Consider the following 60,948-nt stretch of genomic DNA (forward strand, 5'->3'; position numbering starts at 1 on the left):
CTGAGTATGGTCATAAACTGAGATTTATAGCAATTCAGGAATTAATCTGATATTAAGGGACACAGTTTGTTCCAATAGGAATACCCACTACCTGTACACTTTATCACCGAAACGTATATATCTGTTGTCCAGAAGAAAATTTAAAGCTCCAATCATCTCTTCACATTTTCAGTAAGTGTATCTATCACACTTTCTTCTTCCGCTACAGAAAAAGGCTTTGAACGAAATAAATTTGCAATGAGATTTTTTCAAAACACCATTCAATTAAATATGAACACTTTTTCTTGATAAGATTGTGTGGAAGTGTAGTGAAGAGAGTAGAAAAATCATAACTGTCAACAGAATTAAAAGGATCATCAAAAGCATGTATATATTTTCTAAAACAAGTAAAGAATTTTAAACACTTCAAAAATAATTAATAGTTTAATACCATTATGTTCATAAGCTTCTTTTTAAAAAGTTAATAACAAGTTCTTTGATAGTAGGAAGGGATGTAGTAAGAAGCACTGTTAGATTAGTAGTAGAACACTTACTAGATGCGGAGATGAAACAGAATTTAAATGGTAGTTTTTGCAGTTTAGGTAACCAGTACATATTATAGGGACTTTCAAATGTTCGGAAAAGGTTTTAAGCTGTGTAGTGGCAGTGACATGCTTGTTTACGATTTGACTCTCTGTGGAACGCACGGACCAGAATGTAGAAGAATTGATAATTTTGTGTTGGAGAACTTCCGTGTAGTATATTCGTCACACCTTAACCAATTATAAAAACAACTAGCTTTATGACAAAAGTTCGGAATTCGATACATATAGAAAGTAGAACACACAAAACTATACACAGTGCAGTTGCTAACTAGAAGACAACTAATTATAAGGGCGGGATACCTTTTTATGTTAACCTGTTTTGGCCCTTTCCAATGTGTTGTTAACTGTTATCTGAGACAAATTTAAGCTGTTAACTGTTTTCAACCCACTTTGTTAACTGTTATCAGCATTTTTGCATTTTCTGTTAACTGTTTTTTTTTCCAAAATTGAGGTGTTGTTAACATGTTAACAGACCTCCTATTGACCCCCTCTTATAACTTGAAAATGGAGAAATATGGAAAGTTCGAAAGTTGTACCGACGCAACAATGATTGGTTACCGTTTTGAATTATATCTGTATCATAGATGAAAACGCATAGGTTCCCTATTCATTATCACAACCCGGCTTCCTCTTTTCCTCACTCGTGACATTACCGGCCTAGCAATGATCATGTTTGTAGGCCAGTACCAGTAATCTAACTTATTTTTTATTGCTTTTAACTGTCTTAATATACACTTATCTGGGTTGTGTTTGATTTCGGCTCCTGTTTCTCAGATGATTAATTGACATACCGAGAGTTGTTTCATTGGCACTCATACCACATCTTCTTATATCTATGATTACTTCATATATCTATATAATTATTTGACATGTCGAAATGACTACTTTAAAAGTCAATTTCGATATCTGACAAAGGAAATCAAATATTAATTGTACCTATTATATGTACAGTGTTGTGAAATAGATTCGAAGACTTTAGTACCACATATATTTAAGAGTTAAACTTATTACTGTGGAAACAATCGTCATTTCTGACTTGTCTCGTTTTTCGTTTCTGAAAGCTCATCAGATTAGTCCATGGTTCAATGTAACTCTTGTTGCCATTCCACCTTATGTTTTGCTTCTTTGACTGGTTAGCTTGTTTGGCATCATTATCTGATGCTATACAGCGTCACCATATAATCATTTGATAGAATGTTTAATTTGTATTCAAATTTTTGCCATTATCTTAATGCCGAACTTCCATTAGCTCACAGTATAAAACCAGGTTTAATCCAACATTTTCTACGTCAGGAATGATGACAGTTGTTTTCCACTCGTTTGACTGTGTGTTTGAGCTTTTCATATTTCCATTTGATAATTTGATAATAGACTTCCTATTTAAATTTACCTTGGAGATCGGTATATTTGTTACTGTATACATTTTGTGTATTCAAAATGACTAACCTTCTACAATTGCATCATATATACGACTTGGATAATTTTTACACTTCATTTTAACGCATTCTCAAGCTGTTTATTATCAGCAAATATAACTCGGACTCATTATTTTCTGATCTAGGTTATTTTTTGGTTTTGTAGCTGACAAAATCTCAATATGCCCGCTTTACAATAATTAAATGAGACAACTTTATATCGGTAAAATTTTGGATAAAATTTCACAACTTGAGAAAATTACACAACGATTATCTATTAATTATCTATAATTATCTGAATTCTTTATTTAAAAATAAGACAGGCAAAATGTCAGAGAACAAATATTCTATCTTCTATCATCCGCATGTGGATGGAAAAAAAATATGTGGACCGGGAGTTATCCTTCTTTTTTTCTTTTTAACTTAATGGGCTGTCCTTAGCTCTATTGAAAATTCATGTTCTTTAGATGTGTATCAATAATTATAATTATATTGTAACTCTGTATCTACTACTTGATATATTTGAAAGGAGCCATATAATTAAGAAAAACAATTATTCTAGTTTTATAAATTATATTAGTATCTGCCTACGGACTGTTAATTAGAAAAACCCGGCTCATCCGTGTTCATTTTATACAACGCAGTATAAATATATCACGATATATCACGAATTGTGTAAATTTTTCAAATTTTACGGAATAACATATTCGGACTTCTTATATAAACACAGCTTTTTTATATCGTTTTTCTCAGTGTTTGTTTGTTTTTATTCCACATTAATAAGAGGTACAGGGGAAGAGTTTTAAAGATGTCACAAAGCCTGTTTAATCCCGTTGCATTTTTGCGTCTTTCCCAAGTCAGGAACGTCTAGCCATTGTAATTCTTGTGTGTGTGTGTTGATCGGTTGTTGGGCTCTTTGACTCATCCCCCGTTTCAATTCTCTAATCTATGTAATCCATTCCCTTGCCATATTGCCATCACAATGATTTGAAGACACAAAAAGCATCCGAAGAGGCGGATCCAGCCATTTTTAAAGGAGGGAGTGGTTCAAAACCCAGAAGAAATAAAGAGGGGTTACAACAAAATGTCCCCATTCAAATGCATTAATCGTCTAAAAAAAATCCCTTGTTTCCACCACTGATCCCATACGGAAACTGAAATCAGATTCTCCTACATTACTTAGTCTGGTGTGCGTCGTATTTATATCTGAACAATCTTTGATGTTTGTTAGTCTATTTCACTCAACAAAATTCAAACACATCTGTCTACATTCATAACCATGCTTCTATAACATTTTTTAGGTTTATTTTATTTGAATGACCTTTTTCTACCAAATCGACATTGTGTTACCTTAAACTAACATTACTAAGAGGAAAACAAAATTAAAGCTTTATGACTATTTTATTGATGAACATTCAAAATTTAAACATCGATCCCGTTAGCAATATAATGATATATATAAAATTATGAATTGTTGCTCACAGCTAATAGTACTGTATATTATCTAATAAGATATCAAAATATATTTTACAGCAAAACTAATTTCAATGCATGATAACAATAGGATGTCTAATGACTGTTTTGTATTGACGAAAACTAAACAATGAAGACATAACTATAGCTGTGTAACAGAGATTTAAAAAAGAGATTAAATAAATACAATCCGCACAAGAAAGTTGATGAACTGAAAGATCATCATTAATCATTTTTGTTCAATACATACATGATGCATGTATACCTAGAAACTGAAATGAAAGAGTGTCGAAGATACCAGAGGAACAGTCAAACTCATAAATCAAAAATAAACTGACAACGCCATGGCTAAAAAATAAAAAGACAAACATACACATAATAGTACAAAAGACAAAACAAAGAAAACTAAAGACTAAGCAACACGAAACCCACCAACACTGGGGTGATCTCAGGTGCTCCGGAAGGATAAGCAGATCCTGCTCCACATGTGGCACCCGTCGTGTTGCTCATGTTATTACAAACCCGGTAAATAGTCTAATTTGGTAGGTCACATTCGTGGTGAAAAGAGAAGTTGGCTGTAGTTACGACATAAGGAACATATCCGATATCATCTGTGAAACGGTTGTTCCATAACAGTCAACCAACTCGTGATGGCGTCCATAAAATTTACGAATTGATGATTTCAACTTCACCATTTGGAACTCTTGGTTTAATAGCTCCCTTGTGAGCAGCAACCCTCTATCGAGGAAATCATGATAGGAAATACAAGCCCGGGAATATCGTATCAATTGGGAGATATATACTCCGTATGCAGGCGCTGCTGGAATGAAGCTACATAGAAATGGAAAGTTCACAATTGGGAAACTGAAATCATCTCTTTTGTCGTAAAGTTTTGTTTTCAACGGACCATCATTGTCAATTTCTAGATGTAAGTCAAGATATGAGGCAGACTTAAATGAATCTGTTGTATTCTTTATCTGTAGTTCGATTGAATAGATGTGTTCAACATAGTCACCAAATTTTGAATTATCTAGTGAGAGAAAATCATTTATATAGCAGAAAGTAAAGTTAAAGGATATTGCTAACTTTTTATCTTTCTTCCTTAGAAGTTCCTGTATATGATAGTCAGCCTCATAACAATAAAGAAACAAGTCGGCAAAAAAGGGTCACAATTGGTTCCCATTGGAATGCCGACAGTCTGTTGAAAAACACGTCCTCCAAACGTAACAAATATGTAGTCAATCAAGAAATCTAGTATCTTGATAATGTCAGTTTCAGAGAATTTTTTGTTTGATTCTTTACCAAGTAGGATTTATCCCTCCCCAAGACAAGATACTTGTCACCTACGTTCGCCATCCTTTTTTTTATGAAACAAAGTAATACCAACTCTTTCAATTTGCCTTTTAGTTTGGAATGGATAATACTTGTGTGTAAAGTGTTGAAAAGTCAAACGTTTTAATACCATTACAAGATGAGAGAGTCTTAGATTGTATGTCCTCTAAAAGATCTTTTGAATTTGTTAGTATCTTCATCTGATTCAGGCCACCTCTAGTTTCATGTTCTTTATAAAAAGGGAACTTGTATACAAGTTTGACACTGATGTATAATCATTATCGTACTTACACCAATCGATTGTACTGGTCCAAGGACACAGTTATCGTCCTTTGGTTTTCGTTGTGTTACACTTTCCCAATGTATTTCTTGATATTTAATGCATGAAATATTAAGTAAGGGGATGAAATAACATGTTTAAAAAAATTGTTGAATCATTATGTTAAGTAGTGATTTGGTCCAGTTAAAAAAGGTAAAATATTAGTACGTCTGAAGCTGTCAAACTGAATTTTAGACACCCTTAACACAGAATTGTCAATATTTTGAGTTAGAGCTGGTAGAAGTGTCTATAATTTTGAAGTTATTTGTCCCAATAGTAGTACACTACACTGTAAACATCTTTTTGAGATAGAGCAGGTGCGATTTTTTAAATTTGAATTTTTTGTCTAAAAGAAATGCACTACGAAATAACTGTGTTCTCGGGCCTAATGCTACAGACTTTGTTACATTCTTGCGATAGCATAATTTTTTTTAGAATGAGATTAAAAATATCACATGTGCAAATCGTCATCTCTAATTTTGAAAATTAATGGGCGTCGAATTTAAACTGTCATGTAAATATATTTAAGTAAAATGATGTTTCTTTTTTTTTTATAGTTAAATTCAAATTAGAAATATGCTGGTGACATTGACATATCAAGATTTGTTGTTGATTTTCACATCTATAGCGTTTAACACAAAAAAGTTATGTTCCGATCGTTGAAAACATATTTAAATTCCGCTGGTTTTTTTTCGAATAACAAACAAATTATTATGACGTCCACTAAATGCCATCATGGTTATATATAGGACCAGGGTCATTTATAGGACCAACACATAAAAAGTGTCAATAATAATGATAATGTTGCAATATTTTCTATAAACGTCATCTACAAAAATGATGTCACTACACAGATTCTTTCATTTGTAAATCTATCAATAAATTTATCTCATTTCTTGAATGTTAAGTCTCAACGAATTACATAAATCTATAGATCTAAGACAAAATGTTAGCAAATTGTTAAAAGCATATAATATCCCAAAATAAACTAAGTAAGCTATCCAAGATGATGACGCCCATTAATTCCTGCTAAATGAAACAAGTATATCTACCGTATCTAAATATCACTCCTGGTTTATAACTTTCCGTACTCATGAATTTTACATACATACGCATATATTTGAAAGTGAAATTATAAATCAAGAGAAATATATTTAGACCATTTTGAGCTAAAATTAACTTGTCCATGAGTTTACATTAAAAATTGAGAATAAATGCGCTCTATAGTATATGGGGGTTATATTTAGTAGTACTTGACTTTAGAACGTTAGTTCTTCGTTATAAAACTTTCAAAATTTCTAAAAAATTGACATGTTAAACGGTGATACATGTATGATTCAGGATATATATATATATATATATATATAATGGATGAGTGCCAATGAGACAATTTTCCATTCAAGTCACAATTTATAAAAGTATACCTGGCTTCTACGAAGTTAAACTTAAGGTAAAATATTGAGAAAGGTGTAAAAATTATAAAATTTGGTCAAATAGATAGGGATTGTGATTTGGTGGTCTTGCACCTTAAAGATGTTTTTTTAAACTTTTAAGTCAGCTATTCGGAATCCTCTTGTTTTATGTATCATAGTACAAATAAAAATTTTGCCCGCTCACCCATAATTTTCTTTCCATGATCTTATTGCGTGTTGTTTCAAAAAAGCCATTTTTGAAAATCTTATGAAATCATTGTAATTTTTCATAGTTTTTGAAAGAAAATGGTATCAATGGTAAATGTACGAAATTTCTGGTGAGAATCGTTTCCCGCCAAATTAATAATTGATTTAGAACACATACCCGTCATTATTTTGTTCAATTAATGTTCTGTAATTAACACACAATCATTCATAACAGTCTTTTAAAAAGCTTGTTATTTTCCTAACAGAGGGGCGAACATGCACGGTTTTTCTATATACCAGACTGCATCAACCATCAAGCAATACGATTCCCTGAGCTAGAGCAGATCGAACTCTTGGAATTGTATATGTGTCTTGTGATTGTATATGTGTGTTATATTGAAAAGCCAAAATGATATACTCTAATAATCAGACGTTTTCTTTGTCTATTTGTTGATAGTATTTACATGGAAAACAGTACAATTTGAGATACGCATAACATGATCAATATGGATGTGAAAGGTTTTATCATCGCCACACCCCCATGGAGATCCTTTGTCGACTGAAAGTCTACCAATACATCGGTTTTGTCTGTAAAAGAATGCTGGCTTTTTCCCCTGGAATTTGGGGGGAAAAAACAAATAAATATGTATACCAGTGCATAAAGCCCTTGTGTAGAATCGAAAGATAAAAATGTTAAAAGTAAAACGTTTGAAATGCACTTAGACGACAATGTACAAATATTAAACCACTATTGCCATAAATAAAAATATTGCGTTGAAGCACGAATAACTATATCAACACTGTAGCAAAAGCAAAAGTAGATATCTCAATTCCGAACCGAATTCCTCGTTTAAAACAACACAACGGTTCAGTTGTTCGGCTCGGAGTCAGATGTATGTGTCCGGCTAAGGTGACATATCTGTTACATAAAAAAATCCGGATCAGCATGTCAGTTCAGTACAAAGCAGGGTTTATATTCATCCATATTCATACTCTTTTCGTATTTACATACTTGTATTACAGTCTCTAAAATGAATTTATTTGTCGCTGGCGTAAAGTTAAACAGACAATCTCTTAACACTATGAAAAAAATATTTGAAGCTATTCATAAAAAAATCGTTGTTAACAAAATATACAAGTTAAAAGTATGCAACATTCTTCCGCATGTATTAACACAATTGTTCTGTACATGTGCATAGATATTAATGATTTTATACTTATATATATATTTCTAACAAGAAAACATTTTCATATTATTAATTATGTTATTTTGCACTCGATAATGTCCACGTTAGCGCGTATTTATACGATCGGTTACCAGTCAAAAACGAAAGTAAAATCTCTTTGGCAACAATATATCGGAATGCCCTCACGAACATCGCGATGTCAAAAGGAGATGTGACATGATTGCCAATGTGACCAATATCCAGCAGAAACCACGTTACGTAGATATAAGCTATAGTTACCGTACAGTCTTTACAAAGTAAAAAAATAAATCATATACAAACGAAATATAAACTAAGGAAATGGAAAAGTACCTCCTGAAATTGTCCCTTTTGCAAACAGTACATAGTAGTTATAAGTAAGATCAAAAACATTCGGGTTAGAGTTCGTGTTGCTTCTTGTCAACGAAGCCGTCAGAATTCCATCGCTATAAGTGGCCACTGGATTTGTTAAACCGTCACCTGACTGAAATAAGACATAGCAAAGCCTTAGTTGAACACATTTTTGTCTGTGATCAGAACTACCAGTTTAACTTTATATATATTTTAGACTAAACAATCTGCTCTATCACCCTCTCAGCTATGTGTTATTTAATTTATTGTACTGAATGTTCCATCATTTTTGTCTTTTACTGTTACAGGTATTAGAAAAAAACCCAGACATGAGACCAAAACGAAGAACTTGAGCATTATATTTAATTTATCGATGTAAAAACAATATATTGTCCTTTGAATTATCGCAGTTTGATTGATCTGCACGAGACGTTATTATTCGAAAAATCGTCTACCGCTGAGCCATGGGATAATTAAATTGTCGAAATCATATTAGCCAATCAAAATCTTGTATTTTAACGCGAAGTATAATAAAATGCATTGTCTTCATAATGACGTATATAATTATGCTCCCATGTTTCTTTGATAACCTCTACTATCATATTTATTAACGTACTCTGTGGTTATAGAAATACCCTCTTATTTGCCATTGTTAGACTACATCTTATGTGTGGACGAAATTTCTAGACGCAACACTGGTATTAAAGAGATAATCGTAACTGCAATTACGATTATCCCAATATGGCGACGACAGATATAGGTAAAATCTTTACAGTCATTTTTCTCAAATGCAGCATGTTTTTGTCAATAGTTACTCAGCTGCAAGGTTTTTCTATACCATTACATCATATTTGAATCGTAACGGTGCACTGAAATTGTCTAAGCGCTTTGAAAATTGCCGTTGAAAAATTCGGGATGATAATCGTAACTCGGAAAAAAAGATAATCGTAATTATGGTATTGAAAAATGAGAAGATAATCGTAACTGGAAAGTGTTTTATTGTTAGTGACACTAAAAACGTGTATATGATAGTACATGATTAAATTATGGTGATGGATTAATCACATTTCAACATCTTATGACATTTCTTTTTGTGCATATATTAATAATAGTTCTAATGAAAACAGCTATATACTATAATTTCATAAAATTGGAAGGTTCAACAAGCTTCGAGGAATTTGGAAATGGGAAAAACACGAACTGTGTTAAAATAGGGAAAACTAAAAAAACTAGGAATGTCACAAAATATGGGAATGAGCGAAGTCTGAGGCAATTTTAAAGGAAGTTATGATACATGGCAATAATTGTCGGGCGAAACGCATGTGTCCCCCTACATCAGATTTGTGATTAAGACTGTTAAAAACATTGATTTATCCTGGATAAAAACATACGAAATGTAGAAAATATTGTTTTAAATCATTTATTGCAGGTGGCTATATGTGATATTTCTCCCTGGGAAGCCAATGCTGATTCAATCCTAGCCCATATTCTATTATGCTATAATGAAGTAGGAATAACGTTAATTATCATATACTTAGACTAAATAACATATGATTTTTACTGTATGACAATACCATTAAATTAATGTAAAAAAAAATCCATATTTTTCGAATTGGTCCTTAGCGGGCTGATATGAAAAGTTTATCTCATGCTTCAATTGTTATCACATACCTTTCCGTAACGTTATCACATGGCATTCCGGTGATACTCTGCAAATTCCGGAAAATACACCTCAATGCTACGTTTTCAGTGAAAACCATTACAAAGTAGTATACAAAACAATCATTTTGATACTGGAAAGTATATTTTGTGAAATAATAAAAAAAAACAAAACAAAAAAAACAAAAAAAAACAAAAACAAACAAACAAATTATTAAATAAATGCATTGTTTAAAAGTTTCAAACATAATTTAGAAAGTTACTTTAAAAAGTTGCCAAACAGTCTTCATTATGTTTATTGTTATTTTTGGGGTTTTTTTTGCCAAACAGTCTTCATTATGTGTATTGTTTTTTTTTTTTTGTTTTTTTTTTTGCCAAACAGTCTTCATTATGTGTATTGTTATTTTTTTTATTATTTTTTTTTTGTCGATTCGTCCATATTAAAATGTGTTTCTTCTCTTTTGAGGCAAATGATAGAAAAATTTCATATCGAATGTACTAAATTTGGAGTCCGACGTCCTTTTCAATCTTTGAACTTCTATTACAAAACCACGTAAAAGGATCAATATACGAATCAGTTATTTTTCTCCATAGAAGCATCTGATAATCAGATTATTGCATGTCATTTTTATATCGCATGTATTATCCGCCCTCGAGCCATGCGGCTCTTGGGCTGATATTGAACCTAGGGCTGATAATACATGCTATATGAAAAATGCCATGCAATAATCTGATAGTATTCGCCAGAAACAGTTTGATCATATTTTATGTTGATAACATACTGAAAATTACATAAAACTAACCCTTGTTAGTTGTTTTGCACGAATATGATTGAACAAATACAAAATCTCCAATACTTGTTCCGTATGTGACCGTTTTGTAGTGGACATTTTCGCATGTTTTATTTTTTTTCCCACAATCCATGAATTGCAATAGTAACAAGAATGATTCTATTCATCAAAGCACGTACTAAGCTGTACACTGATTTTTTTTTTCATAATTTTAAAACCAGATACTGAAGGATATTTGAACCGTTTCGTAGAGGACATTAACAAAAATACGGTATCACTCTGGTCCATATGATGTGCTCTTTTTTTTCCAACATTTAAACTGCCGTTATAAATGCATAAAATCTTTTGTAAGACCCTGATGTTTGTATCTCTTGCAAACATTGAGAATGAATGTTGAATAGGGCGTTTAGGGACATGCTATTTTTGGTTATTTTGAATCCTTCAGGAATCAATAGCTTATTAGTCCCTCTTAAAATAGTATGTTTCTTTGCATAAAACTGTTAAACATATTGCATGTACTGACTGTACAAAACCTCACTTGTAAATATCAAACACATTTTTTTTTAAAGTGGCTGGGACAAGAAATCACGGTTTTGTTGAAAAACGCCCATAAATTGAGATACACAGCTACTTTTGCATAGGTGCTATTTATGTACCACAAATCTGTAGTACTGGAAATCTACTTTTAATATTCAGTACTAATGTGTTACTTACGAATTATTGTAATATTTAAGTACCTGTACTTTACAGGACTTGATTTGTACTTGAAATTTTAGTACTACATATTTTTGGTTGCACGGTAACATTTTCAGCATTTTGAATGTTTGTCTTTTTCAAATTGCATGAAGTTATGATGTTCAAACATGGAATACTGTGATCATTGTTGGTAACATTTGTGTACCAATATTTTGACAAATCAGGTACTGGAAAATACAAGTACCTGAATATTACAATAGTTTTAAAGTAAAGAAATAGTACTAAATATCACAAGTAAATTTCCAGTACTACATGTTTTAAGTACAGAAATAGTACCTATGCAAAAGTAGCTGTGTATATAAGTAAATTTATTTTTATTTTCCGTTAATGTCATCAATTAACTGGACAGTCGCATTTTAACACACAAAATACCATTGAAATGCTGAAAGACACATTAATAATTTTTCAGTTACTATTATCGGATAAAGAAATTACGATTATCAAACAAGAAAAATTCCATAGAGTTACGATTATCATCCCGAATTTTTCAACGGCAATTTTCACAGCGCTTAGCCAATTCCAGTGCACTGTTACGATTCAAATATGATGTAATGGTATAGAAAAACCTTGCAGCTGAGTAACTATTGACAAAAACATGCTACATTTGAGAAAAATGACTGTAAAGATTTTACCTATATCTGCCGTCGCCATATTTGGATAATCGTAATTGCAGTTACGATTATCTCTTTAATACCAGTGACGCAAGACGCACCCCCAACAAAAATCAATTTCTTTCTCTATATTGTGATTTTGAAATGTTATCATGGATTTCAAACATTTGTTTTCGAGCGCAAAGTTCTGTTAAATAAAGTTTTACATCGCATGTGTAGTTGAAATGAAATTCGGTCCAATGCAATGTTATTTTTGGGCAATTGTTTTTTTTTAATTTTAATGTTCGGATTTCAAATATTTGGTTTGAATATACCGCTGACAAGAAATAACTATCTGATTAAAATATAGTGCATGTGTCCACACTAACAACGCTTTCTTTTACTTTCTAGATTGATGTTATGGATATTAGAACAGAGAATAAAACGAAGTGTAGAATGGAGAGTTGTACTAATTATCAGAAAAGAAAATAGAACGCCGATTTATAATAAGAGCATTATTTTAATCAGATTCAAGTAGAAGAAATAATAATGTAGTAAATCAAAATCGGTACCTTTTTACCACTTCTAGTCTAAAATACATAGGATTATATTATTACTGTTATAGAATGTTCACGACGAATTCGGAAGGCTGAAATTAAGACATTTTTATTTGACATTGAAATAGTCTCGAATATCCAGCCGCTTTTCTTTCAAAGTATATTCCCATACATCTTGGTTATCAAGACTAACTTTGAAATTAAAACCCAGGTGCACTCGACTCCAATCTTAAAAGACTAGGATTGTCAATATTAGTGTTCCTCTTCGGGCACTCCAGTTTCCGCCACTAATACACCTAATCGCTATTTATTCCATTCCGGATAAGTTCTAAAATTACACAACTTTTCATCCAGTTGAAGCTATATAGGACCCTATTTAAACAATTCACCATGCATGATACTTTTTAATGAGACCTGTTTAAACTACCATAAATACTTCAAACAAAATATTTTTTTACTTCAATTTCAATTTCCAAAAAGTGGATCATACTCTATCAAAGTTTTTTATGATCGCTTTCTAAAGTTTTTCCTCCCTCAGCTCACAACTGATGACCTCTATTTTCGGCTGCCTGACCCAAACAGGAAGTGGTATAAATGACTGTTTTTTTTCCCGGTTTGGACTAAATAGCGATAAGGGCCGAGTTCACTTGAAACTCTCGAGTTAACTTTACTTACTCGGGTTTCAACAATACGATTTTACTTGAACCACTCGAGTTAACCCCGCGTACCCTGGTTCCAACCCTCACCGAGCCAGGGTTAAACTCGAGTAACTCTTGATTGACGTCAAAACAATGAGAATATTTTATTTTTTATGCTTAGTCAGGGCCTTACCATAGAGTTGTTCCGAATATCAACTCTGGTGCGTTCACGTGATAATCTATTAACTCTGAAGTCGATTGTAGAGTTTCAAGTGAACTCGGCCAAGCTTGTGTATACAAAATGACTGCCACGAAATAGCAAAATATTACAGAAAGTGGCGTTAAATCACTAATCAATCAATCACTATTTATCTACTAATTTCTTAATGTGATAACATAAACACGTTCATGACTGTCTTCTAAAATCACATTTTCGTTGAACAAGATCAGAATATTTTCATTAGTCATTACTTTGATGGTTGTTTTAGGTGCTGTCTTCATTACCTTAAACTTTTCATTTTGGAAACTTCAGAAATCTTAATGATGAATAATACATTTTAGTAACTTACTTGAGATACAACAGAGTTTGAGTTTCCAGATGGAAAATTATAAGAATTCTCAGGTACCATCATGTTACTGTTATTTGTCATAAGTATTGAAGTCACACTGGAATCTTGCTACAACCAATGACAAAAATATCGTATATAATAAGCAATTTGGAGGACAACTTACTTGCCAAAATTTAACAGCTAGAAAAAGGATGCAAACACAATAATAAAATCAAGTGCAAGTTTTTTTTACTTTTTTATTTTGACCTTTTTGTGACTTTTAGACCTGTTGAGTTGTGTATGATTGATACACCTTATTCCTTTTCCCTCCGTAAGGAACAATATATATATAATGTCTTAGAAAGAGTGAAATCTTATAACGAGTATTTTAGTGATCACTGCTACAACTGAGAAAAATTACCAGTGGGAAACTGGCCTCCCTGGTTAGTTTCACACTAGTAGAACTATTAAGTAATAATGCAACTGGCCCGTATGTAAAAAGCTTTTTGATCTTGACCATCGTAACCATTGTAGTGAAACAATTAAATTCTTATATACAGAGGAATAAATTAACACATTTGGTTGAAATGCATTACTATTTTGATTACAATAACAATTATTTGACTTATGCCCACATTTAAGCCATTAAGCCACACCAGCTAGCAACATAAATAGTGTATCCAAGACTAAAATATCAATAAGTGCACATCCAACATCCAATGGATTTAGTGTAAAGGCGTCACCAACAGTCAGAGAAAAAACATGACGTTGTGCAATGCCAAAAAAAAACCCACAGGTATCGATAGATTGAAAAACTATGAAAGTACATGTGTGTAATATTTAGTATGGTTTTAATTTACTGATAACAAAATCAATATTAATTCCATTAAAAACATTATTCTAAGAAATAATAACAGTGTTGAATTATTAACCTTTTAGAATACGTTTATTGAAAGGATTGATAGGTTGACCCGGATCGTATCTAAATTTTAAAGCTAAGTTCACAACATCACGTCAATTTCAGGATGTGCTATTCCATTTGCAATAAGTTCCTATAGGTAAAGCCAAACTTGCGAACCGAATCTTGATATCTATGGAAGAATTAAGTACAGGTTTTCAGTAATTTATGATAACGAAATCCCTGACTTAATAATTTACCAGTATAAATAAAGGCAACAGTAGTATACCGCTGTTCAAAACTCATAAATCCGTGGACAAAAAACAAAATCGGGGTAACAAACTAAAACCGAGGGAAACGCATTAAATATAACAGGAGAACAACGACACAACACCGAAACGCAACACACACAGAAACGGACCAAGCAACAGAGAAAACACCACGAGAATAACAAATATAACATCAAAACCAAATACGTGAATTTGGGATAGACAAGTACCGTGCCACGTCTTATCTCAAAAATAAGAGAAAACACAAACGACTCAACGTTAAAATGCAACACACACAGAAACGAACAATATTATAACAATGGCCATCTTCCTGACTTGGTACAGGACACTTTTAAAGGGGAATAAAAGTGGTGGGTTGAACCTGGTTTTATGGTATGCCAAACCTCGCACTTTAATGGCAAAGTTAAATATAACATTGAAATGACAACATAATATTACAGGACTACATACATAGATTAAGCCCATAGAAATCCAAAACTTCATTATAATATGATTGTGACAAGCAACGACATTTCAAGACTTATGGGAGAAGTTGGTCTAAAATGGGCTTATATCATATTTATCATGTACATTTTAAAAGAAAATACCCGATCGAGTTATTATGATAGATATGTTGAAATAATATTGTGATGTATCGACAAGATATGGGAGAATTGACTCAAACTTTTTGTCATTTAACACATCAATTCAGCAAGTACAGACATATTTTATTGGCATTAAATAATTTATAATAGCCGATTTGAAAACAAATTGCAAATGTAATAATGTACTCTTTGGCAGTCATACCACGTATCCTTATCTTAATTTAAACACACAGCTCTTTTCATAAAAAATGAAATTAAAGTGTTACATTGAAATAATTCAAAATAATGTATATTATTTTCATCCTAGCGGCACTGACGAGGGTTTTGAAGACGATACATGCGTCTGCTCTGGTATCTATAATCCAATTGAAAAAACTATATGAAAGCAATTAAATGTTTGTTATATTATAGTTAATTTCTGCGTGTGTTACATTTTAATGTTGTGTTTCTGTTGTGTCGTAATTCTCTTATATTTGATGCGTTCCCCTCAGTTTTAGTTTGTAACTCGGATTTGTTTTTTCTCTATCGATTTATGAATTTCGAACAGCGGTATACTACTGTTACCTTTATTGATTATATTTTCAATTTTCAATTTTAACATATCTTACGACATTGTCGGATTTTTATGATAAATGTCTAATATTGTTTCATATCGTTTCGTTTCGTCTCGACATTTGACTGCACATCACGTTTGTAGCAGTTCAGTGTTTCTGCTATTCCGTTTTGTTTCCTCTACCTGTAGTCATTGTTTTAGTTAAATCGAGTTACGGCTATTGGACAGCGGTAAACTACTGTAGCCTTTATTTATAATTATAACTCACCACATATGTGACCCGCCATGACATTTGCAGTTTTATGGAGGTAGAACGTCATTGTTAGAAAAATTATAAACATGATAAAAATCGAGATTCAATGAAATACGTATTGCAAAGAAGAGATGAACACCTTCCTTGGCTTCTTTTTTGCGGACGCCGAACTATACATCATATATAAGTTTTGAAGATGTTATACTTTATCGTTTGAAGTGAAAAATATTTGAATCTACATTTTAAATTGATACAAAAAAAAATTACTGCTCTATAGATTTCCTTTCATAAATGAAGTCTCAAATATATCCATAATAATAAATGCACCGTATTAAATGCATTTAAGAGAACACCTACTTATAAACTGTTACGTGTTGCATACTATGTAAAGAGACATGCATAATAAATCTAAAAAAAAAGGAATTTTAAAAGCTTATTTTGACAAATTTTAAACATATTTCAACAAGTTTAAATTACATGTTCTAGAATAGAGCTACAAACAAAACAAAAATGCTGAGACTGCTCTAAAGATTTTTTTCATAAATGAAGTCTGAAATATATCCATAATAAATTCAACGAATTAAATGCATATATGAGAACACCTCATAAACTGTTACGCGTCGCATACTATGTTTAGAGACATGCATAATAAATCTAAATTAAAAAAAAAAGGAATTTTTAAAGTTTATATTGACAAATTTTAAGCTAACTTCATTTCAACAAGTTTAAATTACATGTTATGAAATAGAGATCTGAATTGTTTGTATTGTAGTAAATTTAAGTCTTTGATATTTTATTCAAATACACTATTGAACATCTCCAAGAGCCAATAAATACAATTTTGTGTTTTATAAATTAGTGCCTTCAATAAATAAAAGTCGTCATAGAACAGTCTCATTTCCATACCGGTATTCGAAATGACTCGTTGCTTTTACAACAAAAATGTCACTATATAAACATGACTAGGTCTTCTAGATAAATATACAAAAAGCAAATTTTTAGACAATGTACCCTCCTAAGTCTTGAAGTGGTTAGTCACATATAGGCAATATAGGAAAGGTGTACTGACATAAGAAGTCTCTAAACACATTAACTCCAAATGGAGCTTTCGTTAGTAGAAGCCATATTAACTATGTGTATCAGTGAGAGAAATGTGAAAGCATAAAAATATAGTATATATACCAATACACATAATTAACAGCGCCTGGTGATGTTTCATAGCCTGACCGGTTTCGGTCCAAAAAGGACCTTCATCAGATTCTGCCTTCTGCCTCTGATGAAGGTCCTTTTTGGACCGAAACCGGTCAGGCTATGAAACATCACCAGGCGCTGTTAATTATGTGTATTGGTATATATACTATATTTTTATGGTTAGTCACATATAGTTAATGACGTTTTTCTCACAATGACTTTCTACCTCCATAAGCCTGGATATGTCGTGGCTGGTCACATATATCGACTTACATTTATAACCGAAAGGGATAGTTAAATTGATTTGCGAGTCTTATGATTGTCTAAGTCCGCTTTTGATAAAAATGGAGAAAGGCATATTGGTTTGAATTCATGTGCAATGTTATATCTCCTATAGCAACTTCATTCTATTTTTGTGTACTAAAATTGAGAATGGAAATGGGGAATGTGTCAAAGAGACAACAACCCGACCATAGAGAAGACAACAGCAGAAGGTCACCAAAAGGTCTTCAATGCAGCGAGTTGTGTTTCAGGATGAACATCGGAAATTCATAGATTTTTGTATTTTCACTAATTTAATACGAATAGTCCATGACCAGGGATTCCCATAGGAAGTGACTTCTGGTCATACTGATCAAACTCAAAATTGGAATTTTAAGCATAACAGAATTTTGAATATTACAGACTTCATAAATCCGAAGAATATCTCCAATACTAATATTAGAAATGATTTCCATATAACATTTTATTTTGTATTGTATTGTAGTGTAGTGTAGTGTAGTGTACTCTCCACAAAAAGGGAACACTTTATTTATTTAAGAGACTTGGGTTTTTTTTCAAATCCAAGAAAACAAAAAGTTGCTTTCCAACAAGATACATACGAATTCAACATATCTTTTCCTATCTCAAGCAAATGTCTATGATATTTGGATTGGCGCTTTTAAACTTACACAATATTATAACACACGATAAAATACACGTTGCACTGTAAATAAATTTCAAGGTAGTCTTAAAGACAATTGCATTCGTATGGAAACTGAAATACCTTACACGTTTACATAGTCGTTAAGTGAGTGTATAACGGGAGACAGTCAGTATTCGATAACTATTATAGTTCTCCCTGAATGGAGTTTCATTTTACAACAGAATATTTTGGTAATTTTTTTAGTTTTGTAATTCGATTGTTTTCGTTTGTTGAAGTATATAGCATTTGTTTTCGTTTATTGTTTTGTACATACTTCAGACCGTTAGTTTTTTCTGTTTGAATTGTTTTGTCATTGTTTGGCGTTTAATTATAAATTGATATGTGGTATAAGTTCTAATTGCCTGTTGAAAGTTTGGCGATAACCTATAGTTACAAACTTCTAGTTGATAGATGTCTAAATAGCCATCATACTTTATCTTCTAAAAGTTTCAACTGTGATTAGTTCCATTCGTTTAATGTTAAAGCGAGTCATTGTTTTGTGTCGGAGTCAGAAAATAACATTTTTATTTAGTTTTTATTTCATTTTTTCAAAAGTTTACACTATTAGGAGTGGGATTCTGAATATTTGTTTTCCTGGAATTTGGTATCAGATTTTTTGAGGAAACCCAAATGTCTTCCCTCTCCCTTGAAGATTTGAAAAAATGCTCCATAAATAATTAAACAGAAAAGAAAGACACCGTTTTTATCATGAAGACCAAAGAAGTCGTTTAATAGATAGGATGTCATCGTAGATATATAATATATAGGTAATTAACTTTCGAGTTGCAATTAAAAAAGGATGGCGATACCATGACAATTTCATTAAGATTGACATTTTAAAAAAGTTTATGCATTTATCATTTATATACGTAGCAGTCAAACTCCCTCAAAACTGAAAGAAACACAAAAGAAAAGAAATTGAAAACAAAAATCCGCCTATTCATGACTTTATTATTGGAAGCCCAGTAAAAATAATTAACTCATCATAGATACCAGGATTGAAATTTTATATAATTTCACCAGACGTGCGTTTCGTCTACAAAAGACATATCAGTGACGCTCGAAAAAAAAAGCCGAACGGCCAAATAAAGTAGGAAGTTGATGAAGAGCATTGAGAACAAAAAAATCTAAAAGTTTTGCCAAATACATCTAAGGTATTCAATTCCTGAGGTAGAAAAACCTTATTATTCAAAAGATTCAAAGTGTTGTAATGATATATTAATTGAAAAAAAATCAATCATTTACAATTTAATGACTGTTTTTATATGGTTCCTTTAATTTCATCGAGGTTCTATTAGATGATGCTCAATTGTCACTTCTAAGTATTTGTGAAAAAGGGATTAACACTTTACTTATTTTTTGCTGGAACTGAACTATAAAGTCTATAAAGTTGTAAAGAATAATTCTCATATTATCGTTTGCAGGTAAAGTATACAAATAAAGGCAACAGTAGTATTACGCTGTTTTAAAGTCACAAATCGATTGGGAGAAAACAAATCGGGGTTACAAACTAAAACTGAGATAAACACATCAACTATAAGAGGAAAACAAGGAAACGACAGAAACACTTAAGTGCAACAAAAAACCAAAATTGCCAAAAAAAAAATCAAAATTCTCTGCTTTATAGATTTTCATAAGTATAATTTAAAATCTATCATAATATATAATCATGTACCGTATCATAAATATTTATGATAACAACTACTTATCAATTGAATTACGCTTCGCTTGTTGTGTAATGCAGATGCATCATCAATATAAGTTACATGTAACAGGCAAAAGAAAATATGATTCTAAAAGCTTTCTTTGACAAATTTTATACTAACGTCAATACATTACATTTTCTGAAAGAGATATCAGAACTGTTTGCATAGTATTAAATTTTGTTCATTTGAAATGTGCATTCAAATACACTGTAGGAGATTACTAAGCAGAAACGAAATACAATATTTTTGTACTCTACAAAAATGTACCTTTGATAATCAAAAGTCGACATCGAATAGTCTCATTATGTTGATATTCAAAAAGACTTCAGTATGCACTTAAACAAATATGCTAAAGGCTAATTTTAGACAAGAAATCTCATAAACCTGGGAATATCGTGACTAGTGACATATTTGCCTTTCGTTTGAACGTTTTGTTCTAAATTACAAAATCCTTCACATATGCAGATAGTATATTTACTACATGGTAAATGTTCAACAAATACTTGGTACTGGAAAGAACATTTAGGCAAGGATAATCGGTAACATATATAATTCAGGTTTCAGCATTCGGTTCAGGGAATATAAATTCTAAGCTGGGAATGTCACATCATATACCCCGTCTAAGACCCGAATAACATATAATATCAGCATAATTTGTGTCTAAATCCCAATTTGTTTGTTTTTGGACAATTTGTGCCTCAGGTTTTACCATGACTGGCAAACAAAACCGTTTGCATATCCTTGGTTAGTTCTCTCGTTTCTGTCATTCCTTTGTCATTTATACCTAGCTATGCTTTATGGGTTTTGGCCATTAATAAAGGCCGTAGTGTGAACTGTACTTAACTTCTGTATCTTTTGGAGGAAATTGTCTCATTGGCAATTATACCACTTATTATAATCTTCGACATAGGTGTGCTGTTTCAGGTGGAGGCTGTGACGTCAACAATGTATTAATTTAACAGTTTGTGGTTAGGTCAGTTACATAGAGAACCACTAGTGGTAGGTGAGTGATATTTGGAACTCATTTGTATTAGTATTGACACATCTGATTTCCATTGAGATGTTTTGGCCTTAACCACTTAGTCATTTTCTATTTACTTTGAAAATTTTGCTTAGTTAACATGAACTAGTTTGTGATTAGGTCAGTTCATAAAGGTTCGATAGTGGTAGGTTAATTTTATTTAGTATGCAGTTATAATAGTAATGGAACATCCGACTTATCTTGCTCAAACATCCTCAGTCATGGCCTGTTGATTGTGAATATTTTGCATGTAACACATGTAACTGTTTGGGATTACATCAGTTACGGATGAAACACTTAAGTGATTGGCAATTGGTGTGGAGTTGCATTAACCGTTATTTGAAAGTCTCTATTCCATATATTTTATATAGGTTATTTTAAAGGGAACCACCAATGATTAGTGAATAGTATTTGTAATGAAGTTTTATCAGCAAACCTGGGACATAGATGTAACAACATAAAATAAAAACAAACTATGAATACAGTAAAATCTGTTGCATTGGCTTAGTATATGAAATATTGACATAAGTGGTTTGTGAATGTAACAAATGACAATAAGTGATAGAGATCTAGGGTATCTTGATTGGAGGTCCTTGGCAAACCAACACGAAAATGTTGTCACGGTCAAAAGTAAAGGTCGTTTTCAAAATTTTGCCCTTTGTATGTGTGTACAACTTGTCTTATACTTTAGAAGATACATATAACAGAACTGATGCTTAATGTTTTGGTTGTTTTGTTTCGGGAGTTTCTCGCTGCATTGAAGACCTATTGGTGACCTTCTGCTGTTGTCTGTTCTATGGTGGGGTTGTTGTCTCTTTGATACATTTCCATTCTCAATTTTATACATATTTAAAATTAAAATAAATAACCTTTTGATGACACCGTAAGTGTAGCCAATTCTTTTATTTGAAAGAAAAGTATAAGGAACAATTGATTTATGGAATCACTTGAATGTTTGCTATATTTAGAAACTACAAAAGACATTGTCTTAACCGGGAGTAACAAAGTATCTCCCACATTTATTGTCTAAAGTAAATAGAACCCTAAATTTCTTACGTAAGTATGAGGAAATCTATAATGGACGCTAATAATAACTTATGTAAATCAAAAGTAGATTCTTATCAATAACTCGTATAGCAACAACCTCACATGAACTTCACTTTGTGTTCATATTAAGAAGTGAGGTAGTTAACCTGGGTTCGTCCCACATTAACTCCTCTTCAAATGAGGGGTAATTTTAAACCAGGGCGAGGGCGAATTAAGATGTTTTATGCATACTGGCCCTGTAGATATGATTAAAGCATGCATATTGTCAATACACAAAAAAACAGCTTCGTTGAGCTAAAAGGTAAAAGAACGATACTAGTATATAGCGGACTACGAAACTCAACTTGCTTTGACTAAACAACATGTCATCAACTGACAAGTATTATACACCACTGGGTCGATGCCACAGCTGGTGGATGCTTCGTACCGGAGGGTATCACAAGCCAAGTAGTCAGCACTTCAATGTTGACATGAATATCAATTAAAGGGTCACTTTTATATATCTACTGTTTTCAAAAGTATGCATATATGAGTTATTTGAAATACTAAAGTTTTTCTTATCCCAGGAATTAATAACCTTACCCGTATTTGACACAATTGTTTTGGAATTTTAGGTCATTAATGCCATTCAACTTTGTACTTGTTTGGCTTTCTAACTTTTTTATCCGAGCGTCACTAATAAGTCTTATGTAGACGAAAAATGCGTCTGGCGTACCTGTGATAATAGCTTGATACATTACCATTGTTGGTGATTGTGATATTCCGAAGCCCACCCATTGATCGTCAGTTGACGATAATTCGGCTTTAATTGTAAAATCTACACCTAAACCGTCACTCGAAGTCTTCCACGTCAGTAAGAAGGAGCAACTTCTATAACAGTCTCCCCAGCATTCAGGTGTATTATCACACTTATCGTCTTTAGGAAAACCCTGCATGAAATCAGACAAACGAAATTTAGCAATAACCAGGTGTCCAAAAGAATGACAATTGTATGACGTACTGTTGCATTAAAAGTATATTTGATATAAATGGTGATTATCTAAATAATTAATCGAAAACTTCATTGAAAGTATATTTATTTTATGAGTTATAGTTGATATTCCATCGAAACATTCCGAACAATTATCTAACAAAAGATCGTTTATTATATATATAAAACAATTTTTTTATCATGGCAAATTCTCAACCGAAGTAATAACCGATTATAGGTTATCATGGTTTGAATTTTACCCCCCCCCTGAAAAAAACCCAACCCCAACAAATAATAAAAACCCCAGAAAAACATGAAACTGGTATAGTCATCACCATAGATACGAACATTCTTCTTACACGTTTGATAACATATTTAATGGAGATACAAAAAAGACAAATAAGACTTTAACTAAACTTTTCTTAAATTGTAAACAGATAAACAGTTGTGATGTGTTGCCCCAAACATTTATTGTCTGATTCATCTTGATTTCTGCTTTCGAACGATTGAATACAGAATCTTAAAGTCAAAATTTCTAGATCGAAAGTATAGACGACAATATTTATGGAAAACCTCAAGAAAACGTGAAAGCGTTTGATAATATTTATTTTGTTAACTTTGTTTTTGTCTAAACGATAAACAAACCAACTCAGTCATCATTTCTTCATATTGACTTTTTACTACTTAAAATATTGTACAAATCTTTTCAATCTCTCGGGGACTTAAAAATATTACATATATAATATTCTTTTAAATACTTTTTTTATTGCTGAAAGTTTAAACAATAAAGCATTTTTGGTAACCACGATTCTTACAAAAGGCAAAGTATGTTGACAATATACTTACATTAACAAGATTAATAGTAATAAGCAAACATGATATACATATCAAATGGACACCATAATTCATTTTGATTGCTGGCATAATTACTTCTATCTGAAACAAACAAGGTTTCACTAAATAATTAGTTGCCACTAGTTTATAAATAATCGGTCAGATCGGTTAGAACTATTTTTAAATCGAAAATGAAGAAACGGAATACAACAAAATCAAAGCCAAAATATATATTTTTATTCTAACAACACCCTAAAAATTCGACCCTTTTGGTTGATGCAATCGTATGGTGTTCTTGATAGTTGTAACAAATTATTAATCATAAGTTCGCATATATGTTTTGCGTTTATGGACGTTTTACGGATGAGGCGAAGAAGTCGAGTGTAGAAGTTATTAAAAAGACTTTAAGCCATTTTAGTAAAAAGTAAAATCACAAAAATACTGAATTCAAAGGAAAATCAATTCGGAAAGTCCATAATCACATGGCAAAATCAAATAACAAAACGCATCAAAAACGAATGGACAAGAATTGTCATATTCCTGACTTGGTACAGGCATTTTCAAATGTAGAAAATGGTGGACTGAACCTGGTTTTATAGCTAGCTAAATCTCTCACTTGTATGACAGTCGTATCACATTCCTTTATATTGTCACCGATGCGTGAACAAAACAAACAGACACAATAGTTAAAAATGTCAGAAATGTTAAACTATAAATCGAGAAAATAATGCATTTTTTTCTTTAAACATCTTAAGCATTACCGGTTGAAATCTTTCTAAATAGATAAATAAAGTATACATAAAAAACACCTAAAATCTATGAAAAGCGTTTATAATGGACAAGGTATGATAAGGGCTATTTTTGGCACCCTCTCCAAATAAGTTTATATTAATATAAATGATGGTCGAAGTGTAGACACTTGAAAAAATAATGATTTTATTGTATTCCGGTGAAAGGAAGGTTGCCTAGCAACGGTTTTTATTAAGAATGAAAATTATCACATATTAACTGCTTTATCAGTATACATATTTGCAAATAAATATTTGCAAATAAATATTTGAAAATAATATTGATTGTCTAAGAAGAACTCGAAGTCACAAATGAAAATTCCCTTTGATTTTGTTCACTATATGCTTAAAAACAACCTTACATGGGCCTTTCTCTGATGCTTATCGTACCTTGTCCTTTGTCTTAAAAACATAAAATCTCCAATTTGATATCCAACGATGTTTCTTTAAAATAACTATGCTGTTAATATAGAAATTTACGTTTGAATGCTGTGGGATAATAATATTGTCCCCGACTTCTTTTTACGTAGTAGAAAGTTGTGTTATTTATAGATAACAAAAAATACAAAAACAAACTTCGAATAAGCGTCACGGTATCTCGTTTCAGGCCGTAAAACATCACTTGATTACGTGTTTAACTTCCAACTTATTAGTAGGTTACAGAACGAACATTATTATTTTTTTTATGTTATTTTAACAACATTTATTTTTTCAGAAAAATGTATATATTAGAAATTGTGGATCAGATGATTTTAGGACAAATTTAGGAACGTTTTTACCGATTTTATGTTCATTTGTATGCAATCATTCACCTATTTGAAATAAATTAATCGTAATAATTCGGGAAATAAAAGAGACAATTTTTCACTTAAAGTCAACAGTTGTATGCAACAGGTTACCAGATTTTTGGAATAGACGATTTACTTTCCCTGACTTAAATTGAATTATTTGATAAAACTTCAGCTCATGTCAAGATTATATTTTTTCCCTTACGCCATCATCATAAAGAATATGTTAGACTTAATTATGAGGTTTACCATTTTACATACTTTAGCTGTATTTGGCAAAACCTTTCGGAATTTTGAGTCCTCAATGCCCTTCGATTTCGTATTTTTATTGGCCTTTTTTTAAATTTTTTGATTCGAGCGTCACCGATGACCAGTTTGCAGACAAATCGCACGTCTGGCGAACAAAATTTAATCCTGATTATCTATGATCAGTTTATTTATACAAATGAGGCAAACAAACTGTGTGTTAAAGAAGGTTGAAGTAAGTCTGCTTTACCACTTGGAAGTCTTTTTCTCTATCAGTTGGTGTTTCCTTCTGTATTGATTTGTAATTTTGTAGCTTAATATTCCGAAATGAAAGATTTCTGTGAACCTTCGTCTGATAGTTTATTTGCGGATACTGTCTGGTTTCCTGTCCAAACAAGTGAGAATGCTGTTTTCAGTAGAACATGAGTTGTAGATTGCATGGGCAATGTTGACAATGCTTCACATATAGAGAGGGTTGTTACTATATCCCTCTTCAATATCAACTGTATTGACAGATGCGGTTGTCTGCTCATCATGTAATTTTGTCTTTATTACAGAGGCTTGTGTGATGTTTGTTATTACATTTACGGAATTAAATTTAAGAACGGCATTCTTAAACTTTGTGATTTTCGAGACAACTGAAACAAAGATTTTTCTGTTTATCAATAATAAAGCGTTTTTCATGGTCTACAATGTGTGTACAATCTACTGACCAACTGTTTGCAATATACACATGGTTTAGTTGTCAAGCGTGTTTGGTCTTGCTCTGATTTCTCCTAAATTTTTGTTTATTTATGCTGCCTTAGGAACAGCTCTCATGTGAAACGATGCAGTTGCTTTTTATTGTCATTAAAAAAGTTAATGAACTGTTAAACATCATCGTATTTAAGAAAGTATGCAACTATTTATACGATTATCAACCTGTATCTTTATATGAGTTTGTTCAGACATTTAGATTAATTTGTTTAACGAGTTGAGATTAACAACTTAAGGTAAGTCACTTTTTAGCTACCAGCATTGAGTTTAAGGCAATGAGACTGCTTGTTTCGATATAATCATGTATATATCTCAATATTTTTTTTTAAATAATCTTGCCTATTAACGCTAGTATGTAGAAAACAATTTCTGAAAAAAAAAGAGTTCAAAATTATAAAACAGACTTATTCAAACCCCCTTTAACATAGTTAGTTCGCCACATTTGTATAAATAAATTTATTATAGATTATTAAGACTGCATTTTATACGCTAAACTCATCAGTGACGCTTGAATCAAAAAGCCGGATAAAGTACAAAGTTGAAGAGCATTGAGGACCCGAAATTCCGAAAGAACTATAGATTTCAAATATTTGTTTTAAGATTTTAAGACAAATTGACGGATGCTTTTCAACTATTTTATGTGTTTAATATATTCAAATATTCATCATGTTTGAAAGAATTTAATCAGTAATATTCAGATAATAAAAGGGATAAGTGCATTTTTTTTCATTTATAGTTATAGTTCAACATACCAAAGTTAAATGCAAACTTTTACTGAAAACTGTGACATAGCCCGTTTACTGTAAATTGACATTAAAAGAGATACAGCTACACAAGATTTTTTGAAATATAAACAATTTGACGTGTGCTCTGTGTATACTTTCTATGTTCCTGTCAAAACTACGAAAAATCGTTTTTCATTAGTATATCAGTTCTCGATTAAATGGACAATGTTGAAATTTTAATATTTCTTAGATAATCGAAACAAAGGTTTTTCTGTTTAACAGTTATACAGCGTTTTCGGGGTCTACAATATGTGTATAGTCTACTGACAGACCGACTGTTTGCAATATACACATGGTTACAAATGTGTTAGTTGCCAAGCGTGTATTGCTGGTCTTGTACTGATTTCTACTAAATTGTTGTTTATTAGTGCTGTCTTAGGAAATAGTTATCAAAGGTACCATGATTATAATTTTATACGCCAGACGCGCGTTTCGTCTACAGACTCTCTTGTGAAAAGACGCAGTTGTGTTTTTGTCTTTTTACGAATTAATGAACTGTAAATCATCATATTTAGGAAAGTAAAAAAAGGAGAAGGCTTCGATATGATTAAATGCGTCAATAGGTTTTGTAAATAAAATTGCCTATTTTTACTAGTATGTAGAAAACAATTTAACTGATAGAGAAAAAGACTTCCAAATGGTAAAACAGACTTACTTCAACCTTCTTTAACACACAGTTTGTTTGCCTCATTTGTATAAATAAACTAATCATAGATAATCAGGATTAAATTTTGTTCGCCAGACGTGCGATTTGTGTGCAAACTGGTCATCGGTGACGCTCGAATCAAAAAGTTTTAAAAAAGGCCAATAAAAATACGAAATCGAAGGGCATTGAGGACTCAAAATTCCGAAAGGTTTTGCCAAATACAGCTAAAGTATGTAAAATGGTAAACCTCATAATTAAGTCTAACATATTCTTTATGATGATGGCGTAAGGGAAAAAATATAATCTTGACATGAGCTGTAGTTTTATTAATTAATTCAATTTAAGTCAGGGAAAGTAAATCGTCTATTCCAAAAATCTGGTAACCTGTTGCATACAACTGTTGAACTTTAAGTGAAAAATAGTCTCTTTTATTTCCCGAATTATTACGATTAATTTATTTCAAATAGGTGAACGATTGCATACAAATGAACATAAAATCGGTAAAAACGTTCCTAAATTTGTCCTAAAATCATCTGATCCACAATTTCTAATATATACATTTTTCTGAAAAAATTTAATGTTGTTAAAATAACATAAAAAAATAATAATGTTCGTTCTGTAACCTACTAATAAGTTGGAAGTTAAACACGTAATCAAGTGATGTTTTACGGCCTGAAACGAGATACCGTGACGCTTATTCGAAGTTTGTTTTTGTATTTTTTGTTATCTATAAATAACACAACTTTCTACTACCTAAAAAGAAGTCGGGGACAATATTATTATCCCACAGCATTCAAACGTAAATTTCTATATTAACAGCATAGTTATTTTAAAGAAACATCGTTGGATATCAAATTGGAGTTTTTAAGACAAAGGACAAGGTACGATAAGCATCAGAGAAAGGCCCATGTAAGGTTGTTTTTAAGCATATAGTGAACAAACTCAAAGGGAATTTTCATTTGTGACTTCGAGTTCTTCTTAGACAATCAATATTATTTTCAAATATTTATTTGCAAATATTTAATTGCAATACTCATAGAAGAAAACCCTATGTCAATACTAAACGAATAACAATGAGATGAAGAACAACGATCAAGAGTTGTTGACGTATTTCTAAACTATGTTGAAGTCCTACCTTTAATCACAAAGTGATTAAAAATTCATCTAGAGTTGTCTCTCTTTATCTGTTGTTTTACAGTAATTCACAAATACCAAAATTAACATTATACAGACTTTCTGTATATTATACTCATTTGTGTAGAGGTTTCATCCTCTGTTTTTCATTTATAACTTTTACAACTAATACAAAAACAATCCTTTGAATTAAACATACATTTTATTACTCCAACTTGTATTTACATTTTCATGACTTGAATATACATTTTTACCCTGTGGCATTACTTTGGCTTCAGCTGACCTATGTTGACATAGTGTCATAAAACCCGTGGTAGTTAAACACGGTTACACCACCACCTACCATGGGGAGTGACCGGGGAAAACACTCGTATTACCAATGCTCCAGTTATTAGTGCCCCACCTGTTAGCAGGTGTAGGCCTCCCCTCTATAAGATGAGGTGGAGGAGGTCCCAGAGTTACCCATCTGTAGACCCCACCGTTACCACTAACCACATTTTCCAAACCTGCAAATTGTAGAACTTGTCAGGCCCAGAGCAAGGGCCGAGTGAAATAATCCCCCAATCACTACCAGTCTCCCTGGACCTCCCCCCATTCAAATTTGACTCTGCGCCTAAGGATAGTAGAAGATAATTAATTTCTTTAAAATGTCTTGTTTTCTTTCCAATTGTTAAAATTGTTAATTACTTAAAACTAGAATTAATCTTGATGCTAAAATCACAATAGTCCATATGTTAATAACGTGCTTAATGATGGAAATGTCCAAATCATAGAAACGCAATGTTATTCCAAATAGTCCTGTATAGGTCCAATACTATGAAGGTCCGGCTTGTATACTGGTAAACATAATATTGTAATCAAATACAGCAAACCAGTGCCTGAAAATATAAAACAAAAACAGCAGCAACTATCCTCATAGGGAGGGTGGGCGGGTTTGTATATTTTAACTTATTTGCGTAACACTTGCTTTCTTGTCGACAGCAAATTAACAAGTGCCCGATACGGGAATTCCAAAATTCTATTCTAGCTGATACGGGAATTCCAAAATTCTGATTCATGCTGCGAGCGCCGCTATGGCCATTCCAAATATGGCATTGAGCTACAGGTTGCAACGCCCACGCACCCACACGAATATTTGATTGAATTAAACCAGAGTATTGAAAATATAAAAATTTTATAATCTCAATTAATTGCAATACTCATAGAAGAAGACCCTATGTCAATACTAAACGAATAATAATGAGATGAAGAACAACGATCAAGAGTTGTTGACGTATTTCTAAACTATGTTGAAGTCCTACCTTTAATCACAAAGTGATTAAAAATTCATCTAGAGTTGTCTCTCTTTTTCTGTTGTTTTACAGTAATTCACAAATACCAAAATTAACATTATACAGACTTTCTGTATATTATACTCATTTGTGTAGAGGTTCCATCCTCTGTTTTTCATTTATAACTTTTACAACTAATACAAAAACAATCCTTTGAATTAAACATACATTTTATTACTCCAACTTGTATTTACATTTTCATGACTAGAATATACATTTTTACTTTGTGGCATTACTTTGGCTACAGAGTATTTTATAATATTTTGTTGAGGCGCCAGGGTGACTATTGATTACCTATACACAATGGCTATCAGCTGACCTATGTTGACATAGTGTCATAAAACCCGTGGTAGTTAAACACGGTTACACCACCACCTACCATGGGGAGTGACCGGGGAAAACACTCGTATTACCAATGCTCCAGTTATTATTGCCCCACCTGTTAGCAGGTGTAGGCCTCCCTTCTATAAGATGAGGTGGAGGAGGTCCAAGAGTTACCCATCTGTAGACCCCACCGTTACCACTAACCACATTTTCCAAACCTGAAAATTGTAGAACTTGTCAGGCCCAGAGCAAGGGCCGAGTGAAATAATCCCCAAATCACTACCAGTCTCCAAGGACCGCCACATGAGAGCCCCAGTCAGCTACCAAATCTGACTGGGGTTCTCACCTCCACAAAATTTTCATTATTGAATCATTGGAAAAGTTGATTTTGTTGTGCGTAGGAAAGACTCAACCCCCCCCCCCCCTTGTATATTATTTAAGAAAACCTGATATCCAGTTTGTGACAGATGAGTTCCATCTGTTCTGTATAAAGACACTTCACTTGCCCTAATGTTCTCATGTAATATAGCTTTCCCCCTGTTTTCTATTACAAAGTTTTTGACCACTGAATTCACTCTTGTTCTCTTCTGTTCGATTATTGCACCCGCATTCAAGGGGGCAAAATGCCAGTATCTGCGCTGTAGCATTGAAGAACATATTATAATAACATTTTTAAATAAAGCCTTGTAACGTAGGATAGAACATTTTACATTTTCCATTAAACCCTTCCCTGTCAATTCTAAATCTGTCAAATCATTAGCTCCACAGTGAATTATTATAAAATGAGGAGAAGGTAAAGTTTTTCTTTTTGCGTCCAGTAGGGAGTCCAAATCTTTAATCTGTAAACCAGGTTGCCCAATCCAGTATGTTGTTACACCTTTTGACCCCATTCCCAGGTTGTTCCTACCATATTTCTTCGCCTCTACGTTGGCCCAATGAACAAGGGAACTTCCAACAATCCATAAAATCTTGGGACCTGTGAAAACCTTTAGCTTGTTAGCTTTTTGAAACTAGAAAAATTGTAACCTAATATAGCGAGAATAAGCATGCGATTTCCATCTGCCTAATCTCATAATTACCTCCTCTGAGACCCCCTGCCTGGCTAGTTCCGTGGCTCCCCCAATTCTAAAACTATGTGACCTAAAATGGCCTTTACTAATATGAAGAAAATGTAAAGCTTTTTCCAGTATACTACTGAATTGGTATCTAGTTAAAGGCATACCAATATAATGGATAAACAAATCTGTATTGTTACAGGTAGGTCGTACCTTTAAATATTCGTTAATGAGTCGTACCGGACAGTAGTTTTTTCCGTTCTCAGCTATCAACAAAGTAACAGACTTTCCCTTTTGGTCAGTTTTTGACCACCTTACTCTTAGCTCCAGGACTTTTCTCCTAACTAAAATATCAAAAATTGTTAAGTTGGAGCCAATTATAACAGACTTGGATTATGAAGTAGTGATTTCCCCTACTCTTAGCAAACCAAAGAAGGCAACAGAAAAAACTCCTGATATATAAGATGATATGGTTCCCCTGAAAGACCCTGTACTGATAAAAAAGCTATAAAATTTGACAAATCATTGACTGGCACCGGCCAATCCTGTTTCAATTTATAAGATGATATAAAAGTACAAAGTTTTGATAGAGCCAAATTGTATGATTTTTGTGTATTTTTGGACACACCTTGATTGACGATATAATCAGCCACCTGACTTAAATGTTCCAGATCTGTGTTGGAATTTTGTTAGGCCACTGGTCTGCTTCTGGAGCTAGGCTTCTGAACTTCTCCTAACTAAAATATCAGAAATTGTTAAGTTGGAGCCATTTATAACAGACTCGGATTATGAAGTAGTGATTTCCCCTACTCTTAGCAAACCAAAGAAGGCAACAGAAAAAACTGCTGAAAATAAAAAAGCTTCATATTTATTCTTACATACTTTATCTAAACAACTAATCATATCTGATAACAATTGCACTGTAATTGGTGCTCTAATGTCATTACGTTTTCCCCCTTGAATTCTTTTTATTCCTTCTAATGCCTTTCCAATTATAAAGAATGTTGTAGTATCCTGTATCCCTTGAATTTTATGATGGTATGAAACTCCTGATATATAAGATGATATGGTTCCCCCCGAAAGACCCTGTACTGACAAAAAAGCTATAAAATTTGACAAATCATTGACTGGCACCGGCCAATCCTGTTTCAATTTATAAGATGATCTAAAAGTACAAAGTTTTGACAGAGCCAAATTGTATGATCTTTGTGTATTTTTGGACACACCTTGATTGACGATATAATCAGCCACCTGACTTAAATGTTCCAGATCTGTGTTGGAATTTTGTTAGGCCACTGGTCTGCTTCTGGAGCTAGGCTTCTGAACTTCCACCACTGAGAACGAGAAAGACAATCAGCAATTTGGTTTTGTTTTGAAGGGATATAAATTGCCTTAACTAATGTATTATTTTTTAAGTTCATTAAAACCATCTGTCTTACTAAAGTCATAACTCTACTTGATTTGCTAGTTTTCATATTAATGATTTGAACAACCGCCTGATTATCAACATGAAAAATAACTTTTTTGTTAACAAAATAGGATTCCCAGGACATAAGAGCAGCTACAACTGGAAACAACTCTAACAATGTCATATCTCTGGTGATTCCAGTCTCAACCCAATGTTTTGGCCATATGCCTTGGGCCCACTGACCTGCAAAATAGATCCCATACCCGCCTTTAGACCCCCCTGCACTATCAGTGAATAACTCTAATTTTTTATTTGAAACCCATACATTGCCTGTTATTACAGTTACACCATTGTATTGTTTTAAAAAGTCTAACCAAACTTCTAAATCTGCTTTCATCTGCTTGTTTACTCGAATTTTGTAATACGATTTTCTTACCCCGATTGTTGAATTTATGAGTCTGCGACAGAAGGTGCGGCCTGGAGCAACTACCTTACAAGCAAAATTCAGGAGCCCAAGAAGGGATTGCATATCTTTAAGAGTTATTTTAGAACTGTCCAAGGTATCTCTGATTTTTTGTGAGAGTTTGACAAGTTTTTCATTTGGAAGTCGCATGATTAAATTCTGTGTATCAAATTCTATACCCAAAAACATAAGTAATGTAGTCGGCAAAGTAGTCTTGTCACTAGCAAGAGGAATACCTATTGTGTTGCATACCTCTTGGAATAACTTCAAAGTATTGCCAACTTTAGGATATCATCATTTCCGCTTTTTAGCTGTATTATCCAATGCAAAGCTTTTGCAAATTTCTCCCACAGGGCACAACTTATTGAGGCCCCCATAGGGAGCATTTTATTAAGATAATATTCACCCTGAAATTTTATCCCCAACAAGTCAAAATCGTGCGGGGCAATTGGCAACAAACGAAAAGCCGCTTTTACGTCACACTGACTTAATCGGGCAAATGTTTTGTGTCTATTAATCAAGCATGCTGCTTCGTCCACTGAACTGTACTGCACTGAACAATGATCTTTATCAATAAAATCGTTTATTGAATTATTCTCAGGATAGGATAAATGTTGAATAAGTCTGAAATCCCCATCATTTTTTGGCACTAGCCCCATTGGTGATACATGAAGTGTGGGAAAAGGTGGGTATCTGAAAGGAACAGCTATGCGACCAAGTTTAACTTCTTTCATTAATTTTTCTTTAAAAATTTTGGGTAGCTGTAATGCACTTTTTAAATTGGAACTCTCCCTTGGTTCCCTAGAGCCAAAATATTTTAATGAAAAACCGTATTTGAAACCAGATATAATTTCATGTGCTACATTGTTAAGTGGGCAGAATTCTAAATAATTTTCCAAGACTGATACTTTTATAGGAGTATTTCCCAATGAATAGAAATTAATACTTTTTGTTATTTCTTCCTTGGGCCCGGTTATTACATTGGGCCTTTCTGTGTTTCCCACTGCATATTTCACATATGTGTTTAAACCTACAACGAGGGAAGTAGGGACAGTCATTACCATTATTATAGTATTTACATGACATATTTACACTTCCACTAGTTACCTGTGATTTTTGATGTGTTCTCTTGTTTGAAAGTGTAGCTGCATTTGAGTTATAATTACCACGATTTTGTGTATCTGTTCTGTAACCTTGTGATTGCACTGACACACTGTTATGTACTGTGGGAGATGTGATGTGTAATAACCAATATTCACCGTGTATATTTCCCCAAGATAAATTAGGATTCTTTTCTATTTTTAGCCTAAATTGCTCGTCATAGATAGCCCAGTTTTCTGACCTAGTTGCCGCTAATCTTATATCGCGCATATATTTTAACAATTCCTGTGCCCGTGTGCTGGTTACAATGTACCAAATAAAATTACATGGGCGCAGCCATTTTATGAAGGGAACATGACATAGAGATAAAAATAGATGGCTCTCTGTGATTGGTTGTTATATCTTTTATATATTTTTCTTCTGGAAAGTATTATGAATGAAGTTTCATGCAAGCACAAATTTGTTCTTAAATGTATAGTATGAAGGGCCGGAAATATTGTTTTTATGTTGCTCAAAGTTAGGGAAATTTTTCTGCGAAATCGTCAGGTATCGTGAAAAACCCTAAAATTCACCAAGAAAAGCCATGGGACCATATATATTTGAGTGCGGTAAAATCGCAAATAGATATCGAGCTTCAATTAGACAACAGCAGTTTTTCCATAATTAGTTTATTAAAAGCGCCTTTTAAGGAGATAATTGCTAAAAATAGCATTGCCGGCAATGGGGCCACCATTTAGTACTTTATATCCTATAATGGTCTCAAAATATGTCAAAAATTGTGTTTAAAGAAAGATTTAGACATCAAAAACGCTTTACTTGTGTTGTGATATGTGTGAATAATTCCGTTTTCATGCTATAGTCTGTTTCTTATTTGCATTCAAAATACGGGTAAGTACAGGATTACATCGCCTTGATGTGTCTTTTCTGTTTTTATCCAAAATTTGTCTTACAGGCTTGATAGCCATATATAGGCCTAACTTTTGGCGATACTTGTTAGATCTTGTCTCATCACATGACACAGAAATCTTCGGATTTAACCCTCCCCCTTTTTTGGTAAAAACGGCTCCAAGGGTATATGCATACTCTAAACGATTTCGCATCATTCAAAACATTTACCAGACTACTTGTATAGCTAATATAAACCACTAGAAGCTGTTTTTTTACGAAAAGAAGCTAAAGTGTGCACATGTATCCGATTTATAAAGCTATAGTCCGTTTCAAAATAGTGAATTTATTTCATATTGAACTGGTCCGAATTTTTAATTTGGTTTTCGGCACAGCGTCACTCAAATTAAATTTTCTGTTGATCAATATCAGAAGCACATGATTACTTCGAAAAGGCAATACTAACAAAGAGACAAAATATTACACCTGCAACAAGCAGTACCGTAATGTCTATAAAAATCAGTGTAATTTTTTACCAATTTTTAAACAGGGGTAGGCTCCAGAAATTAATTCCTGTGTATTATACAGCTTTCAATGAGATATTTTGCATAGTAGAATGAAGTCAAGCAATGTTCAAGTAACTAATGCGGCAAAAAAAATCAAATTTCAAAAATTGTTTATTACCGTATAGGTTACAATGTACCAAATAAAATTACATGGGCGCAGCCATTTTATGAAGGGAACATGACATAGAGATAAAAATAGATGGCTCTCTGTGATTGGTTGTTATATCTTTTATATATTTTTCTTCTGGAAAGTATTATGAATGAAGTTTCATGCAAGCACAAATTTGTTCTTAAATGTATAGTATGAAGGGCCGGAAATATTGTTTTTATGTTGCTCAAAGTTAGGGAAATTTTTCTGCGAAATCGTCAGGTATCGTGAAAAACCCTAAAATTCACCAAGAAAAGCCATGGGACCATATATATTTGAGTGCGGTAAAATCGCAAATAGATATCGAGCTTCAATTAGACAACAGCAGTTTTTCCATAATTAGTTTATTAAAAGCGCCTTTTAAGGAGATAATTGCTAAAAATAGCATTGCCGGCAATGGGGCCACCATTTAGTACTTTATATCCTGCTGTATTTCTCAATGTAGACACTCATAAAAATCATGAATGCTGAAGTCCATTCATTTATTGACAAATAAACCCCCGACGATCTTTTTTCAATGCAAATTTTCCCCCTTTTTAATTTCAAATCGCCCTCGTCAACCTCTTCCATTTCTTTTTGCGTTCTCAAAAGAGAATGAAGCTCTATAAATTTTCCCTCCCAATTTTTTTCTTTAATTTTAAAAGACACGTGTTCCCCCACTGTGTCATGAACGCTAGATACTTGTGACGGAGTGAAATCAATGGAATTATTTGCAATTTCGTGCCTTAAAGAGGGGAATGCCCGTGCATCCTCCTCCGATGAGATATCAGTAGTTTCCTCAGGTACTTCTGCAACCACATGTCCGACCTCTTTTGTTTTCTTGGCAGATCTTCTCCGGCCAGCTCCGTCTTTCTTTTGGGCAATTTCTTCGGGCTGCACTTTCTTTCCTCCTGTCCTGCTGGTCGTTCTTCTTTTCTTCCCCATGGCCCTTGATGGCGATCCTACTGCATTTCTTTTGTTAGGCATCTTCTTTTTTCTGGATGTTTTAACTTATGTGCGTAACACTTGCTTTCTTGTCGACAGCATATTAACAAGTGCCCGATACGGGAATTCCAAAATTCTATTCTAGCTGATACGGAAATTCCAAAATTCTGATTCATGCTGCGAGCGCCGCTATGGCCATGACAAATATGGCATTGACCTACAGGCTGCAACGCCCACGCACCCACACGAATATTTGATTGAATTAAACAAGATTATTGAAAATATAAAAATTTTATAATCTCAATTATTTGCAAATATTTATTTGCAAATATGTATACTGATAAAGCAGTTAATATGTGATAATTTTCATTCTTAATAAAAACCGTTGCTAGGCAACATTCCTTTCACCGGAATACAATAAAATCATTCTTTTTTCAAGTGTCTACACTTCGACCATCATTTATATTAATATAAACTTATTTGGAAAGTGCCAAAAATAGCCCTTATCATACCTTGTCCATTATAAACGCTTTTCATAGATTTTAGGTTTTTTTTATGTATACTTTATTTATCTATTTAGAAAGATTTCAACCGGTAATGCTTAAGATGTTTAAAGAAAAAAATGCATTATTTTCTCGATTTATAGTTCATAGTTCAACAAGCCAATGTTATATGAAACTTTACCAAAATATGGGACATAACTCCTTTACTGTAACTGGACATTAAAAGCGATCATGCTACACAAGATTCGTTAACATTTTAGCAATTAGACACGTACGATTTTGAACAATCTGTTTATTTTTGTCTTTCTCTCGCTGAACCCTACAAATGTACTACACACCACTCTTTGCCTTGTACATTGGTGTTGACTGCAGTACCCCTATTTCTGACATTTTTAACTATTGTGTCTGTTTGTTTTGTTCACGCATCGGTGACAATATAAAGAAATGTGATACGACTGTCATACAAGTGAGAGGTTTAGCTAGCTATAAAACCAGGTTCAGTCCATCATTTTCTACATTTGAAAATGCCTGTACCAAGTCAGGAATATGACAGTTCTTGTCCATTCGTTTTTGATGCGTTTTGTTATTTGATTTTGCCATGTGATTATGGACTTTCCGAATTGATTTTCCTTTGAATTCAGTATTTTTGTGATTTTAATTTTTACTAAAATGCCTTAGTGTCTTTTTAATAACTTCTACACTCGACTTCTTCGCCTCATCCGTAAAACGACCATAAACGCAAAACATATATGCGAACTTATGATTAATAATTTATTACAACTATCAAGAACACCATACGATTGCATCAACCAAAAGGGTCGAAATTTTAGGTGTTGTTAGAATAAAAATATTTATTTTGGCTTTGATTTTGTTGTATTCCGTTTCTTCATTTTCGATTTAAAAATAGTTCTAACCGATCTGACCGATTATTTATAAACTAGTGGCAACTAATTATTTAGTGAAACCTTGTTTGTTTCAGATAGAAGTAATTATGCCAGCAATCAAAATGAATTATGGTGTCCATTTGATATGTATATCATGTTTGCTTATTACTATTAATCTTGTTAATGTAAGTATATTGTCAACATACTTTGCCTTTTGTAAGAATCGTGGTTATCAAAAATGCTTTATTGTTTAAACTTTCAGCAATAAAAAAAAGTGTTTTAAAAGAATATTAGATATGTAATATTTTTAAGTCCCCGAAAGATTGAAAAGATTTGTACAATATTTTAAGTAGTAAAAAGTCAATATGAAGAAATGATGACTGAGTTGGTTTGTTTATCGTTTAGACAAAAACAAAGTTAACAAAATAAATATTATCAAACGCTTTCACGTTTTCTTGAGGTTTTCCATAAATATTGTCGTCTATACTTTCGATCTAGAAATTTTGACTTTAAGATTCTGTATTCAATCGTTCGAAAGCAGAAATCAAGATGAATCAAACAATAAATGTTTGGGGCAACACATCACAACTGTTTATCTGTTTACAATTTAAGAAAAGTTTAGTTAAAGTCTTATTTGTCTTTTTTGTATCTCCATTAAATATTTTATCAAACGTGTAAGAAGAATGTTCGTATCTATGGTGATGACTATTCCAGTTTCATGTTTTTCTGGGTTTTTTATTATTTGTTGGGGTTGGTTTTTTTTTTAGGGGGGGGTAAAATTCAAACCATGATAACCTATAATCGTTTATTACTTCGGTTGAGAATTTGCCATGATAAAAAAAATGTTTTATATATATAATAAACGATCTTTTGTTATATAATTGTTCGGAATGTTTCGATTGAATATCAACTATAACTCATAAAATAAATATACTTTCAATGAAGTTTTCGATTAATTATTTAGATAATCACCTTTTACATCAAATATACTTTTAATGCAACAGTACGTCATACAATTGTCATTCTTTTGGACACATGGTTATTGCTAAATTTCGTTTGTCTGATTTCATGCAGGGTTTTCCTAAAGACGATAAGTGTGGTAATACACATGGATGCTGGGGAGACTGTGATGGAAGTTGCTCCTTCTTACTGACGTGGAAGACTTCGAGTGAAGGTTTAGGTGTAGATTTTACAATTAAAGCCAAATTATCGTCAACTGACGATCAATGGGTGGGCTTCGGAATATCACAATCACCAACAATGGTAATGTATCAAGCTATTATCGCAGGTATCATAATTATAATTCATTACGCCAGACGCATTTTTCGTCTACATAAGACTTATTAGTGACGCTCGGATAAAAAAAGTTAGAAAGCCAAACAAGTACAAAGTTGAAGGGCATTAATGACCTAAAATTCCAAAACAATTTTGTCAAATACGGGTAAGGTTATTAATGCCTGGGATAAGAAAAACTTTAGTATTTCAAATAACTCATATATGCATACTTTTGCAAACAGTAAATTTATAAAAGTGACCCTTTAATTGATATTCATGTCAACATCGAAGTGCTGACTACTTGGCTTGTGATACCCTCCGGTACGAAGCATCCGCCAGCTGTGGCATCGACCCAGTGGTGTATAATACTTGTCAGTTGATGACATGTTGTTTAGTCAAAGCAAGTTGAGTTTCGTAGTCGCTATATACTAGTATCGTTCTCTTACTTTTTAGCTCAACGAAGCTGGCTTCCTGTTTTATTTTTTTATGTATTGACAATATGCATGCTTAAATCATATCTACAGGGCCAGTATGCATAAAACATCTTAATTCGCTCTCGCCCTGGTTTAAAATTACCCCTCATTTGAGGAGGAGTTAATGTGGGACGAACCCAGGTTAACTACCTCACTTCTTAATATGAACACAAAGACGTTACGCACGATATTGCGTCCCAATTGGTAACGTCAAAATTTGACGTTTTACTTTGTTCGTTTTGTTTGTAATCATTTTTTATCGATATAGATACTTCAGTTTTGAATATGTATGAAATATGTCCTAATGGTAGTTACGCAAGCAAAAATAAACAATACAAAATAGGTATTTGGTTGAGAAAATAGTGCCTATAGTATATTATATATTGCGTTGGTCACCCTTTTAAATTTAAGAAAAGAGGGAAGGGAGGAAGCAATTCATGTTGCTTAAATAACATAGTATTTATGTTTTGTGCTTTTATCTTTTATCTTTTTTTAAATGTTGCTGTTTTTGGGGGGGGGTTTGTTCGGGGGGGATGGAGGGGTGTGTGTGATGATAAGTTAAAAGATTTTAATTTTAATTTTCTATTGTTTACAACGGAGTAATTAAATCAAGAAAGAGAATGATTGCGTGAAAAATAATTATATTCATCTAATATGTTTACAAGCTTTGTATAATATCGAGATGTAACTCCTCAGGTACAATTTTACTGCCTCCTTCAATTTCAGCACAAATGAACCGTATTGCAGATGAATAGCAAATCGCTAAATGTTCTACGCTTCACAAGTTTGAAAATAAACGGTTGATCTTTTATCATCTAGTAATATAGCCCTTTCACAACTTTAGAATCTTGGTTAAATGAACAACCCCAGTCATCTGAAATATTTTACCTATTTATTGACAAATTACCTCTTTCCATTTAAGATAATTATTCATTTTCTATTTGATTATAACTACTATTATATATTACAGTTTTTATCGTGGTTTCTATGATTCTATCTATTTTCGAAATTTGAAATTTTGTTATTTTGTTTTGTCCTCTGATCTGAAAACATGAAATCGAACCGTACTTGTTATTTAAAAACAATGAAATATCGTTCATATATCATATGGTAATACGAACTGCTTTCAATTTCGATGGCCAGGGAGGGTGATTGGCATAATGAGTTCATATAAAGTGATAAAAAGCCTGCGGCGATTTTAAGATACGCTCGTGGCGAGATTTGTTCGACTCCGATCCTAATCGACAGTTATTGCAAATATTTTAACTTAAGTTCGCCTGATGTCCGGCTTCTCCTACCTATGATGACAAGTCAATAAAATACAACAAATGTCGCGTATACATGTAGCGTTGTTTAACACCAAAACAAAGAACAAACTTTTAAAAATAATTTGAAAACACATATATGTATAGCGTCCCGAATCGCAAACGTTCAAAACGTAAAAAAATTGTTCAGTGGACAAACTTGCAAGACATTTGATTGGTTAAAAAACGAAGTTATTTCGACTTCACAGCTTATCAAAAAGTATCTTATCGTATTGTGGGGGGAAAGCACAATTACGTAAAAACACTATTTTGTATGCTACAAATTTAATATTTAATATAATGACGTTGAAACTGACAGTGTTTTGGTAAAAAGCGTCGAAATTCAACATTGGACAATCTTGCAAGACATTTTCCCGAAGCCAATGCGTTTTTATTTGTGGTGCGAGTGCTGTAAAATTCCGGATTTGAAATGGTCTATCTAAGCACTTTTGTAGGAATAATTTATGAAAACTAAATTTTATATCTTCTGATATTTTAAAAAGCGGTAACTTTTGATAACTTACCATTTTCCGAAACCTGACCATGGCGAGGATTATTCATTTTTGAAAAAATCAGCTTTGACCGTTCCATCAATACAAAAAACAGCAATGACTTCATAACTTATATATGACGTTTATCATTCATGCGAATTTTCGCAGATTTTAAACTCTTTTTTAGACCACAAAAATTCCCGCAGAAGTTATTTTGCGAATAATTTGTTACGTCTGACACGCATATTTTTGACGTTTTGGCAATATTTGTATCATTATTTGAAACTATATGAAAAGTTAAAGAATATTTTTTTATATTTTTGGAAACAGTAATATCTGCCTAATCTATGGATACAAATTTCATAAAGCTGAACTATTTAGATTTCATAAAAGAGCTATTTATCAAATTGCTCTGTCGTATTTCACGGCATTGACGCAATAACGTGCTTAACGTCAAAGTGAAGTTAATGTGAGGTTGTTGCTATACGAGTTATTGATAAGAATCTACTTTTGATTTACTAAAAGTTATTATCAGCGTCCATTATAAATTTCCTCATACTTACGTAAGAAATTTAGGATTCTATTTACTTTAGACAATAAATGTGGGAGATACTTTGTTACTCCCGGTTAAGACAATGTCTTTTGTAGTTTCTAAACATAGCAAACATTCAAGTGATTCCATAAATCAATTGTTCCTTATACTTTTCTTTCAAGTAAAAGAGTTAATTTGCTACTTTCGGTTTAAATAATGTCACTTACGGTGTCATTAAAAGGTTATTTATTTTAATTTAAAATATGTATAAAATTCAGAATGGAAATGGGGAATGTATCAAAGAGACAACAACCCCACCATAGAACAGACAACAGCAGAAGGTCACCAATATGTCTTCAATGCAGCGAGAAACTCCCGAAACAAAACAACCAAAACATTTAGCATCAGTTCTGTTATATGTATCTTCTTAAGTATAAGACAAGCTGTACACACATACAAAGGGCAAAATTTTGAAAAAAAACGACCTTGACTTTTGACCGTGACAACATTTTCGTGTTGGTTTGCCAAGGACCTCCAATCAAGATACCCTAGATCTCTATCACTTATTGTCATTTGTTACATTCATAAACCACTTATGTCAATATTTCATATACTAAGCCAATGCAACAGATTTTACTGTATTTATAGTTTGTTTTTATTTTATGTTGTTACATCTATGTCCCAGGTTTATGTGGTAGGGTTGGGTTAGTTTCGATTTCTCAAAAGCATGTTAAACCCCGGCACATTTTTTTATGTGTCTGTCCCTGTATTCCCTCAATGGAAATGAGTGATGCTAATGCTGATAAAACTTCATTACAAATACTATTCACTAATCATTGGTGGTTCCCTTTAAAATAACCTATATAAAATATATGGAATAGAGACTTTCAAATAACGGTTAATGCAACTCCACACCAATTGCCAATCACTTAAGTGTTTCATCCGTAACTGATGTAATCCCAAACAGTTACATGTGTTACTAGTACATGCAAAATATTCACAATCAACAGGCCATGACTGATGATGTTTGAGCAAGATAAGTCAGATGCTCCATTACTATTATAACTGCATACTAAATAAAATTGACCTACCACTATCGAATCTTTATGAACTGACCTAATCACAAACTAGTTCATGTTAACTAAGCAAAATTTTCAAAGTAAATAGAAAATGACTAAGTGGTTAAGGCCAAAACATCTCAATGGAAATCGGATGTGCCAATACTAATACAAATGAGTTCCAAATATCACTAACCTACCACTAGTGGTTCTCCATGTAACTGACCTAACCACAAACTGTTAAATTAATACATTGTTGACGTCACAGCCTCCACCGGAAACAGCACACCTTTGTCGCAGATTATAATAAGTGGTATAATTGCCAATGAAACAATTTCCTCCAAAAGATACATAAGTTAACTACAGTTCAAACTACGGCCTTTATAAATGGCCAAAACCCATAAAGCATAGCTAGGTATAAATGACTGAGGAATGACAGAAACGAGAGTACTAACCAAGGATATGCAAACGGTTTTGTTTGCCAGTCATGGCAAAACCTGAGGCACAAATTGTCCAAAAAAAAACAAATTGGGACTTAGACACAAATTATGCTGATATTATATGTTATTCGGGTCTTAGACGGGGTATATGATGTGACATTCCCAGCTTAGAATTTTTATTCCCTGAACCGAATGCTGAAACCTGAATTATATATGTTACCGATTATTCTTGTCTAAATGCTCTTTCCAGTACCAGGTATTTGTTGAACATTTACCATGTAGTAAATATACTATCTGCATATGTGAAGGATTTTGTAATTTAGTACAAAACGTTCCAACGAAAGGCAAATATGTCACTAGTCACGATATTCCCAGGTTTATGAGATTTCTTGTCTAAAATTAGCCTTTAGCATACTTGTTTAAGCGCATACTGAAGTCTTTTTGAATATCAACATAATGAGACTATTCGATGTCGACTTTTAATTATCAAAGGTACATTTTCGTAGAGTACAAAAAAATTGTATTTCGTTTCTGCTTAGTAATCTCCTACAGTGTATTTGAATGCACATTTCAAATGAACAAAATTTAATACTATGCAAACAGTTCTTAGATCTCTTTCAGAAAATGTAATTTAAACTTGTAATGACGTTATAGTATAAAATAGTCAAAGAAAGCTTTTAGAATCATTGTTTTTTAATTTGCCTGTTAACTTATTTATGATGCATCTGCATTACACAACAAGCGAAGCGTAATTCAATTGATAAGTAGTTGTTATCATAAATATTTATGATACGGTACATGATTATATATTATGTTAGATTTTAGATTATACTTATGAAAATCTATAGAGCAGAGAATTTTGATTTTTTTTTTGGGGGGGGGGCAATTTTGGTTTTTTGTTGCACTTCAGTGTTGCTGTCGTTTCCTTGTTTTCCTCTTATAGTTTATGTGTTTATCTAAGTTTTAGTTTGTAACCCCGATTTGTTTTCTCTTAATCGATTTGTGACTTTAAAACAGCGTAATACTACTGTTGCCTTTATTTGTATACTTTACCTGCAAACGATAATATGAGAATTATTCTTTACACCTTTATAGACTTTATAGTTCAGTTCCAGCAAAAAATAAGTAAACTGTTAATCCCTTTTTTCACAAATACTTAGAAGTGACAATTGAGCATCATCCAATAGAATCTCGACCAAATTAAAGGAACCATATAAAAACAGTCATTAAATTGTAAATGATTGATTTTTATTCAATTGATATATCATTACAACACTTTGAATCTTTTGAATAATAAGGCTTTTCTACCTCAGGAATTGAATACCTTAGCTGTATTTGGCAAAACTTTAAGATTTTGTTTGTTCTCAATGCTTTTCATCAGCTTCCTACTTTATTTGGCCATTTGGCTTTCTTTTTTATTCGAGTGTCAATGGTATGTCTTTTGTAGACGAAACGCACGATTGGTGAAATTATATAAAATTTCAATCCTGGTATCTATGATGAGTTTATTATTTTTACTGGGCTTCAAATAATAAAATCATGAAGAGGCGGGTTTTTGTTTTCAATTTGTTTTCTTTTGTGTTTCTTTCAGTTTTGGGGGAGTTTGACTGCTGCTACATATATAAATGATAAATGCATAAACTTTTTTAAAATGTCAATCTTAATGAAATAGTCATGGTATCGCCATTCTTTTTTAATTGCAACTCGGACGTTTATTACCTATATATTTTATATCTCCGATGACATCCTATCTATTAAACAACTTCTTTGGTCTTCATGATAAAAACGGTGTCTTTCTTTTCTGTTTAATTATTTATGAAGCTTTTTTTTTCAAATCTTCAAGGGAGAGGGAAGACATTTTGGTTTCTTAAAAAAATCTGATACCAAATTCCAGGAAAACAAATATTCAGAATCCCACGCCTAATAGTATAAACTTTTGAAAAAATGAATTAAAAACTAAATAAAAATGTTATTTTCTGACTCGGACACAAAACAATACCGCGCTTTAACATTAAACGAATGGAACTAATCACAGTTGAAACTTTTAGAAGATATAGTATGATGGCTATTTAGACATCTATCAACTAGAAGTTTGTAACTATAGGTTATCACAAAACTTTCAACAGGCAATTAGAACTCACACGACATATCAATTTATAATAAAAGGCCAAACAATGTCAAAACAATTCAAATAGAAAAAAAAACTAACGGTCTGAAGTATGTACAAAACAATAAACGAAAACAAATGTTATATACTTCAACAAACGAAAACAATCGAATTACAAAACTAAACAAATTACCAAAATATTCTGTTGTAAAATGAAACTCCATTCAGGAAGAACTATAATAGTTATCGAATACTGACTGTCTCCCGATATACACTCACTTAACGACTACGTAAACGTGTAAGGTATTTTCATACGAATGCAATTGTCTTTAAGACTACCTCGAAATTTATTTACAGAGCAACGTGTATTTTATCGTGTGTTATAATATTGTGTAAGTTTAAAAGCGCCAATCCAAATATCATAGACATTTGCTTGAGATAGGAAAAATTATGTTGAATTCGTATGTATCTTGTTGAAAAGCAACTTTTTGTTTTCTTGGATTTGAAAAAAACCCAAGTCTCTTAAATAAATAAAGTGTTCCCTTTTTGTGGAGAGTACACTACACTACACTACAATACAATACAATACAAAATAAAATGGTATATGGAAATCCTTTCTAATATAAGTATTAGAGATATTCTTCGGATTTATAAAGTCTGTAATATTCAAAATTCTGTTATGCTTAAAATTCCAATTTTGAGTTTGATCAGTATGACCAGAAGTCACTTCCTATGGGAATCCCTGGTCATGGACTATTCGTATTAAATTAGTGAAAATACAAAAATCTATGAATTTCCGATGTTCGTCTAGAAACACAACTCGCTGCATTGAAGACCTTTTGGTGACCTTCTGCTGTTGTCTTCTCTATGGTCGGGTTGTTGTCTCTTTGACACATTCCCCATTTCCATTCTCAATTTTAGTACACAAAAATAGAATGTAGTTGCTATAGGAGATATATCATTGCACATGAATTCAAAACAATATGCCTTTCTCCATTTTTATCAAAAGCGGACTTAGACAATCATAAGACTCGCAAATCAATTTATCTATTCCTTTCGGTTATAAATGTAAGTCGATATATGTCGTGAGTTATAATTATAAATAAAGGCTACAGTAGTTTACCGCTGTCCAATAGCCATAACTCGATTTAACTAAAACAATAACTACAGGTAGAGGAAACAAAACGGAATAGCAGAAACACTAAACTGCTACAAACGTGATGTGCAGTCAAATGTCGAGACGAAACGAAACGATATGAAACAATATTAGACATTTATCATAAAAATCCGACAATGTCGTAAGATATGTTAAAATTGAAAATTTAAAATATAATCAATAAAGGTCACAGTAGTATACCGCTGTTCGAAATTCATAAATCGATAGAGAAAAAACTACTCCGAGTTACAAACTAAAACTGAGGGGAACGCATCAAATATAAGAGAACTACGACACAACAGAAACACAACATTAAAATGTAACACACGCAGAAATAAACTATAATATAACAAACATTTAATTGCTTTCATATAGTTCTTTCAATTGGTTCTAGATCTAAATAAATGGTGTTTAGTTGTTTCGAAGTATATGTGAAAATATATACCACATTACGTTGGTTATATGATAATTATCCTAGTAAGTACACACGTTTTCAATGTGTTTAAAATTCAAAACTATCTGCTCTATATGGTTTCCTAGTTGAAATAATTTAATTTGAACAAAAGGTAATACAAACAGTCGTATTTGATGTTTATTTTAGATGTCATTTAGGAAAACTGTTATGCTTTGCAGGTTTCGAATGGTTGAAACATGCATTATTTAACAAACAAACTGCTACGTTTTAAAGAAAAATAGAAAAAAAAATAAGCTACCACATGATGACATTGAGAAAAAAACTCATTATAGATACCAGAGCAGACGCATGTATAGTCTTCAAATCCTCATCAGTGACGCTAGGATGAAAATAATATACATTATTTTGAATTATTTCAATGTAACACTTTAATTTCATTTTTTATGAAAAGAGCTGTGTGTTTAAATTAAGTGGTATGACTGCCAAAGAGTACATTATTACATTTGCAATTTGTTTTCAAATCGGCTATTATAAATTATTTAATGCCAATAAAATATGTCTGTACTTGCTGAATTAATGTGTTAATTGACAAAAAGTTTGAGTCCATTCTGGATATGTCGATACATCACACTATTATTTCAACATATCTATCATAATAACTCGATCGGGTATTTTCTTTTAAAATGTACATGATAAATATGAGATAAGCCCATTTTAGACCAACTTCTCCCATAAGTCTTGAAATCTCGTTGCTTGTCACAATCATATTATAATGAAGTTTTGGATTTCTATGGGCTTCATCTATGTTATACTGGTAAATTATTAAGTCAGGGATTTCGTTATCATAAATTATTGAAAACCTTTACTTAATTCTTCCATAGATATCAAGATTCGGTTTGCAAGTTTGGCTTTACCTATAGAAACTTATTGCAAACGGAATAGCACATCCTGAAATTTACGTGATGTTGTTAACTTAGCTTTAAAATTTAGATACGATCCGGGTCAACCTATCAATCCTTTCAATAAACGTATTCTAAAAGGTTAATAATTCAACACTGTTATTATTTCTTAGAATAATGTTTTTAATGGAATTAATATTGATTTTGTTATCAGTAAATTAAAACCATACTAAATATTACACACATGTACTTTCATAGTTTTTCAATCTATCGATACCTGTGTTTTTTTGGCATTGCACAAGGTCATGTTTTTTCTCTGACTGTTGGTGACGCCTTTACACTAAATCCATTGGATGTTGGATGTGCACTTGATATTTTAGTCTTAGATACACTATTTACGTTGCTAGCTGGTGTGGCTTAGTTAGTGGCTTAAATGTGGGCATAAGTCAAATAATTGTTATTGTAATCACAATAGTAATGCATTTCAAACAAATGTGTTATTTTATTCCTCTGTATATAAGAATTTAATTGTTTCACTACAAGATCAAAAAGCTTTTTACATACGGGCCAGTTGCATTATTACTTAATAGTTCTACTAGTGTGAAACTAACCAGGGAGGCCAGTTTCCCACTGGTATTTTTTCTCAGTTGTAGCAGTGATCACTAAAATACTCGTTATAAGATTTCACTCTTTCTAAGACATTATATATATATTGTTCCTTACGGAGGGAAAAGGAATAAGGTGTATCAATCATACACAACTCAACAGGTCTAAAAGATACAAAAAGGTCAAAATAAAAAAGTAAAAAAAACTTGCACTTGATTTTATTATTGTGTTTGCATCCTTTTTCTAGCTGTTAAATTTTGGCAAGTAAGTTGTCCTCCAAATTGCTTATTATATAAAATATTTTTGTCATTGGTTGTAGCAAGATTCCAGTGTGACATCAATACTTATGACAAATAGCAGTAACAGGGTGGTACCTGAGAATTCTTATAATAATCCATCTGGAAACTCAAACACTGTTGTATCTCAAGTAAGTTACTAAAATATATTATTCATCATTAAGATTTCTGAAGTTTCCAAAATGAAATGTTTAAAGCAATGAAGACAGCACATAAAACAACCATCAAAGTAATGACTAATGAAAATATTCTGACCTTGTTCAACGAAAATGTGATTTTAGAAGAAAGTCATGAACATGTTTATGTTATCAAATTAAGAAGTTAGGAGATAAATAGTGATTGATTGATTGATTAGTGATTTAACGCCACTTTCTGTAATATTTTGCTATTTCGTGGCAGTCATTTTGTATACACAAGCTTGGCCGAATTCACTTGAAACTCTACAATCGACTTCAGAGTTAATAGATTATCACGTGAACGCACCAGAGTTGATATTCGGAACAACTCTAGGGTAAGGCCCTGACCAAGCATAAAAAATAAAATATTCTCATTGTTTTGACGTCATTCAAGAGTTACTCGAGTTTAACCCTGGCTCAGTGAGGGTTGGAACCAGGGTACGCGGGGTTAACTCGAGTGGTTCAAGTAAAATCGTATTGTTGAAACCCGAGTAAGTAAAGTTAACTCGAGAGTTTCAAGTGAACTCGGCCCTTATCGCTATTTAGTCCAAACCGGGAAAAACAGTCATTTATACAACTTCCTGTTTGAGTCAGGCAGCCGAAAATAGAGGTCATCAGTAGTGAGCTGAGGGAGGAAAAACTTTACACAGCGATCATCAAGAAACTTTGATAGAGTATGATCCACTTTTTCGAAATTGAAACTGAAGTAAAAAAAATATTTTGTTTGAAGTATTTACGGTAGTTTAAACAGGTCTCATTAAAAAGTATCATGCATGGTGAATTGTTTAAATAGGGTCCTAGATTATGGCAATCCGTTCTCGTCAAAACTATGTTTAAAACATTTTTCAAAAATTTTACACACTGAGAATTTAAAAAAAAAACACACTGAGATTAAAAAACCTAGAAACACACACTGAGAATAAGAAATTACACACTGAGATTTCATAAAGACGCACTGAGATTACAAAAAATGAAAAACACACACTGAGAATTGAAAATTACACACTGGGAATTGAAAATTACACACTGAGATTTCAAAAAGACACACTGAGATGAAATAAACTGAAAAACACACACTGAGAATTTGAAATTACACACTGAGATTTGTGCGCACTTTTTATGCGCCCATATCTAATTTGCATACGTAATCTTAATCTATTACAAGCTTAAACAACTAGGGGACATAACTCGTTAGTTCTTCAATCTGGTGACAAATGTTTTATAAAATACATAAGCAATACAACGTTAAAGACTAAGAGAACAAGAAAAATACTCACTTACTCTCATTACAAAATATAACCAGAGACATGTATTATATGTCTCTGATATAACCAAATGTTGAAAACTTTATTAAAATTATAAGAAATCATCGGAACAATCTACAAAAAGACAAACAATGCAATGACATGTTCACCCAAGTGTCTATTATAACATATAAACGTAACAACAAAAATATAAAAGATTACCTTGCGAAATCAGGATAACAGTTGAAAGACTTTTGAAAAAGGACCTATGCTTAAACAGTTTTAAGCAAACAATCCCGATATGTATATGTTACAGGCATTTTCTAAATTTAGGCATTTTGTAAAATGACTGAATTTTTAGGCATTTTCTAAAATGCCTAAAGTTGACAGGCATTTTGTAAAATGCCTAAAAAACCCTAGTCATTTTGTAAAATGCCTGAAATTTTTAATGAAAATTACACAAAATGCCTGGTCTGTTTCAGGCAAATTGTGTAAATATGCAATACATGAATTAGATTATAGTGTATTATAGAAATATATTGTAAACCTACAAAAAAGTTTTGATTAAAATAAATTTAAGATTATTCTTTATAAATCTAGCCTGCAGGTTAAGTTTTTATGTTTTACTAGTTTTAGTGTCTATAACTAGAAACTCCATAGAGCAAAAACGTTGAGTAAGTACTCACTCTGTATTTCATTAATGATCTTCTTTTCATCATGGCAGAAGGGTATGTTGTTCTTACACCAGAACAAAGATTTACAAACCAATTAATTGAAAATTCTGATTCTAATCAGAAAAGTATTATATGGAACAGAAAAAAATATGAAACTATTTTGAACAAAATTAAGATTGGATTAAAAGGACATTCGTCGGATTATTATCATATGCAAAGGTAGGTGCATTTCTTCTGTTGAGTTGTAACTTATTTTCAAAGTTTTCATAACAAGCGTTAATAAGAAAATCTGTAGGCTCCTATGAATTGCTCATCTTGCAAAATATTGAAAACAAAAATATGATGCACTCATTTTAACAAATAGTCAAATGAAAAAGTACATGATCACATATGAAAATTGAGTTGACAACTTCTAATAACATTAATTATAAATAAGAAGATGTGGTATGATTGCCAATGAGACAACTCTCATTAAGTTGCCTTATAGGCCTATTGCATATGAATTAAATATTTGCCACTTGAAATTTAGCATGCACCAATTCATTAACAAAACATTGAGACTCTTTGTTTTTCTTTCTTTTTTTCTGCTACTAAATTATTTTTTAAGCTAATAAGGCCACCATTGAAAAGTTACAAATTAACAAATTCATATACTTTGAAATTGCAGATTTGATGTGTTACACTGTGGGGATGTAGAAAAATTGATTAAAAAGCGGTAGTCATTGACAGATCCTATCCTTTTTTATGCATATGCAGAGGAAATATACAGCATTATAATGAGAGTACATTTGAACACTGGACATGGTGGAAGAGATAAAATGTTGAAAGAGGTCAACAAGAAGTACGCGAATGTGACAAGGCATGCTCTGAATTTGTTTAAAAAAATGTGCGAAGAATGTCAACTCTAAAAAATTAAAATTGCCAGTAAAGGTCTAGTTGTTAAGCCGTTGATAAGTAAGGACTTCAACAGTAGAGCTCAGGTTGATCTAGTAGACATGCAGTCTATGAGAGATGGTGATTTCAGATTTATCATGCATTATCAAGATCATCTGACCAAGTTTGCTATATTGCGAGCACTTACATCAAAGCACACCTCAGAAGTCGCCTATCAGCTACTGGATATAGTTTTACTTTTTGGTGCCCAACATATCCTGCAGTCGGATAACGGACGTGAATTTACGGCCAATATTATCAAAGAACTGAAAGACATGTGGATTATTTATTTGATATTGAGTACATTCCTTTCAGTTTTAGTCTTTTAGGCATTTTGTAAAATGCCTTACAATTTTTTCAGGCATTTTATAAAATGCCTGAAAAAAATAGTCAATTTGTAAAATGCCTGAATCATCCAGGCATTTTAGAAAATGCCTAAAATTTTCAGTCATTTTACAAAATGCCTAAATTTAGAAAATGCCTGTAACATATACACCGTTAGCAATAATATTAATCTGAATTATATTGGCAAATAACTTATGAATATGAGTTAGCAAAAAACAATTTTAAGTCTTGAAATTTATTATGAACATTGGTTGAAGGAACCGAGTTTCATTATAATGACAAGAGTTCTAGAGACCATGATATTAATCTGTTGAATTATTCATCGCATGAATATTCATTAGTAATTTGCATATTAATCTCAATGAGTATTTTTGAAATCTCAGTGTGTAATAAACAATTCTCAGTGTGTGCTTTTCAATTTATTTAATCTCAGTGTGTAATTGACAATTCTCAGTGTGTGTTTTTCAATTTATTTAATATCAGTGTGTCTTTTTAAAATCTCAGTGTGTAATTTTAATTTCTCAGTGTGTGTTTTTCATTTTTTTTTTTAATCCCAGTGTGTAATTTTAAAATCTCAGTGTGTAATTTCGATTTCTAAGTGTGTTATTTTAGGTTTTTTAATCTCATTGTGTAATTTTTTCGAAAAAAGGGTTTAAACATAGTTTTGACGAGAACGGCTTGCCATACTAGATAGCTTCAACTGGATGAAAAAGTTGAGTAATTTTATAACTTATCCGGAATGGAATAAATAGCGATTAGGTTTATTAGTGGCGGAAACTGGAGTGCCCGAAGAGGAACACTAATACTGACAATCCTAGTCTTTTAAGATTGGAGTCGAGTGCACCTGGATTTTAATTTCAAAGTTAGTCTTGATAACCAAGATGTATGGGAATATACTTTGAAAAAAAAGCGGCTGGATGTTCGAGACTATTTCAATGTCAAATAAAAATGTCTTAATATCAGCCTTCCGATTTCGTCGTGAATATTCTATAACAGTAATATTATAATCCTATGTATTTTAGACTAGAAGTGGTAAAAAGGTACTGATTTTGATTTACTACATTATTATTTCTTTTACCTGAATCTGATTAAAATAATACTCTGATTATAACTCGGCGTTATATTTTATTTTCTGAAAATTAGTACAACTCTCCATTCTACACTCCGTTTTATTCTCTGTTCTAATATCCATAGCATCAATCTAGAAAGTAGAAGAGAGCGTTGTTAGTGTGGACACATGCTCTGTATTTCAATCAGATAGTTATTTCTTGTCAGCGGTATATTCAAACCAAATATTTGAAATCCGAACATTAAAATTAAAAAAAACAATTGCCCAAAAATAACTCCATAAAGAATTCAAAACGCGCCGTTGAAACACATGTGCATCGTGGGTTCATCTTAAAATGTAACAATTTTTTCATCTTTCGTGTCAACTGATAATTTCTTACGTGTCAATTTTTAATGCCTATACAAAAATCAATGTATACCTTGCTGTGATTTGCCACATCTACCATGCAGAAATTGCATTGGACTAGCGAATTTCATTTCAACTACACATGCGATGTAAAACTTTATTTAACAGAACTTTGCGCTCGAAAACAAATGTTTGAAATCCATGATAACATTTCAAAATCACAATATAAAGAAAGAAATTGATTTTTGTTGGGGGTGCGTCTTGCGTCTAGAAATTTCGTCCACACATAAGATGTAGTCTAACAATGGCAAATAAGAGGGTACTTCTATAACCACAGAGTACGTTAATAAATATGATAGTAGAGGTTATCAAAGAAACATGGGAGCATAATTATATACGTCATTATGAAGACAATGCATTTTATTATACTTCGCGTTAAAATACAAGATTTTGATTGGCTAATATGATTTCGACAATTTAATTATCCCATGGCTCAGCGGTAGACAATTTTTCGAATAATAACGTCTCGTGCAGATCAATCAAAATGCGATAATTCAAAGGACAATATATTGTTTTTACATCGATAAATTAAATATAATGCTCAAGTTCTTCGTTTTGGTCTCGTGTCTGGGTTTTTTCTAATACCTGTAACGTTATGTACGTGATGTCATGGCTAAATACTCAATTAAAAATCAAACAGTAAAAGACAAAAATGATGGAACATTCAGTACAATAAATTAAATAACACATAGCTGAGAGGGTGATAGAGCAGATTGTTTAGTCTAAAATTTATATAAAGTTAAACTGGTATTTCTGATAACAGACAAAAATGTGTTCAACTAAGGCTTTGCTATGTCTTATTTCAGTCAGTTTACGGTTTAACAAATACAGTGGCCACTTATAGCGATGGAATTCTGACGGCTTCGTTGACAAGAAGCAACACGAATCCTAACCCGAATGTTTTTGATCTTACTACTAACTACTATGTACTGTTTGCAAAAGGGACAATTTTAGGAGGTACTTTTCCATTTCCTTAGTTTATATTTCGTTTGTATATGATTTATTTTTTTACTTTGTAAAGACTGTACGGTAACTATAGCTTATATCTACGTAACGTGGTTTCTGCTGGATATTGGTCACATTGGCAATCATGCCACATCTCCTTTTGACATCGCGATGTTCGTGAGGGCATTCCGATATATTGTTGCCAAAGAGATTTTACTTTCGTTTTTGACTGGTAACCGATCGTATAAATACGCGCTAACGTGGACATTATCGAGTGCAAAATAACATAATTAATAATATGAAAATGTTTTGTTGTTAGAAATATATATATAAGTATAAAATCATTAATATCTAGACTATGCACATGTACAGAATAATTGTGTTAATACATGCGGAAGAATATTGCATACTTTTTACTTGTATATTTTGTTAACAACGATTTTTTTATGAATAGCTGAATATTTTTTTCATAGTGTTTAGAGATTGTCTGTTTAACTTTACGCCAGCGACAAATAAAATTCATTTTAGAGACTATGATACAAGTATGTAAATACGAAAAGAGTATGAATATGGATGAATATAAACCTTGCTTTGTACTGAACTGACATGCTGATCCGGATTTTTTTTAGGTAACAGACATGTCACCTTAGCCGGACACATACATCTGACTCCGAGCCGAACAACTGAACCGTTGTGTTGTTTTAAACGAGGAATTCGGTTCGGAATAGAGATATCTACTTTTGCTTTTGCTATAGTGTTGATATAGTTATTCGTGCTTCAACTCAACATTTTTATTTATGGCAATAGTGGTTTAATATTTGTACATTGTCGTCTAAGTGCATTTTAAACGTTTTACTTTTAACATTTTTATCTTTCGATTCTACACAAGGGCTTTATGCACTGGTATACATATTTATTTGTTGTTTTTTTTTTCTAAATTCCAGGGGAAAAAAGGCAGCATTCTTTTACAGACAAAACCAAAGAATTGGTAGACTTTCAGTCGACAAAGGATCTCCATGGGGGTGTGGCGATGATAAAACCTTTCACATCCATATTGATCATGTTATGCGTCTCTCAAATTGTACTGTTTTCCATGTAAATACTATCAACAAATAGACAAAGAAAACGTCTGATTATTAGAGTATATCATTTTGGCTTTTCAATATAACACACATATACAATCACAAGACACATATACAATTCCAAGAGTTCGATCTGCTCTAGCTCAGGGAATCGTATTGCTTGATGATTGATGCAGTCTGGTATATAGAAAAACCGTGCATGTGCACCCCTCTGTTAAGAAAATAACAAGCTTTTTAAAAGACTGTTCTGAATGATTGTGTGTTAATTACAGAACATAAATTGAACAAAATAATGACGGGTATGTGTTCTAAATCAATTATAAATTTGGCGGGAAAGGATTCTCACCAGAAATTTCGTACATTTACCATTGATACCATTTTCTTTCAAAAACCATGAAAAAATTACAATGATTTTATAAGATTTTCAAAAATGGCTTTTTTGAAACAACACGCAATAAGATCATGGAAAGAAAATTATGGGTGAGCGGGCAAAATTTTTATGTGTACTATGATAAATAAAACAAGAGGATTCCGAATAGCTGACTTAAAAGTAAAAAAAAAAAAAAAACATCTTTAAGGTGCAAGACCACCAAATCAAAATCCGTATCTATTTGACCAAATTTTATAATTTTTACACCTTTCTCAATATTTTACCTTAAGTTTGACTTCGTAGAAACCAGGTATACTTTTATGAATTGTGACTTGGATGGAAAATTGTCTCATTGGCACTCATCCATTATATATATATATATATATCCTGAATCATACATGTATCACCGTTTAACATGTCAATTTTTTTGAAATTTTGAAAGTTTTATAACGAAGAACTAACGTTCTAAAGCCAAGTACTACTAAATATAACCCCCATATACTATAGAGCGCATTTATTCTCAATTTTTAATGTAAACTCATGGACAAGTTAATTTTAGCTCAAAATGGTCTAAATATATTTCTCTTGATTTATAATTTCACTTTCAAATATATGCGTATGTATGTAAAATTCATGAGTACGGAAAGTTATAAACCAGGAGTGATATTTAGATACGGTAGATATACTTGTTTCATTTAGCAGGAATAAATGGGCGGCATCATCTTGTATAGCTTACTTAGTTTATTTTGGGATATTATATGCTTTTAACAATTTGCTAACATTTTGTCTTAGATATAGATTTATGTAATTCGTTGAGACTATTGAAATATTCAAGAAATGAGATAAATTTATTGATTTATTTACAAATGAAAGAATCTGTGTAGTGACATCATTTTTGTAGATGACGTTTATAGAAAATATTGCAACATTATCATTATTTTTGACACTTTTTATGTGTTGGTCCTATAAATGACCCTGGTCCTATATATAACCATGATGGTATTTAGTGGTTTGCACATGTGATAATTTTAATCTCATTTTAAAAAAAATTATGCTGTCGCAATAATGTAACAAAGTCTGTAACATTAGGCCCGAGAACACAGTTATTTCGTAGTGCATTTCTTTTAGACAAAAAATTCAAATTTAAAAAATCGCACCTGCTCTATCTCAAAAAGATCTTTACAGTGTAGTATACTACTATTGGGACAAATAACATCAAAATTATAGACCCTTCTACCAGCTCTAACTCAAAATATTGACAATTCTGTGTTAAGGGTGTCTAAAAATCAGTTTGACAGCTTCAGACGTACTAATATTTTACCTTTTTTGACTGGACCAAATCACTACTTAACATAAAGATTCAGCATCCAATTTTTTTAAACATGTTATTTCATCCCCTTACTTAATATTTCATGCATTAAATATCAAGAAATACATTGGGAAAGTGTAACACAACGAAAATCAAAGGACGATAACTGTGTCCTTGGACCAGTACAATCGATTGGTGTAAGTACGATAATGATTATACATCAGTGTCAAATTTGTATACAAGTTCTCTTTTTATAAAGAACATGAAACTAGAGGTGGCCTGAATCAGATGAAGATACTAACAAATTCAAAAGAACTTTTAGAGGACATACAATCTAAGACTCTCTCATCTTGTAATGGTATTAAAACGTTTGACTTTTCTACACTTTACACACAAGTATTATCCATTCCAAACTAAAAGGCATATTGAAAGAGTTGGTATTACTTTGTTTCATAAAAAAAGGATGGCGAACGTAGGTGACAAGTATCTTGTCTTGGGGAGGGATAAATCCTACTTGGTAAAGAATCAAACAAAAAATTCTCTGAAACTCACATTATCAAGATACTAGATTTCTTGATTGACTACATATTTGTTACGTTTGGAGGACGTGTTTTTCAACAGACTGTCGGCATTCCAATGGGAACCAATTGTGACCCTTTTCTTGCCGACTTGTTTCTTAATTATTATGAGGCTGACTATCATACAGGAACTTCTAAGGTGAAGTTGAAACCCTCAATTCGTAAATTTTATGGACGCCATCACGAGTTGGTTGACTGTTATGGAACAACCGTTTCACAGATTATATCGGATATGTTCCTTATGTCGTAACTACAACCAACTTCTCTTTTCACCACGAATGTGATCTACCAAATTAGACTATTTACCGGGTTTGTAATAACATGAGCAACACGACGGGTGCCACATGTGGAGCAGGATCTGCTTATCCTTCCGGAGCACCTGAGATCACCCCAGTGTTGGTGGGGTTCGTGTTGCTTAGTCTTTAGTTTTCTTTGTTTTGTCTTTTGTACTATTATGTGTATGTTTGTATTTTTATTTTTAGCCATGAAACTGAAATGAAAGAGTGTCGAAGATACCAGAGGAACAGTCAAACTCATAAATCAAAAATAAACTGACTACGCCATGGCTAAAAATAAAAATACAAACATACACATAATAGTACAAAAGACAAAACAAAGGTATCTTCGACACTGTTTCATTTCAGTTTCTAGGTATACATGCATCATGTATGTATTGAACAGATCTTTCAGTTCATCAACCTTCTTGTGCGGATTGTATTTATTTAATCTTTTTTTAAATCTCTGTTACACAGCTATAGTTATGTCTTCATTGCTTAGTTTTCGTCAATACAAAACAGTCATTAGACATCCTATTGTTTTCATGCATTGAAATTAGTTTTGCTGTAAAATATATTTTGATATCTAATTAGATAATATACAGTACTATTAGCTGTGAGCAACAATTCATAATTTTATATATATATCATTATATTATTGCTAACGGGATCGATGTTTAAATTTTGAATGTTCATCAATAAAATAGTCATAAAGCTTTAATTTTGTTTTCCTCTTAGTAATGTTAGTTTAAGGTAAAATAATGTCGATCTGGTAGAAAAAAGTCATTCAAATAAAATAAACCTAAAAAATGTTATAGAAGCATAGTTATGAATCTAGACAGATGTGTTTGAATTTTGTTGAGTGAAATAGACTAACAATCATCAAAGATTGTTCAGATATAAATACGACGCACACAAGACTAAGTAATGTAGGAGAATCTGATTTCAGTTTCCGTACGGGATCAGTGGTGGAAACAATGGACTTTTTTAGACGATTAATGCATTTGAATGGGGACATTTTGTTGTAACCCCTCTTTATTTCTTCTGGGTTTTGAACCCCTCCCTCCTTTAAAAATGACTGGATCCGCCTCTTCGGATGCTTTTTGTGTTTTCAAATCATTGTGATGACAATATGGCAAGGGAATCGGGATTACATAGATTAGAGAATTGAAACGGGGGATGAGTCAAAGAGCCCAAAACCGATCAACACACACACACAAGAATTACAATGGCTATATAGACGTTCTTGACTTGGGAAAGACGCAAAAATGCAACGGGATTAAACATGCTTTGTGACATCTTTAAAACTCTTCCCTTGTACCTCTTATCAATGTGGAATAAAAACAAACAAACACTGAGAAAAACGATATAAAAAAGCTGTGTTTATATAAGAAGTCCGAATATGTTATTCCGTAAAATTTGAAAAATTAACACAATTCGTGATATAATATTGTTTCGTTGATCAATGTTTGAAATTTGTCAGAAAAGCATATATCTATAATGAGTTTATTATATTTCATAATTTGTTTGCCAAAAGTTTATTGGATGAAACTTTGAAACATTTGAATTAAGATGGATGATGATGATTATTGTGATTGATAGATACAT

The 60,948-nt window shown here is 32.3% G+C and overlaps 2 protein-coding genes across 4 annotated transcripts; one reads left to right on the forward strand and one right to left on the reverse strand.

Moving 5' to 3' along the window:
* The first annotated feature begins 26,871 nt into the window (after positions 1-26,871).
* On the forward strand, positions 26,872-60,061 carry LOC143045284 (uncharacterized). Of its 3 annotated transcripts, XR_012968922.1 has the most exons (6): positions 26,872-26,962; positions 38,979-39,068; positions 39,958-40,146; positions 49,959-50,066; positions 55,588-55,738; positions 56,671-60,061. XR_012968922.1 is itself a non-coding variant. In XM_076217666.1 (5 exons), the coding sequence occupies exons 2-5, from the start codon at positions 38,991-38,993 to the stop codon at positions 56,716-56,718; spliced, it is 423 nt and encodes a 140-aa protein (XP_076073781.1). In that variant the 5' UTR covers positions 26,872-26,962; positions 38,979-38,990; the 3' UTR covers positions 56,719-60,061. The 3 variants fall into 3 exon arrangements, 1 of the variants encoding a protein (XP_076073781.1); XM_076217666.1 differs by lacking the exon at positions 55,588-55,738; XR_012968923.1 differs by lacking the exon at positions 38,979-39,068 and having other exon boundaries at positions 26,885-26,962.
* Positions 29,500-38,389, reverse strand: LOC143046807 (uncharacterized). Its single transcript, XM_076219871.1, has 4 exons — positions 38,355-38,389; positions 37,314-37,548; positions 32,791-33,252; positions 29,500-32,388 (listed from the first exon to the last, which is right to left on the reverse strand). The coding sequence occupies exons 1-4, from the start codon at positions 38,387-38,389 to the stop codon at positions 31,957-31,959; spliced, it is 1,164 nt and encodes a 387-aa protein (XP_076075986.1). The 3' UTR covers positions 29,500-31,956.
* Positions 60,062-60,948: the final 887 nt, after the last annotated feature.

This window comes from Mytilus galloprovincialis, chromosome 9 (genome assembly GCF_965363235.1).
Source record: "Mytilus galloprovincialis chromosome 9, xbMytGall1.hap1.1, whole genome shotgun sequence".
Taxonomy (NCBI): domain Eukaryota; kingdom Metazoa; phylum Mollusca; class Bivalvia; order Mytilida; family Mytilidae; genus Mytilus; species Mytilus galloprovincialis.

Bases quoted from the DNA above. Each gene is read 5' to 3' on its own strand.
- LOC143046807 (XM_076219871.1), bottom strand. From the start codon at position 38,389: ATGTCAGAAATAGGGGTACTGCAGTCAACACCAAT. The intron at 37,549-38,354 runs GTACAAGGCAAA...TAAAACATCCAG, and splicing joins GTACTGCAGTCAACACCAAT to AAAAAAGAAGATGCCTAACA. The intron at 32,389-32,790 runs TAATCCGAGTCT...TCATAATCCAAG, and splicing joins TAGGGGAAATCACTACTTCA to TCTGTTATAATTGGCTCCAA.
- LOC143045284 (XM_076217666.1), top strand. From the start codon at position 38,991: ATGCCAGCAATCAAAATGAATTATGGTGTCCATTTGATATGTATATCA. The intron at 39,069-39,957 runs GTAAGTATATTG...GATTTCATGCAG, and splicing joins TTACTATTAATCTTGTTAAT to GGTTTTCCTAAAGACGATAA. The intron at 50,067-56,670 runs GTAAGTTACTAA...TCTAAATTCCAG, and splicing joins CAAACACTGTTGTATCTCAA to GGGAAAAAAGGCAGCATTCT.